Source organism: Spea bombifrons, chromosome 4 (genome assembly GCF_027358695.1).
Source record: "Spea bombifrons isolate aSpeBom1 chromosome 4, aSpeBom1.2.pri, whole genome shotgun sequence".
NCBI lineage: Eukaryota > Metazoa > Chordata > Amphibia > Anura > Pelobatidae > Spea > Spea bombifrons.
The window spans coordinates 79,299,735-79,371,823 of record NC_071090.1 but is presented as its reverse complement, the minus strand read 5'-3'; the positions used below and the strand labels follow the sequence as shown (position 1 = coordinate 79,371,823).

Here is a 72,089-nt window from a genome sequence, read left to right as displayed (position 1 = left end):
TAAGGGGCCGGGAAGTCCCCACCAAAGCCGGCCTTACGTGTCTGCGGCCGCACAGGATTTAAATTAAAACATCGGGGTTTTTTTTTAACTTTATTTAACATCCTCCATGTTAAATAAAGTTTTTTTAACTTTATTTAACATGGAGGATGTTAAATAAAGTTGAAAAAAACCCCCGATGTTTTTATTTAAACCCTGTGCAGCCGCAGACCCCTAAGGCCGGCCCTGGTGGGGGCTTCCCGGCCTCCTAGAGCAGGGCGCCACACTCCAGGGGGCGCGACGGGGGGCGGTCCGCACCGGGTGCCGCTCATCAGGGGCTGCCAACTTGCGGCACCCGGCACTCCTCCAGAGACGGACAGTAATGTCCGCCGCTGGAGGAGCAGGCTCGCAAGGGAGCGGTATCGGAGGTCTTTAACAGACCTCCGGCTCCCTTGAGTGATTTTAAGCCGGGTTCAACCCGGCTTAAAATCACTCAAGGGAGCCGGAGGTCTGTTAATGACCTCCGATACCGCTCCCTTGTGATCTGCGCGGCAACAGCTGTTGTGCGCCGGGGTTTCTTGTCAGATCCCGGCGCACAACACTGAAGCCGCGCCCACCGCTGTCCGTGCCCTCTGAACCAGGAAGAAGACAGAACTGAAGAAGAGGAGCGAAGAGGAGGAAAAGAAGCTGAAAGAAGAAAGGAAAGGTAGGAAAGAATTAAGTGAGAGTGGATTGGTGTATATGTGTGTGGATTGGTGTATGTGTGTGTGGATTGGTGTATATGTGTGTGGATTGGTGTATATGTGTGTGGATTGGTGTATATGTGTGTGTGGATTGGTGTATATGTGTGTGGATTGGTGTATGTGTGTGTGGATTGGTGTATGTGTGTGTGGATTGGTGTATGTGTGTGTGGATTGGTGTATATGTGTGTGGATTGGTGTATATGTGTGTGGATTGGTATATGTGTGTGGATTAGTGTATATGTGTGTGGATTAGTGTATATGTGTGTGGATTTGTGTATACGTGTGTGGATTTGTGTATATGTGTGTGGATTGGTAGGTGTGTTGATTGGTAAGTGTGTGAGAGTGATGGGTGTTATGCTGTACCATTTCCAATGTCTTTTTCATGATCTAATTATGCTCTAAAAGTACATCATAACTCCCATCACTCTCAATTTTTTCCCAATATAAGACATACCCCGAAAGTAAGACATAGTGGGGCTTTTAGGGATAAAAAGAAAGTAAGACACTGTCTTACTTTCGGGGAAACACGGTACTAAAAAGCATAAGAACTTCGGTGCTCAGGGTTGGAGCCTTTTAGTAGATTAAAAGTGAAATTGGCAATTTGCATTGGTCATTACAATATTTAGTGACACTCAAATTCTATTGTATTGCCCGACAGAGACACAAATATCTTCATTTCATTGAAGTTTGAACACGACTGTTTAAGGGAGAAATGGAAAAACATACCGTAGTTTACAGGATAAAAGCTGCAAATACGCCCAAATATTACCGTATATTAAAAAACCTTTAAGAGTGCCTGAAAAAAAGCAGTCTTAGGGAACGTACTTTAAAATACAAAGTTAGGATAGACTGCAAAGCCTACTAGTATATGAGAGATTATGAAATAAAACAAAGAGTATTGATTATTGAGGAACTTCATTCAGATAAATGGCACAACTGCCTTGCACATGTTGCTTTAGAATATTATAGGGACTCAACTGTTAACCACAGTTATATTTTTTAATAACAGAATCTCGATGACTTAATGTACTTTACTATAATTAGACCTAATTCCAACCTAGTGTTCAGGCACTTCATGGTAAGGCACTTATTACAGTTTGAAAGGGACATTGCTTAAACTATATTATACCCTTCGATAAGGTGTTTGCGCTTTCAACATTTAATCGGAGATATTTCAAAAATGCACATTAAAAAGAAATAAGGTGGAACATTTTCAGGATGAGCTGTTACGTTTACGCAAAATAATTCAGCCAATGACAGTGCAGAAAGAGGGTTTTCCTGGCACTATATGAATCAGTCCTTTCTGTGAAGCAGATGCAGGAGGCACGAGGTTTCCATGTGTTTAAAGTGTAATTGAGCAGTCGAAAGAGCAGAACATGTCTGATTCTGACAACGCCAACAACAAGGGTAGCCGGAGAAACAGCAAGTACACCAATTTAACCATGAAAGGCAACAGAAGTTTTAAAGAAAAAATTGCACTGAGGAACAACTTGGCAAAAGAAACACTGGCAGAGTTCTTCGCTACATGCTTGTTGATAGTAAGTGTCAGCTGTTTTCCTGTTTCTTTTTATATGACTATGCTGATGCATACAATGTCAGATTTTTATTTAGCTGAATTTGTTGAGCAATGTGGGGCGTGAAGGCACATGGCCTTTAATTTTTAAACATTTCATTTCAAAGAGCGTGAAAAAGGAGCAGGTCCTCCAAAAACGTTTTTTAAACATGTTTACAGTAGATAGTGTTTATCCCCTTAAGGACAATGGGCGGTCCCTAAACCCATTGGAAACAATGCATTTTGAGCCCGTACATGTACGGGCTTTGTCATTAAGGGGTTAATGTTCTAAAAGAAAAAAAACATTTTAAATCAAACAGTGTCTAAAGCGAAGGTTTCCCCCGAAATGAAAGCATTTTCATAAATATGTAGGTAAAAGTAAGTTTTTTACAAGGATGTGTCCAGTTTTTTTTTTGTAAATTGAATAACATTGTTTTCTTTAAACGTTTATAAAAATATCTGCCGGCCCTATCACTACTTCTCTATTGAAAGTTGCTTCCTTCCTGTAGTTTGTTTAACTTCTTTATGTTTCTGGTTGTTTATATGATATCACTCTCTCTCTCTCTCTCTCTTCCCCACCAAAATAACTAGCAGAGCCTTTTTAAAAAAAAGTAATTTAACCATAAGGCAAATATACATGTGTTATATTGAAATAGATTGTTTTGTTGATTTGAGTTAAAATTCAGTTATAAATAAAACCCGCATTTGATTATAAAATAAATATTATTTGTTTATCTTCTTTATGTATCTGGTTGTTTATATGATATCACACTCCCTTTCGTACCCACCAAAATAACTAGCAGAGCCTTTTTTAAAAGATGAAAAGAAAACAAAAACACAAAATATTTGCACTTTAATGCATATGATAGCTGAGCGTTACTTTTTATAAATATATTTTTGTAATCAAAATGGATAGACAGATTTATCAGAATTCTCTCTATACATTTAGGATGTTTGCCTAAACCCCAGCTAAAGTGAAACTAAGGCTCCCGGATCTAGGGGCAGGGCTGGGGGGTCACATCTGCTTTTGTAAGCAAAAGGAGGTATGTAGAATTGCTTCTGATTGGCTCAAGTGCACCCTCACCTTACAGCACCTGGGGCAGCTGCCCAAATCGTCCCATGGCCAACGTTGCAAAAAATAAAACACTACGAAAATATTGCAATTAGAACAACGTTTAATTTAATTCTGCATTTTAGAAAATGTAAAACATTTTCTTTCTTATCATTCTTTAATAAATCCAATAATTACTTGCTATTTGTATATTCAGAAAACATGTGTCAGGTATACACATTCAGATTCCCAGGTTGCTGTTAGAATAATAATGACTAATAAGTACACAACACAAGGCGCGTACCCAGTGAATACCATTCAAAAAACCATCTAAGGCATAAATATTGGTGATTCTGTCACGCTATATGGTCATATATTGCTAAGCCATTCACAATGTCAAAGTTCTCTTAAGTTCAGCAAGTTATCTAATTTTTCATGGCTATATTGCTTACCAAGGAGCTGAATCAGCTGGACTACTTTGCATTTTAAACCAAAAGAGACTCTCAAGGAATGTAAAGCCTTCTCTGGACACCAATAATGAGGCACCTGTGTGGCAGGAGGTGCTGCTAAACCCTAAGGTTTGGTGAGAACCTGCAAATATGCCCAACAACAATCACAAAAAATACAAAATAGTGGAGCACACAACCTAAAAACCATAAAAAGCAAACACATTCAGATTTGAACCCAAGAGACTCTTAAGCAATTTAAAGCCTTCTTTGCACACCTCGTGTTCTGGTTAAGATGTAAAGCATTCTCAATGATTCAGCTCCTTGGTAAGTAATATAGCCATGAAAAATTAGATAGGACTCGCCAAACTTGGGGTACTTTGACAGAGTGGCAGGCTAAGCAATATATGGCCATATAGTGTGACGGGATCACCAATATTTAGGTGTTTTTTATATTTGCTGGGTATGCACTACAGCAAACTCAGGTGAGAGGTAGGTGACTTGTAATACAGGTATCTGTGATAAGAAGGAATGTAGGCTCAAATTAAAACGAGGAGAGGAGTACTTTACTCCTCCAGCCCAAGTGTCAGTGCACCGCATAAAGACAAAATGTTTTGTGAGCTTTAAAAGATGTTAGGAGACATTACATTGCTTTGATTTTGTTAGGACAGTTGTGAATCTAAGTTGTAGATAAGGCTCACTATGAAGAAGTACTGAGTTATGTTCTCAAAACATGTACATGAAGTTGAGCAGTTGGTGCTTGTTACTTGACTCTGTGCCCTGGGAGTTGAATTGCTTACTAGTGAGTACGCTAGGGTTCTTTTTTGCGTATTAGTCTGGATTTCAGATGGCTCAAGCCTATGATCTGTGAAACACATCTAAAAATATAACATAAACTAAACAAACTCAAACATTGCCACATGATGTTTAAAGAGGATTAAGTCATAACGGTTACACAGCAAATTATTAGCTTCAGGGAGTGGCAAACAGGCACAATTATACAATAATTTGGTTAAGCTCTTGGAACTCTTTCTAAATGGAGGAAATTAATTATATTAAAATAAGTGTCAAATATATATATATATATATATATATATATATATATATACCGGTATATATTCAGTATATATGTATTTAGGGTACTATAGAATTCATGTAGCCCCCTATTTATAGGACAGAGAGTTAGTGCATATTGTATTTTATTAATCAAAGTTAAGGAGCCATCAAATGCCATGGCAATAGCCAAGCTGAGGAAATGCCAGATTTAAGGGTTGACTTGTTGAGCCATGCCATAGCCAACGCAAGGAAACCTGTAGAAAAATCCAAATTTGTCCTTCTCTCCTTTACTCCTGATGTACTGAGATGAGCCAACACTGGCTTGCCCAGGTTTATGAAATAAGTGTGCATCTATAGTGAAAGAGAAGAATGATCAATGGAAAGGTGCTTTAAAACATTTTTAACTATAACTGCTAATCAAACCCAAAGACAAACCTGCAGGTCTAATGTAATTCAAAAGCAATAATGAAAAATATATCAAGAACTAAATGCAAAACAAAGTTCTAATCAAAACGAGACTGCCAATAAACCAGATTGGAAACGCTAATCCTGGCATCGGTCTTATCGTGTGTATATTTAATAGCCTGTAAAAATATATCCAAGATAAGATAAATGAAGTAAGCTGATTAACAGGCTTCTATAAACAGAATGGTTAGTATACATGATTTTACCAGAATATATCTGTTCAAACCAATTCTGAAAGATCAATATACTGTATAATATCTATATATATACACAGTACTGTGCAAAAGTTTTAGGCAGGTGTAAAAAAAAGTTTTAGGCAGGTGTAAAAAAAGTTTTAGGCAGCAATTATGAATGAACTATAAATATGGGGGATTCCGTCACAATTCTTGTGTAATTGTACATGGCTATACTGCTTACAAACTTGAGAACTCTCCACTGGAAAAACTTCACCACTCGAAAACTCCGGTTCAAACAATTGCCAAATTCTGAGGTATATTTTTACCAAGCCAATCTGGGAGAGCAGAATAGCGAGGCTGGATTTACCAATAGGGAGATTAAGCTTGCGCAAGAGCACTATGTTTAATAGTATACAAGGCCCACTCACACCAGCCATGCTCACCATACCCACTTCTCATTCCATTTGCACCCATGTGGCCCCTCTGTCATGCCTATGCCACCCTTAAAAAAAATAAAAACTGTGTTAATGGGCTTTTTAACATGTAGTGATGCCACTTTCACTACAGTTAAAAAGGATATTTCACAATACAAGTAATTATCGTGTTATGTTCAGGAAGTAAATACAATGCAATAAATAAGAGGCCAAATAGGTTCACATGTCTGAACAAGGCAATGCCTTGCTCAGCCAACTTATATACTGTATATTAAATGGTAGAAGTTCTTAGTGAAAGCTTCTATTGAGTGTAGGAAATGTATTTAAAAAATGTTAGCAGGGCACACAAGAGAGTAATATATATATATATATATATATATATATATATATATATATATATACCGTATTGGCCCGGATATAGGCCGCACTTTTTTCCCCCACTTTAGGTCTTTAAAGTGGGGGTGCGGCCTATATTCGGGGTCTAGCGCCCGACGCCCGGGACATGCAGGCAGCGGGGTTAGGATACAGATCCCCCGCAGCGGTGCAGGGGACCTGCATCCTACTCCCCGATACGCTCAGACAGCCTTCCCTGGCAGCACTTCCCACGGGGGGAGTTGTCTAAGTGCATCGCGATGCGCCGCTGCCGGTGAACGTCCGCACGATGCATTTTACATCCCCCCCCCCCCGACTTACCAGAGCAGACTCCCGGGTGTCTTGCAGGGCCGGCGGAAGACATCTACGCAATACGCGTATACAACTTCCGGTGCCGGCACTTCCGCTGAGTGCTGGCACCGGGAGTTGTATACACGATGTGCATAGATGTCCCCCTCCGGCCCCGCAAGACACCCGGGAGTCTGCTCTGGTAAGTCGGGGGGGGGCAGAGTGGCAGCATATCTCGGGGGGGGGACAGAGTGGCAGCATATCTCCAGGGGGGGGAGGACAGAGTGGCAGCATATCTCGGGGGGGAGGGACAGAGTGGCAGCATATCTCGGGGGGGGGAGAGGACAGAGTGGCAGCATATCTGGGGGGGGAGAGGACAGAGTGGCAGCATGTTTTTTTGGTGCTTTTTTAAAGAAAAAACGTTTTCTTTAAAAAAGCACCAAACTTTTAGGGTGCGGCCTATATACGGGGGCGGCCTATATCCGAGCCAATACGGTATATATATTAGAGAGAGAGAGATACATACATACATAGATTTTGCCTAAAACAGCAGAACAATCCTAGTTACTTATTTGAATTTGCTGCCAAGAGCAATTTGTTCGGTTTCTCAGTGCTGCAAAAACCCTATTTCCTGTTTTTAGTAAGTTTTTATCAAGCTGGTAATGTTATTCTGTTTTGTGACATTTGTGCAGAGTTTCTAATTCTCAAAACAGTCTATGTTCTCAGGATTACACAGTTGACAGCCTGACTAAATAAATCAGCAATTATAGTAAACATATTATATATTATTGTAATTTACTGTTTGCATAGATTAGTTGTTAGTAGCGTTACGTTGACTTATCATAGACAGCTAGAACACCACATCAACAATACCAGACGAGCAAGACTAGATATGTATAGAAAGCCTGCCAAATTATTATTACTATATTTATCACTGAAAACAGACAATATTTTTCTTCATCAAAGCACACTTTAGAGAAGTGTTTAGGTATAAACAACAGCAAAACATGTATAATGAATATCCTGCTGTGCACTATACATATTCCTGGGGGACCAGAGCACCCAAGTTTTCTGTTTTGTGTGGCTAAACTCTGACTGCTTTCATTAAAGTGTTCATTCCAATAAAGGATGTTCATCTGTGTTCATGCATTCCCACTTTGTAGCCTCTTAAAAAATACCCACTCACAACATGAATAAGTTATGCTTGCCACCTTTTTGAGTTATTACGTTTAACCCCTTCTCTTGGCAGTATAACTTGCATTCTACCTATTACCATATCATAATGGTATTACACCCATTCCTGCCAGACATAGCTTATGCTGTAATTTTGGTTCGCATTTAATCATCCCCATATTGTGGTTTATACACTCTGCGTTGTAGATACAACTATGTGCACTCCGAATATATTTATGGAAAATCTCTAAATCAGAAAAGATTGCACCTCTCGCAGTACTACCTGGAGAAATGATTTTATCCCAATAAACTCTCAATATTTTTTCACTTGTAGCTTTTAGCTTGTACTCTAACATTTTCTGTGAATGGTAGTGAATGGTAGTGATGGTGCGTGAAGCCATCAGCTCAGTACCATCCAGCTTAGAAGATAAAGTCCTTCATGAACTGTGTAGCGTTCCAGACGAAAATAGTTTCCAATCATAGGTTAGACATGTGTGTGTATGTGCAGCCACCAGAACATGGCTGCGGGTGCAGAGGTGACTGATTAAACGTGGCTGTGACCACTTTTGCTGCCACAAGAAAATAGTTGTAGTTGGGTTGGTAGTCACATAAAAACACTAAGAAACTTTAATCTACACTTCAATTAGGGCATTGATTTTGTCAAGCCTTACTATGCATAGCATGTAAATATGATCATACTCTTCAAAAAGACAACTAAATGCAAGAGGGTACAAAAAAATTCTGCTACCAATAAAAGGTACTATCTTCTAAATTATAGAGTTAAAAAGTTGATTTTTGCTGTTTACAGTTATTTTATTGTGGTCTATGGCGCCATTAGCTGTTTTTGATGTGTTAATACAATATATTAAAACGTAACACTACAATATTCCCATGTTGAGTATTTTTCATACATTTTTTTTTTTACCTGTATAGACTTTTGGCTGCGGCTGTGTGGCATCATCTGTTTTAAGTAATGGAGCCGCTGGTGGACACCTAAGCATCAATATTGGATTTGCAATGGCTGTAACTATGGCCATCTATGTTTCTGGAGGTGTCTCAGGTAAGTGATTTATTCATCTTGAAATCAGTATGCAAATGTTGCCATTTTTACTTTCTGGACTGATTATTTGTAAGTACTTAAGTATAAGCGGTAAGGACACATACCAGATAATGTATCAAATACATTGATACCTACATAACGATCGACAGAAAATGGAGCCACGTTGAGCCATCGGGCCTAAATAAACAAATATATTTATTACAATTTAGTGTCCTTGAACAAAAAAAATTGATGAACAATGAAATACTAAGGAATATATTAGCTCATGGACTGTATTTTCTACTATAAGCTTGTAACTTGATTGACAAAACTACCTTGCTTGGAATTTTATATTAATATTCACTGTCATCTTTGCAATTTATTTGTCAGTTATAATTCAGTAAGCACTTAATTACTACTTGTAAATTATCTTAATGCAGGAAAGTGATGTATTAATCAGACCATAACCACAACCTTTCTTCTTAAAATACCACATTCAGTTTAAAAATCATTTACTCATTCAAAAATATTTTAAGTATTTTTATAACTTTATGAAAGTGCCAATTTTTTTTTATATACAAGTGATAACTCTAAATAAGGGATTTTCCATTTGTGAGATCTTCCCACTGTTAATATACTGCAGTAATGATGTATTTCATTGAAGCTGGCATATTTAGCTATGCCTTCTAAGCCAGGTACCATGGATGCATAGCACCCAGGAGCCTGGAGACTGAGGTGCCCAGCGGGGTTATTTAATATGTGCTGCAAGAGCGTGAGCTGCAGTGATGAGCGAGGTAACAGGAAGGGGAAGGGAAAGCGTGCATGGTGTTAGAGTGACTGAGTGTATGTGTTAGTGTATGGTGTTGGATAGTGTGTATGTATGTGCTAGTATATGGTTTTGGAGAATGTGTAAGTATGTGGTGGTAGAGTGAGTGTTAATGTATAGTGAGTGAACAGATGGTTTGTCTCATAATGCAGGTTGTGGCTACTTATAGGATAGATTGCATACTTCTTTGAATAGGTGGGTGCTTAAGTTGGAATGGAAGAGTATGACTGCACCTATTTATGGATCGTAAGTAAGGGTAAAAGGAGCCAGTGGAAGGATTGGCAAAATGTGGCAGTAATGTTATAGGAAGATTAGCTTTTAAGAGGTGTTCAGCCCAGACAGGACATCAAAAAGGACTGAATTAGTAAAATCTGCAAAGCAATCCTGGTTTTAATCATTAAAACCACCTATATTCTGCCAACTTCAAAACACTTGTTTTTCCCGTGACAAGTTGTTTATGGAATGTGTCAAACATTCTGTAACCTCGGCAGATGGCCTTAAATAACAAAGTCGAGATCGATAACAGACACAAACCTAAATGTATTTATGAATGAAAAAGGTCATCTTTTAAAGCCCCTGTATCACTTAGCAGTCTATATTGGATTTTCAATAAATGAAAGCACTCAGGTATGCAGTGGTAGGAATTCATAATTAAAATAAAGCATTTGCTATTATATGTAAGACGTTTGACAATTTGTATGTAAACCTTAATGCACAAATAGAATGATTTTACCACTGCTGAGAAATAAAAACACAATACTTATTTCAAAATGCACAATGCAAAGAAAAAAGAAAATGGTACATAAAACGTTTGATGCTTTCCAAATACTCCAATATATATTTTATTTTGTGCATGACATTTTCAAGGATAAATTGGCAAATTTCATTCCCAACAACTATATTTCTTAAATATCAGAAGCCATTGATTACTACCAGACATCTTCCAAAAGCTATATAATTCTGCCTTCAATTTCCTTCCAATTTTAAATCAGAATAAAACTAGAACTGCATATGTACAAAGAAGAGATGATTCACAATCTAATAATTTATGTCCTGGAACTATGATAATGCCCATTTCAGTATGTTCATTGCCTGATATATATATCTTTTAGATTGTTAATGACATATTCAAGTGCATTAGTGGAGTCACGCCATAAACCTTTTTATGGGAATTCTTCAGAACGATTATTTATTTTATTTGAAACACGCAAATAAAAATGCGCAATGACCATAATTTCCTGGTTCCAATTTCACCCAAAGTGAATTATGTACATACTTAACAGTGAAAAATATGTTTCCAATGGTTATGTCTTTTACCCCCCTCATAAATAAATAATAAATGTGCATTAGAAACTCACCTAATGTGTCTACCATGGGAAGCTTGGGAACAGCAATCTTAATTTCTTGAAAATATAAAAAGCATATAAGGTATTTCTTACCAATAACCACACAAGAACAGAGCACACCCAGTAAAAATATACTGCAAATACTATAAATGCTATTTTAAAAATCACATGTCCCAGGTATAAAAATTGGAGACTGTCACTCAGGGTGATCAAGGATCTCCATTGTAACCGGCCCATTTTTCAGCGGGACACTGGGGGGGCTTCATCACTCAAAAGAGCGACCACTGGCTGTATTGCCTACCATAGAAATGAACCAGTGATTGCATTCCAGTTCAACACACTGAGATACTTTTGCAATGTAGAGCACCTTTTGGACACCATTATTTGAGGCACCCGTGTGTTAGGAGAGTGCTAATGTAATGTTTTTATTGGATATTTTAGCCTTGCCACATTTTGCCACAAATCCCAACTTCCCTAGGGTTATATAGTCCCTTACTTTTTAACTAGACATTGCCTTAACAATTGTACAAATTAAAAAAAAAACAAACATAGAAATGTTATGGTATTCCTTTAATATGAGTGCATTATCCTCAGTTGACATGGTATTGCCTAGAAACTCAGTATTAAATATTTATGCTAGCAACCCTAACCCCTTTACAAAACATCACTTTAGGAGAAAAGGTTCTCCATGTCACATTTTTCCATTTTGAGACTCAAAACAAATAGCCAATGCACTTCATATTTAGCTCAAAATATACATGTATAATCTGTATATACTTTATACAATTGGGGCTTCTGCAGCCTAAGACTAAGTACCTCTTTTCCCAAAACTTGTCAGACAGATTCACTGCACATATCAGAGTTGCCATACATTATTTAGTGGTTGTAAGCTTCTACTTTTTTTTTATTGTTATCGTTTCTCTTTCCTATAGAGGATTTTTTATTTTATATGATAATGGGAGCTTTTTATCATAACATTTCAGTGGAGCTTGTTTTTGTGTGCATTTATTATTCTAATACTTTAACAAACATTCTAAGAAATCTCTATATAAACATTTTGTGCGGTGAGATCAATGGACTTTCTGTTTCCATGTCAGCTGACAAGTACACATTTATGTCGATCGGTCTTGGCAGCACACAATGTTTCTGCAGTAACTCGTGAGAAAAAGCATAACTGCAGAAATCAGAAAATCAAATCTACAATGATTTTAATATATCTATTTAAGTATTCATATGGTTAGGGTGTTACTATCAATAAAATAAAATTTTAACCCCTTAAGGACAATGGGCGGTCCCTAAACCCATTGAAAACAATGCATTTTGAGCCCCTACATGTACGGGCTTTGTCATTAAGGAGTTAATAATGTAACCTTTTAGGGACTCTATAAGCGCATAATCAGCAGCCGTGTTAACACTGGAAAGTTCTGCCCTGATGTTTGGAAATAATTTAATGGTGCATTTCAAAGTAATACATGTAGATATTTTGGGGAGTTTTCCTCTCATGCTTTTCACACTCTTTCTTGTTGCGACATTTATATGTCTTAGCTGGACCAAGGTGAGGAAAATAGTGACATTAAAAAAACCCATGCTCATGAGATGCAGATAATAATGTTAGCTGGAACAGAGTGATCCGCTATCAGCTGTAAGACTCATAAGATATGTCACAGGGCGGGTGACATATTTAAAACATGCTCATTAGGTTCTATATCTACAGCAATATGTACCATGTGTCTTTAACCTATCCTGTTTGAAATAATGCAATACATTACATGTTTCACAGATTTACTCACTCCACCAGTCTAACATATTCACATTACAAAATATTGAAGCAATTATTACAAATACAACAGTGGCAAACCTTAGTATGGAGCAATTACATCTAAGTAAAACATCTTCCCCATTCATTATCAAGGAACAGCATGTTTTACCATTAGGTAAAGAATTTCTGAGAAAATCGAATTTTGCACCTAGCTCAGCTGATAAACCAGGGTATTTATGTGAGAGAGCAAATTCTTAGTGATTATTAGCATTTTATTGCCTCTGATGATGTCAGATAGTCAACAGTAATGTTCAGTTACCGATTTGATTGATCTGATTTGTTTAAAATTGTGTTATTTGTATGAATAGTTAAGTATATTTTGTACCATCTCTTTTAGTAAAGATGTGGTGGATTAAAGATCACTTTGGCCTAAAGTGCCATGGGAATTTCATATGAAGTTTTTTTAATTAATTAAATCTAGTGCATTTTGGTCCTTCAACATCATGTTCTTTATCTATGTTTACTTTTTCAACGGAATTGTGAACTTAGGACTAAGCAAACAAAAACAGCAGTACCAAGGCCACTTTTAGCTCCATTTCAAACCAAAGGTTAGTTTGGAAACCCATGAACATATATTAATTTGCTGTCTGCTTCTTATAACCACCAACACAATGGGGTTTATCCTCTAAAGGAGAGTTGTAGATTCAGCTTCTTCACTTCACCATTCATTATAATTGCAAGTTTCGCCTATCAAGAAGGGTTTAATTGGCTATGTAAAATGCATTGTTCAATGTGTAAAGAGAATTTGAAGAAGTCTTACTGAATTAACTAATAGTACACAGGAACAGTCAAGCTCCCAATGCAGCAGGCACTCACTGTGGTTGGACATTCATAGTGTACAGTGAAGCCAAGAAGCAAAAACACAACACTACTCTCCATTTAGTGAACAGACCTTAATGTGCACTTACATGAGTCAATCATGGTAGCAAATGTAGCATAATGAATATAAAGCAAAATAATTTAAATTTTCTTGATCTATACATTTGTTTATAATTTGCGCTAATGCTGTATGTAGATCACTGTTTAATATCTACATGGTAAGAACTATTTTGGTTGACAGGTCTCCATGTTTTAGGAGGTTGGATTTTTCAGCAAGTATGGCATCTGCACAGGGGAGAGGTCTAGCAAGGGGTTTTGGGGCAGTGTTTCCTCATAAAGCCACTGGCACTTAGGTTAACAAAAGACTTTAGGCAGACTTTACACTCTGAAATATACGTTTATGGGGCTTCTATGAAGGTCTTCCGGTGAATAACTATTGTTGAAGAGGCTGTGTTATGACTTTTAGTATGGGCCAACTTGCCCAACTTGCCTTCTGGGATGAATGTTGCCAGCCCTCCCTTGCTTTTGGGTGTTCCTGTAGCTGATATCTATTGTCTTCATCAAAACACATTTTACTGCTGTTATTATGTTATTTTTAAAGCATCAGCAGGTAATACATCACTGTAAAATCTAATTGGGTTAATAGTAATCATAAACTGAAAAGTACATTGTACAACCTGAAGGCGGTTCTTGTGACGCGAAAGAACTGGGTTAGTCCTGCATAAATGGCATATAGGCTAGATTCTATGTGATTTTTTCAATACTCAGAGGACATAAAAAGTTTCTAGAAATCGAATGATTGTATAATGCCATCACGTTGATACCCTGTGTTTAACTATGTGATAGCTAAACAAGGTGTCTGAGAAAGACGGATTGGTTGAATTGCAAGGGTTCAGACAAGAGTTGGTCACACCCTTCAATGAAGTGATGAAATCTTGGTTGACAATTTCTTACAAAACAAACATAACCTTCTCTTAGGGGAGTAAGTTGGCAGCATACAAATGCCCACCCACACCTCTGTGGACACAAGTTCTGCACAACTGGTAGTGCTGTCTGCCAGAAAGCAAGCAGCAGCCACCACCAGTATAATTAATGGGTATCTATATGTACAAGTTCATTTTGAGCTGGAATTCTCCATTGTAAAAAGTATTTTTCACTGGTTGTGAAGTTATAATCAAATCAACGCAGATCAAATTAACCTTCCGTCTTACCAATGGACTTACCTGTTCCATGTATGTAACACATACATTTGAAATGCTTTACTTGTGCATTGGTGTACCTTCACAAAAGAGGATTTTTGAAAGTTGTTTATATGAAATACTGTTGCGACTCTTCTAAAGCCAACATGGATATGGCTTAAGTCTATTTTCTATGTGAGTGCACATTCTTGGGTGCAATTACTGAAACAGCTGCAGTTTTGGTATCTCTTGCATTAGATAAACAGTTGAGATCTGTATAGCGGTCTTTCAGTTTCTTCCACAACTAATTGTTCAGAGAGTCAGTTCAGTTTGAGCAGGGAGGTCACCCATAATATTACGAGGATTAGTTGTGCAAACATCAAGTATGCCAGTCATTCAAGAACTAATCAGCGGTAGCCGGAGCCATTTCAGTAGTAACGTACCTGTTTAAGGGACCCCTGCTTTAAGATGCCATGTGCCTTCATGATCACATAAAGTAGTGCCAGCATGATATCCTTCTCCACTATTCCCTGGTATGTGCATACAAAATACACCTTGTTGCTATGAAAGTGACATTGCATTTATATTATTGTCAACATGCATAACATTTACGGAGTAAAAATTTGGACATTGTTCAGAACAGGCAAACAGCTGTCATAGGTTTCATTTGTCAGGACTTCCCTGACCAAGCAGGGACCACTGGATATTACACATTGTGTTACAGAAGACAACATGTCCACACTGATAGTCATCAATGTATCCAGCCTTCCAAAAACAAAGTGGTTTAACAGGTTCACTGCGGAAGTTTGTAAACAGTGAACAGAGTTACAGCACGTATAATTCATCAAGAATTAACACTCCCTTATTTCAGTTACAGCCTATAGGTATGTTTTAGAATATAGTTGGTAAATGATAAGCAATAATTATTTTATTGCAAAATGAAAGCCAGAAAGCATGAAAGCAAGAAAGCCATGCCAAGAATGTGGATTTATTACAACTGTCACATCCCATTAGCTATATTGAAATACTTACCTGAGGCATCTAGCTAGTGTTATTGTATCTTAAAGGGAAAGGTGTCTTCTGGAATGTACACAAAACTGAACATTTCATACTGTGTATTCTACATTTATTCGCACAGAAATAAAAACACATATTCACTCGTTTTTTGTGTTTAACTGTGAAGTGTGTCACACATTGAAAATCCATTTGAATATATGATTGGTGTTATATGATTTACAGAGGGGAAACGGATACACAGTTTGGCAATATCTACTTAATAGTTATAATAAAATATATTGATCATCTGTAGAATGTGTCATGAGGGCAAGGTTTGACTTTGTACATGCTATGTACTATACAGGGGTAGATTTAGATTTAGGTTTCATCAGTAGTGGAAGGAGAGATATGTTATATGAATGCAATTACATATTTTTGTATGCAAGTTAAATGTGCTTTAAGCCTCTAATTTTTTTTCCCTTTTTGACAATTCTGTCTTTTCAGGTGGCCATATAAATCCAGCAGTTTCATTTGCCATGTGTTTAACAGGAAGATTACATTGGGCTAAATTTCCTTTCTATGTGAGTGCACAATTTTTGGGTGCAATTACTGGATCAGCTGCAGTATTTGGCATCTTCCATGGTTAGTATGTATTTCATATGAACTTGACGCATTTACCCAGAAACTGCAAGTTAAAATCAGTTCTAGAACTTTAGGGCCATAGGCTAATAAATCAATTGTACAGCCGACCGCTGGATAAATATGCCTGCACGCCACACTCCTATATTGGCTGCCAAGCGTTTTACAGCATGCAGCGGCACACTGCCACACGAGCCACGATAATAGTAAGTGGGAGGCACAGAAGGCATTTGGGATTTGCCCAATGGCTTGTCTGAGGCTGCCCCTACCTGTATACTGACATATATTGATAGTTTGGTTATAAATTGCTTACACATCCTTGTCTTGAGCTGTTATTTTTTTCTTAATGCTACATTTTATACACACCATATTAGTGTATGCACTCATTGTGTTTTATCATGTAGTAATAAATGATGTTGGTATTATTGTTCTTAATTGTTCTGTTCTACAGATGCACTGAAAGCATACACTGGAGGAGTACTTACGGTTGACGGGCCAAATGCTACTGCACACATTTTCGCAACTTATCCTTCACCGTATCTTTCAACTATGAATGGACTTGCAGATCAAGTAAGTGCCACACAGAAATATGATGATGCACCTTTTACACATTATATTCCACAGCTTATGCACATCGTAGACCCCCCGCAAAAAAACACAAGCACAAATCTCCACATATATTTTTACATAACTTCAATTAATGTTAAGTTTAGTGTAACTGTGATTGTGTTTTTTGGCTCTATTTAGTTTTTCTAACACATTTTTGGTGTGGATTTGATCAGTTTTTTTGCAGAAAGGGCTTTGGGAAACTTCACAATTTCTGTTCATTTTTGAACTTTTAGAATTTGTTATGTGGTATATTAGTGCAGGCATTGTTTTGTTATTGGAGTTAGAAAATTACAGTTCCGTTTTAACTCCTCCTCCAGATGCTTCTGTTGAAATTAGGAAACATTCTTCAGTACGCTTCTTGCACATGCTCACCAGAGCTCAACGTCAATTGAAATATATGGAAGTAGCACAGCAGCACATGTATACTATCTAGCATATAGCATTGGCTGCTGCTACTACCACTAACTTTAAGGGAGCTCAACTACGGTGATCCCATATTTTCCAAGACACATATAATTTTCACATATTGTTGACCAGCACACGTAAAGTGGTGCCCCACAGTGTATGAGATCCCTAGTCTGCCTTATAAAAAATCCTTCCTGGCCTAATCTTTTTTTTATTGGATAAGGAGCAACTAATATGGCAAAATCATTGCACGTGCTTCCAGGTGCTTTGCAATCCGTTTCATAATTACGTCAAGAACTATAATATTTTTTTCCTCATCAGGTGATCGCTACGGCACTGTTACTCATAGGGGTCTTTGCCATATTTGACAACAAAAATATTGGAACACCAAAGGGATTGGAACCCATCGCTGTTGGTCTCCTCATTATGCTATTAGGATTTGCACTAGGATTGAATTCTGGATGTGCCATGAACCCAGCTAGAGACTTAGGTCCAAGGATCTTTACAGCTTTGGCTGGATGGGGCATTGATGTGTTCACGTAAGTTTATTATATAAATAGTATTTTAAAATAGGATAGAATCTGATACTTAAACATGCAATTTGAGCTTCAAGTTATAGTAACTTGTATAACCAGGATATATTTGTTTGTGTTCAGCAAAAGTCAGAATTTTATAGGCTTAGAGAGCTTATATCAAGTTTCATGCAAGGTATTCTATTAGTAGTATGCTTTCAGATAAGGAATAGACATTAAATTATTAAGTTATTTAATTCCCAGGCCACAACTCCTAAAGAAAGTTGCTAAGTGCTCAAATGCATATACTCATTTAGTGACCACAAATCATAGTAAAACTTAGTTCTAAGTACTGTTATGTGCATTGACTGTTTAGGGGTCTCTTTTTAACTCAAAATTGACCAATGCTGTTATCCTGTTAGTAGGTTTCTGCATATGCTACCATGTTTTTTTTATTGATACCTAAAATGCTTACTTTTTTCTTGAAATTACACAGAGCTGGAAATAACTGGTGGTGGGTTCCTGTAGTTGGACCTATGGTTGGAGCTACAATGGGAGCTTACATATACATCCTATGTATTGAAGCCCACCACGAACCAGATGAAGATAACGTTAAACGGAACATGGAATCTGACAATTATGAGAAACAGGAACTCGCTAATATGGCCTGAGAGACTCTTTAACAAAGAAAACTTTTTTTGAACTGCGCACCCAACTGACAATAGTTTCAAGCAGGTGCCACTGTGTTTACACTTGAAAGCCATAAGAAGCCCAACATGTTCTTCTTTCTTAGCAATGTGAATGTCACTTAGTAGTGAAAGGGTTAACCAGTTAGACATTCTTATTGTTTCAGAGAAAAATGGTAACACTCATATCCTCAACGTCACTTTTCTTGATAAGTGGCAGAGAATATTCATTTGACCCCTTAATTGCTGGCACATAAATCATGCCTATTAATGAAGCACTAATGGACCATATACTGGGTCACTAAGGTATATGCAGGTAATTGGTTTTGTCATGCCTTAATGTGCTATAAATGTGATCAATCATCAATATCATTAAAATATGCAATGTGTTAAAATGATTTTACTGTCAGGGGCCAATAACTTAATGTTAGTAGGATGCTATTCCAAATCTACAAGGAAATTTATTGTATGTCTTCATTAATTATGCTGCTAAATGGGTCAAGCTGTGATTCTATAAACTGTGTGTTCAGGGCTATCCAAAGATTGAAGACAGCAAAATGCCTGCTTATTGTTTCATATATGCTGATAGATGATAATTGTCTTATTTATCTTAAACTTCCTGTCCAAGCTATCTCTGTTATTAAATCATATTACTAATTCAATATTTTTTGAGGTATTATGCACAGATCCCTAAGCCACAATCCCTTCAACATTATACTATAAAAATTTAATTTAAGAAATAACATGTAAAAAAAAACATGTAAGGCCTGAAATATCCAAATCTTCATATGAAATGGCTGAATGACTACAATGCACCGGTTATCTAAGAATTATGGGTGTTTCAGGTCACCCACTGGTGGTATACAACCTATTATTATTTTTCAGGACCTGAAACTGCAATTCCAGTTGTTGTTTCCATTTTTCCCAAAGTTGATGAATTATTCTCATCTTTTATGTGCTACCAGGTAATTATGCAAACAAATAAAAACACAAGTGTTTATTTGTATTTATTTTTTCATTAACTGTCACAAAATGACTTAATCAGTTTAGTTTCATGAACTAGCTGTTCTAAAGGTGTATACTTAATACCTATGTATAGCACATACCAGACCTCTCATGAACCTCTAATGAAAGAAGCCTGGGTCAGGAAATTGTAATTTTAGCATGGCTGTCTGCTTCATATGTTCTGCTTGAGGACTGGAATTGTATATTCATTATGATAGGTATGCAAACCTGGGAACTCAGCCTAATTATAGGGCATCTAGGATAGTATGGGTGGGAGAGTGGTGCTTATCTCCACTCACTCCAGGCTTGGCCATGCCCTAACCCTCCCCACCTAGGACTGGACCCATCTCATGCCATTTCCATTTTAGGTACAGGAATTATATTTTGTCATGCCCAGTCCCTGTCCCTGCACCCCTGCATTCCTAGCCATGCGCATTTACAAAGCCATTGTCTCGGTTCTCCAAGTAGCCTACCCTGGGAAGTTCCCAGGTATGCTTATGATACATATTGATAAGATAATTACCAAAATCAGCTACTAAGCTTCTTTTAAGATTTTTTTAAACCGGTTATCCGTATGGGATGATGTGAATCATCCTCCTGTCACTTGTCAATCTAAGGAGGCAATCTTTATCTATTGCAAGTACAAATATGATCAGGTAAAATGTTACATGCAGGTGTGTGTCTATATAATCTCACTCATGCACCATCTTCATAATAAAGAGTGATTGAGAAGGATTAGAAGAACATGAACATTTGAGGGTTTGTGTTCCTACATAACAAGGCAGGCACAGATCTAATTTGGTCATAAAACTTCAGGATAAAAAATGACACTTCTACAATTTGCACTAGAGATCATGTTCTCCTTAATAACTACATCTATTCGTTGTTTATATCAGTTTACCTTATTGCAAAGTTTGGGTGTAGATTAATTTGGATGTAACTTTAAGGTTCCCTATCCAAATGGGGAATCATAACGTGAGATCAGGAATTCTCACTGAGAAATTCCAGTTAGGAATACATCAATATAAAAAAAGCAGGATTATCATACAGACATTGAGGTACGAAAACTGTGAGGAAACCTGAGACTGACACCAACAGCTGGGTCACACATGCAATGGGCACAAGTCCTAAAATACTTTAAATGGAAAGTGCGAACAGAGCCTTATACAAGCCACACTGGCACATTATGACTGCACCAACATTATATCATCTAGCCCTTACTATTTTTACCCTTTATTACAGTTTGTTCACATTTTAAATTCATTGTTGCAAGGACAAAAAACCCAGTGTTCTTGCAACAGTAATTCCATTTCAGACAAAGAAAAAAAAAACAAGTACCTATCTAGTGTATAACTAATGAATATGCAGAGCAAATTAGATTTAATAAAGCTAGGTGCATACATTTACTCACATTATTTGCTCACATGAAATGGGGTGTCACTTGGATTCCACCCTCAGGAGGGTCCTACATTCCAACCTGTGTACATCAGCAAACAAGAAAAGAAAAAAAAAGAATACACAAAACATGGGAAAACAAGCAGGTCATGTCTTTATAGATAACATCAGTCTCCAATTACTCTCAGATCCCACCCTCTACACTACAGCTGGATGAGCCAATTTTAAGGTGCATATGCCCCACCATATACCCTTGCATGGTTCTCAACAACAAGAGTTCTGGTGGATGAAGTATTTTTATTTATTACACACATAAAACAAGGAGTCCCCATATAATGCAGTATTCCCTCTCCCCAAGGACAGCTGCTGAGTCACCGTGCACTCAGCATCCAGTCAGCGTCCAAATCAACCTGCATCTGATGTGACACGAGGGGCAAGCTAGGAGCTCCACTAGCCATACACCCCTCCCTGATAAACAGATAGCAAGCTGGGCCACCCCAACCAGCTGCTATCGCGGAGGATCCACAGGGCATTGTCAGAATGGCCCTCCCCGTCCGCACCCTGGCGTGCCTCTGGCAAAAGCCCCGTTTAGCCCTGAGAGACAAGCCAGAACTGAAAGTTGTGAAAACCAGTGTGAAAAGGGTGTCTAAAGGATAAAAATGTACTTTACTTTCTTCTTTTACCAGATACCCAGCTACAGCCAGTAACAACACTCTCCTGGTGTTGAGAATTACAAATATGGTCCACTAGGGGGCGCTCATGTAAACCGGTTACAATAAAAATAATAAAAAATATGATGGTGTAGAAGTCAATGCAAGTTGTCTTATGGTGGATATATTTCAATCTATACACTCACAATATGCATATGTTGGTCATGGTCCGTAAAAATCAACGTCTCAGGGTCCGTATATAAGGTATATATAAGGAAGCACAAACAAGAAAAACACAATGGTGTAGTAACGTTATGCATTTGGGCACGCCAGGATAGATGTACACTTACAGTTTCGAAAGGTATATTGTGCTTATAGTTGGTTGCCGTCTGATGGTTATTGTTCTCCTTGTGTTTCCTCCCGATTCCCTGGATTCTTCACAACCTCGAGCTGGTGTTAGTGTGTATCAGGTGAGTGAATAAATAATATTCCACCAAAATAGTATGCTTAAACAATAGTAATTTATTCTGCACACATGCCCCAATAAGCTTAAGATCAAATTTGGGTATATATAGTCTTCATTAGAAGTACTATTTCGCTTTAAAAATCTTTAAAAGTATATAAATTAAAAGTCCATATAGGTAAAAAGAGCTCTGTAGAAAATCCTCTCGACGCGTTTCGCCAAAAAGCGTCTTCCTCATTGTACGATACCGTCAGCGGAGGGGTATGCCTGCACCCAGCCATATGCCATTGTCAGGCCCAACCACAAAGTCAGCGCCCAGTGCTGGCCCAAATCCCAACCGTAGAGGGTGTTTGCTGGCGACCTTGGGAGGAGGGAAGGCCGCATTACCGCTGGGAAGCGAGTCAACTGGAGCATTAGTGTAGCTTGAGACCTAATGGCCAGGTTAAATACCTATCTCATTTGCATAATGCCCTTTGACCCTTCCCCATATTGGAAAATGGCCCCGTCCCCACCATTGGAAATGGCCCAGCTATTCACCCTTTTAGTTGTACCTGGGGGCAAAGCACCTCAATGGCGCTCTCTCCCAGGCAGTCCCTTGCTATTTTCAAAGCAGGCTAAAAGACAGGAGAATTAGCTTGGGCTAAATTGGCTCAAAACTCCTTCAATCATGATTTTGGTTGTCATGAGCTCTGTATGGACAATCCACAGAATTTCCTTGTGTTGCTGCTCTATTGGGCTCTGGCTAGCTCATTCAATTGTACTCTACACACTATAGAAGGACTCCTGTGTGGTTTAGAGGAGCTTTATTTCTATATGTGTTATTAATATTATTAATACTATCTGCTTTTTTTAGCGTTTTTGTTTCATTTGACAGAGCGGCTGCAACCATTTGAGGTCTCGCTGTACTCTGCCTATAAGTGTAAGAGTATTTGCTATTTGGCTGAAAAATGTCTTATATTATTATTTATTGATTTATGAACAATCTGAACAATGCTGAACAATGGGTAAACAGGACATAACATAGCATGTCAATTTTCGCATACAGAAACAAGAGGTAATATTCTAGAAGGATTTTAGAGGAAAAAGTATCACACTTTGTGTTGGACCAACCACATAAATGTAACCCAATATAAAAACACTAGATTACTAGAATAAATAGTAATATTGCTGGCCAAAAGTTATATTGCATAAGAAGGTTTAGGAAAGGTGAGCTAGAGGTTGGCGGGAAGTAGGAAGTTAATATGTCCTGAGGGGCTTTTTGAAGGACCGAAGGCAAAGAGAGCGTTGAATAGGCTGGCAAAGGGCATTTCAAAGGATCCCTTGAGAAATCTTGTTTGTGTGCATGAGAATTGGAAATCAAAGAAGAGGAAAGATGAAGTTTATGAGAAGAGAGCCTAGGTATAGGTATATCTTTGGAAATGTAAGATGAGGAACAGCTATAAGGAGCTTTGAAAGTGAGAGTCAGGATTGTAAATTCAAACCTAAAGAGAGAAACCATTAAGCTTACAATTCTTTTGTATTAGGTATATATTTGTACTAATATAGACTTTTATTGTAACACTCATAACTAAACTTAGGCCTGGTGAGGCTATCTGGCAAACTCATCAAATAGTCTCACTCACCTTCACTGTGGCAGCAGATACAATCATTCAGTGTTGCGACTGCCAGCTGGATACATATGGCTGAATGCTGCAAAAATGTAAGAGCCTAGGAACAGCGCTGATTTTAATCCCCATTCTGGCCCTAACTATGCTACTAGAGAATTATTTTTGTTGTTCTGATATCCAAAATTTCTTTATTTTTTATCTTTTTATTATAATGCCTCTCTTCCTTAAAAATGTCAATACTAAATTTAAAAAATATATATTTTTTCCATTACAGTGTACATGGGTGCCACCAACAGTAAAGATTAATCAAACATACAATAAAATAGCACTTTTTGCTGCTTTAGGAATTCTTGCCATTTTGGTTGTATGTCAGTAGTTGTCAACTATAGCATTTCTAACTGTTAAATTAGTTACAATGTAGCAATCTAATATTGTACTTAATGTGTTATTTAGGTTTTATATATATATATATATATATATATATATATATATATATATATATACTGTATATGCATGTCTCATAATCAACTTTTATTATGAATTCAGTTAAATAAGTTTGGATTATGTATTTAATAATGTTGTAGGAAGGATAAGCATTTATCAAGCATTTTTACAATATAAAAGCTGCTTGGTAAGGTTTTATGAAGGCCCCTCGGTTAAATCCTGGTGATTACAGCTTTTTAGTTGTTGGTCCTTACTAGTGGGTCTGGTGTAAAGTGGGAAAGTACATCTTGTAGTTTGAGAAGCATTAAGTAAGCTTGTCACATGGTCATTTAAATGTTTTACCCTAAAGGGCAATTACACTTTGTTTGTTTGTGCAATTAAACTGTTCATTTAAATGTTTTACCTAATGCGCTATGTTTGTGTGTGCAATAACACTTTTCCATATAATGTAAGAAGAATATTACAATACAGAGTAGAATAACAGCGTGCAGACATTATTCATTAAATACTTACCACAGTTGGCCCCAGCCTTAGCTTGGCGAGAGTCATGTGGGTTCTAACAAGCCCACCCATGCACAAGTGCAGAATGCTCTCTCATTAATTACAACGGGAGCACTTTCCTACTCATTGGCTGCTTCGTCAGACCACGGTGGAGCAGGGAGCTACACCGTCTCATTTAAGTAATTGTTTTTTTTATATATATATATAGTAAAGTAATCATAAAGTACTTTAATATGCAACGGTAGGCTGTTTAAGACATTAAACTACCCCTTTTAACAAACAGAGACAAAAAGTGTTGCCCAGGTCATATCTGTAAAAGCAAATTCAATAGTGAAATTAAGAATCAGCTTAAAAATAGCTCTCCTTTGGATTTATTAATATCCACTTAAGGAAAGTATTAAGAGGTTGGGCAGACTGGATGGGCCGAATGGTTCTTATCTTATAATTTAGAGCTGATGTATCTTTCCTACAAATATTCCATATTTTTATTCCTATTTTTAACATATTTCTCGTCTTTTTACTAACTATTGGTATTCAGTGAGATCATAGAGGCTGATGACATGATTCACAGAATCCAAGAGTAATAGTTACAAAACTGTGTTTGACCCAGACTAAGGTGAAATGGCACCTTCTTGTTTACACAATCTGCCTTTATAATCACGATCATTATGAGGTTAAAACGGTATGTACAGAGAAAAAATATATAGTCTATGTAGTATTTAAATATATTAAAAGTAAAAATAAAAACATTTTCATGGCTAACTGTTATCAACTTCATAATTAAATTCATTCTGTTACAACAGCACCACCCAGTGGTGTTTAAGGTTACTTGCTACTTTAAATGTATGTTTAGAAGTGCATACTACCGCACAGTGGGGAAACCAAAAATATTTGGATTCCTATTGAAGTAAAGCAGCCAGTTAAACACAATTCATTGTCCATTGTATCACCATATGTTTTTTGTTTTTATTAGAGCTACAGTATATGTTATGTTGACTTTTTTTCATCGATGTTCTGTATGATTAGTAACTTTATAAATGTGTAATTGAGTTTGTTTAAACCCAGCAAAAATCTGTTTCTTTGTCTGTTTAGACTGTAAGCTGTTATAAATGGTATATATGCTATTTTGTGTTCCAATTAGGTTGCTCTTTAAATGTAACCATTTATTTGTTTTCTGCAAATGATAGATAGATAGATAGATAGATAGATAGATAGATAGATAGATAGATAGATAGATAGATAGATAGATAGATAGATAGATAGATAAATAGAAAACAGACTTTGGAAATTAAGCTAAATGGATTTTGTTGAAGGGTTTTGAGCTGAGCCTGAACAGAAAGTGGGTGGTAAGGTTAGGAACAGAAAGGTTAAAGAACAGAAAGGTTGAAGAAGGTACCATGTCTTCTTAGTCTGGGTCAAACGCTGTGCTCAGCTCTTTAGCTATAACACGTTGTTAACTTAAAAACTAAACAAAACACCCCCTCTTTCCCCAATGTTATAGGTCCCCCACCACTGGTATTCAAGGTAGTGAATTATGTCTTAGAAAAGGGTACATCAAGAGCTACCCCTGCCTTATAAATCTCTCAAAGGATATGGTAAGTTAGATACAGGTATTTCATAGTTTTATATTACAATAATATTTCTTTTCTACCTACTTTACTTTTTAAGGTTCAACAAAGCAAATGATGTTTGTTCACTGTAATTTGCTTGATTACATATCTGGCATACACACATTCATGTTGTTTTTTTCACTGTGCTCATAGTATTCCACTTTGTCCCTGTACTCTAACAGTCCTTCTCACAGTAAATCTCACAAAGTATGCTACCGAGCTTTACAGACTAATTGAGGAATGCTGGAAGGCATTTAGGATATTATGTATAAAAAGAGTTCAAAAGTAATCATTTTTGCATGAGGGATCTCCGCTACTCTGTACTTAGTGTTGTCTGTACTGATTTTGATAGACAAACATTAGCAGTAGAATGGGTCTTACTAAAGAACGCTGTGACTTTAAATGTGGCAGTGTCATAGGATGCCACCTTTATCACAAGTAAGTTCATAAAATTTCTGTTAGGCCTGCCCAAGTCCACTGTAAGTGCTATTATTGTGAAGTGGATGTGTCTAGGAGTAACAAGAGCTCAGCCATGAAGCGGTAGACCACACATACTCACAGTGCGTGGTTGCTGAGTTCTAAGTGCATAAAAATCACCTGTCCTCTGTACCATCACTCACTACAGAGTTTCAACTAGTTCTGGAAGCAACCTCGGCACAAGTATTGTGCGTCAGTGCGTCAAGAACTTCATGGAATGCGTTTCCATGGCCAAGCAGCTGCACACAAGCCGAAAATCACTATACACATTTCCAAGCATCCCCTGGAGTGGTGTAAAGCACACACACAAAAGCAATAGAGTGCAGGGAGTGAAGTAAGAAAGAGAAGCACCCACCAACCTTCCTTCTCTTTTATAATTATACTTGAATAAAGGTAGGTATGTTTGCATAAGGTTGACAGTAATATAGAAACATAGAATTTGACAGCAGATAAGAATAATTTAACCCACCTAGTCTCCCAATTTTTGCCTGATGTAGATAACTAAAACTTTAATGAGATCTTGGTGTTGTGTTTATGCATATCCCATGTATGTTTAAATTCCCTCACTGTATTAATCTCTACCACTTTTGATGGGAGGTTGCTCCATTTATCTACCACCCTCTGAGTAAAGTAAAACTCCCTTACATTACATCTTAACATCTCTCTCCAGTTTTAAACTAGGGCCTTTTTCCTTCTTCTCCTCTCATTTCAAAAGAGATTGTTGTTGCTGTTTGCATTGAGTTTGTCTAATACTGTTAAGTTAGGTTAGTCCAGTTATCTTTTGTTTTCATGCGGCAATAGTTAACTGATCAGTTTGAGTTACTGTGACAACCAAACCCAATTGTTATTGAAGAAGACAGAGAGTGAGAAAAGGCTTGCTCCCTAGAGCTAGCAATCTAATGTACAGATGGATCAAGGTACTAATCTCACAAAGGTACTGTTGGGGAAAAAAGGAGAAAGGATCCCGCCAAACCAGCTCAACAGGTGACAGTTTTTCAAACAGTATCCACTGGCAATGGCATGTACCACAATAAAAGTTGAGGGGTATTGGAAAAAGAAAGCTCCACATGCCATACTACAAAAGTTTTAAATTTAAAGTTTAAAGTTTTTTATTTATTTTTTTAATACATTGTAGTCATTAGTTCACTAGTAAGACTTTAAATTGTAAAATATTTGTGAAAGCAGATACAAGTGTAATGTTTCTATTACTTGATCCCCATAAAATGCCAGGTGGTTGTTACTTTGTAAATCAACTACACTGTTAAATAGCCGCCAAGCCTATCTTGACAGCACTTGACTTCTAGTAATCAGCATATGAAGATAACTTTTTGATCAGGCCCTTTTACTCTCTAGCACGGCACCAAAGCAGGTACGACAGATCAATAAGCATGCAGTTTTATTGTTCATTTTAATTTAGCAACAAATGTAGCAAACCCATGTTATGGGCTCCCTGAGTCCTAAACAGAATTTAATTTGATGTCTGTTTGCAAATATTTTAAAAATAATAAAACACCGTACAAAACTGCTAAACTATATTTCAAAGATATGTGTATCTAGTTTGTATACTATATTTGCTTATAATGTTTTGGTGGTACATTCATTGTTTACTTTGCCCATGTAACATTTTGGTGACTTTCTTGGAAACATTTGAATATATCAAATTAATTTATCTAGATTACAGAAAAAAAATTCTTCTTAAACCCATGCCAGTGTCCAAAAAGGAGGCATGTGTTTCCTTATGACTCCAACATCTCTCTCTGAATTAACCACTACTTAAATTAAGATAAATGTAATTTATGCTAATAAGTAATCCAGACCAGTCTTAATGGTCTCTTCACAGGGTTAACTTGCAATTGAACCACTTCTCCTAATAGGCAGGGGTTGAGGGTAAGTGCATGAACAGGATGGGGGCACTGATTGATTCTTTAGTTTTACTCACACCATTAACTACATGATGGTAGGCATTGGGGGGCACGGGATGATCTTCATGGTCCCCATATAATTTATTTTATTTTTATTTTCATTTATTTAATAACTCCTTACCTCACTGCATAAAGTGTGGAGAAGAGAGCCAGATAATCATTATCCATCTTTTAGCTTATAGGGGGTCCAAGTGACCCAAGTTTTTCTATTACCGGTATATTTCTTATTTAATGTTAAGTGGAAGGGGGCACTCAAATGCAATGCATATGTTTTATTAATTATGTTACATTTTTGAGTTTTTCGAAAGTGTTTTTTTTCCCCAGTACGAATCAAGCTAGTATACAACTTAGCTTCAACAATACATAGTCCCTATGACAGGCATATTGTTGTAGTTCAAAATACAGATATACAGAGCTCAGAAAAATAGATTTTCTTTCTTACACCAATGCCACACAAGGCAGCCAAGGTTATAGGAATGCATTTTAGAAACAGAGTAAGGAAACTTGCCTTTGTATGAAAATAATGTTTGATCGGAAAGCTTTACCAGGGATACAACAGGAACTGAAAAAATGTTCTTTTTCATTAGAAAAATGTCCAAGAAGCCCTGGGGCACAATCTCACCTGCTCCTTTTCCATTGGGCCACCAGCAGATCAGTGACACTGAGATTCGGGAAGTTGTAACAAGATTACACTCAAGTCAACAATGCACACGCCGTGGAACTGCAACCCTGTTAAGTTGCTCAAAGAACACAAAACTTCTTAGCCCAGAGCAACTTGGCCATCTTCTGGAAAGGCTCACCCTGCACTCTGAGGAGAAGGTGCCAGACAGAAAAAGGATTCCTCAAGGAAAAGTGAAAGATATGGGATTGCTGAACTCCTATGCATGGAAAGGGTGGAACTAGAATGTTATGCAAGCCCTTTCAAAAGAAGACATTAAACAGATCATTTCTATGCTGTTTCAATATATTTTCTAAATAAAAAGTCTCTGCTTGATCCGTAGTATGGCATTTAAAAAACAATAGTGTTGTAAAATAGAAGCTTTGGACTAGTTAAAAAAGGAGCATGACACCATCAATGTTATAAGGAATGAACAGAATTATCTATACTAAAATATAAATTAATCCATAGTACAGATTGACATGACATCTTTGTATGACATTTTAATAAATATTAAAAAGTATACGATTTCAGCCATTTTTTATAGACTGTACTTTTAAAGATGGATTGCACATTTTGGGTTCCCATTTGCACATGGCATCAGTACACCAACTGCTAATGTTTCAGAGGCTGAATTGTTACATCACAAAGTGAGCACAGAAGACCCAATGCTTACTCATATTAAATTTTAACAAAAATTACCTGTCTTGTGTACAAGACATAGAAATCTCTGATAACAAGGTGAGACCCAACGAAATTAAAAACAAATTACAACCCGCCAAAATTTTGTTCATTCGTTTGCCTGTTATGGACGAGTCATCTCTCCCTTTCACACATTTTCTGGGATGTTTACCAATAACTACAAGATGTTACCTTTTCTGGCATCAGGTAGGCACCTAAACAAGCTATGATTAGCACCTATGGCAGCATTCCCAGAAAATGTGATTAAGGTTCAAAGCCTGAATATAAGACTACCCTATAGGAAGAAAAGTTTTACTGGTAAATATTAATTCACATGTAAACTACTTTTTCATATTTAATAAAAATTGAGAAAAATGCATGTTTTATTTATATTTCTATTTATTTGCCAACCTGCCCCCAGTTATGCACATCTGCCACCAGGGGCGTAACTAGAAGCCTCAGGGCCTCGGTGCGAGAATCTGTTAAGAGAATCTACCCTCTCCCTACCCCCCTTTGTAGGTCACTTACCGTGCAGTCCTCCGGTGGGGACGCAAGGCCTCTGTCTCGCTGCTCTGCCGCGGTGTGCCCGGCTTCACTGCTGAGCGCCGGCACCCGAGACAGAGGCCTCACGCTCCCACCACTGCAGTCGGGGTAGCGCTGAGGCAGGCGGCGGTGGCAGGGAGCAGATGAGACAGAAGCAGTGGTGACTCTAGAAACAATATATAGGGAGGGCACACAAGATACCACAGTCAAACTGGGGGGGCATTCATAATTTCCAAAAGTGATGTGCTATGGAATTATACTTTTGTTATTGGGCTAAAATAATACTTGATCATGGGAAGCCTGAAGCCACAATTGAGTGCCACTAATCCTTGAAATAAATATTATAACACAATAAATAACTTTTCCACTAAATGATTTCAGGGCCTTGAACGTTTTGTCCCCTGAAGTCACTACAACTTCAGGAGGGCATTTTATCTCTGGATAAATATAAATTAAATAATTCCTACTGTAAGTTAAGTGCCAGGAAACAGATGACCAAACACACAGACCAACACAGGCTTTGTCACACCAACACCCAGACACACACACCAGGACAGGCTCTGCCACACCGACACCCACACACATCAGGACAGGCTCTGCCACAACCACATCCAAACACACACACACCAGGACAGGCTATGGTACACCCACATCCAAACACACACATACACCAGGACAGGCTCTGACACATTGACACCCAAACACACACCCTAGGACAGGCTCTGCCACACTGACAACCGAACACACACCAGGACAGGCTCTGCCACACCAACACCCAAACACACACCAGGACAGGCTCTGCCACACCAACACCTATACACACACACCCGGGGACAGGCTCTGCTACACTGATAACCAAAAATACACAAACAGCAGGACACAATCTACGTCACAGACGTCTACATCAGGATGGATTTTTCGCACTGCATTGTCGTTTATACCCCCCCTTAGTGTTTTTGCCCCTTGTGTATTGATGCCTCTGCTGCCCATATTTATTAATATTAGCCCCAGTTGCCGATAGCAGGTATAGATCAACACATTAACACACAAACCAAGCATGTATAGATCAACTGAAATTCACTTGTGATCTCAGCACTGAATGTATATATATATATCAAATAAACAGAATCAGACATACAAATCCTGTATTTGCAGGTATACAATAGTATATGAAAAGTAGCATTGCAGGTATAGATCAAATAAATACATGGAAACAGTACTGCAGGTATTAATCAACTGAATAAGACATACAAACACTGTATTTGCAGGTATACATAAATAATGTATGGAAAACCAGCTATGCAGGTATAGATCAATTGGAATTCACATAAAAACACGTCATTAAAAGGTATATTTGAAACCCCCTAAATTACAGGCATAGATCACAGGTTGCACACCCCAAAGCCAGCCCTGGCGTCCACACTGCCCACACAGCAATCACACTCCTATCATACCCAGGCAACCATTAAATGCTGGTACCTAGGCATGATGGGACTGTGCTTGCTGTGATTGCTGTTAGCAATCACACTCCTATCATGCCAGGTCCCCTAGTACATGCTGGTACAGGGTGGCTGTAAGTGATGTGTAGACCCCATACTGCTGGCAGTATCGATACACAAGGGGGGCCTAGCTAGGTTTCAGCATGTACTGGCTGACTTGGCATGATAGGAGTGTGATTGCTAACAGCAATCACAGTCCCATCATGCCTAGGTTCCATCACTTACACATCCATGCTATCACACACACATTCATTCATATACTCATTCATTCACAGATTAATTCCCTCTATCACGCATACTCATTCAAACACTTTCCCCACCCCCTTACCTGCACTGCAGCTCCTCGATGCAGACTTCAGCAGAGGGCGCGGCCTCCCTCTGCGTTCTCTGGTACTGCACAGAGGAAGCAGGACTGGAGCAGAGTCATGTGAGTCATGTGATGTTCCACTTCCTCTATGCAGTACAGAAGACCCTCCGACAGGTAAGTAGCCTGGCTCGAGGTGCGGCCCGCGTTGCCCGGGCTGCCGATCCTACGCGGGCCGCACCCTCTCTCTCCTCCGCATTAGAAAAAAATAAATAAAGAAAAGACAGGATTTAAAGTCGCATTGCGACTTTATTCCAAATTCGGCAGGGGGGCAACAGGGGGGGGCAAGGATTAACCTAAGGGGGGCAATTGCCCCTTGACAGAAGGGTGCCGAGCGGTTGCTGAAACCCAATGCGACCCCGGTAGTTCCGCCACTGTCTGCCACCCATGTATCCCTTATCCCCTTTTCTATGCCACTCTGCCCCCCAGAAATGCCTTATACACCCCTATAAGCCACTCTGCCTCCCTGATATGCCTTTTAACCCCCTATTTGCCACCCCCGATATGTCCTATAACCCCTATATGATACTCTGCCTCCATGATATGCCTTTTAACCCACTATTTGCCACTCACCCCAGATATGCCTTACAGCCCTATATGCCACTCTACCTCCCTGATATGCCTTTTAACCCCCTATATGCCACTCTGCCTAAAGAAAACCATTGAACCCCCCCCCCTCGACCAGTGCATCCCTTTACTTGTGACCCGTGCTTCAGACTTCCTGGTGTCTAGTGCGGCAGCTGGTGGAGGACTGTGCAATGCAGACCCCTGCTGCTGCTTGCCAGTACTTCCGCCGCGGCTTCTCCGGTGCTCCACCATAGAAGCCCCTACGGAAGTGCCAGCAGCAGCGGAGGTTGTCTGTGCGCATTCCCGCAAGCGTTCACCGGACAGTGCCCCCAGAGGAAGGGCCGGCAGCAGCAGTGGCTGTCAGAGAGGAGGATCCAGGTCCCCTGCAGCGCTGCGGGGGATCTGGATCTTAGTCTTGTAGTCAGACCTCTATTTGAGGTCTGATTAGAAGAGGACATTGAATATAAGACGAGGGGTATTTTTCAGAACATTTGCTCTGAAAAAACCTTGTCTTATAATCGAGCAAATATGGTATTTCGGCATCGGTGCACAAGTCTAACTCAGTAAATTTAATATGATAGTGTCTACATTTTGGAGATCATAAAGGGGAGTACAAGTTTAAGCTAATATCCCAAAAATGAGTTAGACCATTTAGACAAATATACCATATACAGTATGAAAAAAAACTCATGCATAGTGGTAACAATAATTTTCACAATATAAAGGCATTTGCATTTATATCTTCCTATTCTGCCTGTCTCCTATCTATTTTTATTGCATAAATTCAACATGCTAATATTTTTTGTTAATTTGTAATCATGCTGACTATACCTGAGACTGCTTTTGGAAATCTAGTTTTTAAGATTAGGGGATTAAGGACACAGCGCTAGTGTGCCTCCGAAGAAAAAAATGTATAAGGGAGGGTTATAGGATAATGGAAGAAGATTACATTCAGTAATAAAGACTGACAAAGCAGCTAGTCCTGAAGGGCAATACAGTTCCACATAGCAAGGGAAACCTATAATGACAAAAGATAAACTAAAAAATGACAAATATAAATGTTTGTGTTTTATTTATATTTGTTTTTTATACATGATATATATTTATTAGTAATAAAATATGGATTTTTATATCTATATGTTGTCTTAGCGCTGTCTTTTTGTAGTTTATCTTAGTTCTTAAGATTATATGACCAAACTGACATATATTAGGCACAGGAAAAACAAGCAAAGGAAACTATAAAAAATACTGCATTTTCAAATTAGCAATGTGCAAGATAGAGGCTAACATTATTGCACATAAACACATTTCAGGATTTTTTGTATATGTAAACTATATATATATATATAGGTTTATGATGGGCAACATATTAAATGTAACAGCTGTAGTCAGCGATGCATAAATTGAAAAATGAAGGAATTCTGTCAATAGACAATAAAAGATTAGCTTTTGATTTAGTGATTAAAGTATTGTTTAGTGTCAGTAGGTAGTAAAAACATAGGTACTCATGCTTGCTTTGCAGAAGCGAAAGCACTAGATAACATCTGGGTAGTTTGGTTGGTTATAGTGGCAATCAGAGAATGCCTAGGGTGCAAAGACGGGCTCGTTTCAAGCACAGATTTGTTATTTCACAAAAGGGAAAGCATCTATAAATACAAATACTAAAAATGAAATGGAAATGTATGCAGGGCTTTCAACTCAACATCCTTGGAAACTACTTATGTGATTACATTTTACTTTCAAATGTTTGATAAGTGTACTATTTTAATTTTATTTAGTTTACACACGCAGTCATTTTAACATTTAATTCAATAAAATTAAGTAAATAAACCAAGGGCTGCTCCTTGTAACAGCATTATGCAGTACTTGCAGAAAATATGATATGAAAAGTTGAGGTGACAAAATTGATAACCATAATTACCAAGCTTTATGAAGTCATGGCTACATATTCCAATATATAGTGTTCAAACTAACATATTTATAATAAAGCGTAATTTGTAATCTTAATGATTGAGCTGTTTTACTGTTGTATTATTCAAATAACTGTTAAATAAACGAAAGCTTGCAAATATCGCTTTGTTTTAATATTCAATAATTTGGAAGCGAAAATGTGTGAACCTTAAAGTGTCATTTTAATTTCTCAAAGGTCTCCTGTGTGCAATACGTACAATACAGGTTTAATTTGACATACATATATAAAGCAAGTAAATTTGAATAAAAATTGCTGCATCATCAAGTACTTTGGACACAGGTAAATGCAAGGTTGTTGCTGATTCTCACGGTGCTCTGGGCAAACCTATGTCCTATACAGATATTTAAAGTGGACAGGCAACACGTGCTTGTGTAACCCCATAAAACCCAGTAGTTTTATAGGACAATTAGTCCTAACTCATCTTAAGCTTTAAAAATATTTTATTAAAACTCTCTTTAGCTTGTGTATTCCGTTTGTCAATCAAAAATCGACAACGGGAGGCAACCCTACAGCAGACACAACCTGACGAAAAGCTGCACTCTCTCTTAGACGCCAGGATTCATAGGACACCAGGTATAAGGCATTATAGTATATAGCACTACTGCTATATTCAATAAAAGAACAGTTCACAAAATAAAATCCCGGGATACAAAAAAATAAAACATTCTTCGCATCCACTTTGCAGTTTCACCACGTTTATTTTTCTTAGTGGATATGTGAAAAAACAAAATTGGTCTTGATTTGTGTTCAGTAACATCCCCCCAGTAACAGCAATATCCCACATGCATGGATAAGTAATGTTTCTCAGACATTGTCAACAGGAACATGCACATTTCAGGTTTCAAATTTGGAATATTTTACAGATCACTTTACTGGTCCATGTCTCATTCGACACACAGTAAAGGTCCCAAATATCAATTTAACCCCATAAAACTATAGATTACCTGAAAGCACAAAGCCCAAGGATCTTCCCTTACCTTTCAGTTTAGTAAAAATAGGGGTTAGCAGATAGCATAAGGGGTAACACTAGGCTCCTGTTGGTGGATAGTTATAGGTACGGTTAGATTTTATGTTACTGTATAGTATTAGTGTTAGGGATGATGATCAGATTAGGTCCCTGGCTATTGAAGTGAGATGAATCAATGATTAATTACCAATAAAGTCATTAATCAATGGTCACATAGCATTTTATAAGGTTAAATATTTATTGCATTTTTTTCATGATCACTTGTAAGTGACAAGTTTAAACCACTGACATTGATCAGGGAAACCTATCAATAAACAGTGACCTAAAATGTCGCTAACAAGTTATAAGGTAATAATTATGTATTAATGTTTTATTAATAATTTGTGGGTTTTTTATTATTATTACTTTAGATGACCCCTCTCTCTTTCTAGGACAGGGTCGTCCAGGGGCCACCATAATGATCATCAGCAGCACACTTTTGATGCTTAACTCACAGCAATCGACCTGGAAGCACCCTTGACGTCCAGGTCAGTGCTGTTATTTTTTATTTTTTATTTTTTAACTCTTTCAATGCTAATGTTTCATAGGAACACAGCATTGACTGATATGTAGTCACCACAAGCTTGTGGAGACAAATATTAACCCCTGCAATGCCACGATCATGTCATACACAATCATGGCATTGAAGGGGTTTATGCTGCACCATTGATCTGGCAGCTTGGACACAATCGCCGGGGAGGAACCTGTAGGAGCAATCAAAGGGCTCATGGGGGCTCTTTTTTGCCGTTGGCAGATCAGCAGCAGCAGTGCCCTGTACAAAATGGGTATTAACCCCTAAAATTACTGATATTTAGTCCCCACCAGACAAATATTAACCACTGCAACGCTGTGATTGACATGGCATTGAATGGGTTAACGCTGCACTGACGTTCTCATGGAGTGATCAGGCATCAGGGGAATGTTGTGGCAGAAACAAACAGCCCCCTTCCCTGAAGCTACCTGTGGCATCTGGAAACTACTGGGGATTGCGTGTTGAGCCTATAGAATTGCTCCTGTAGGAGCGATCAAAGGCTCAGGTGGACTCGGGGTGGCTGTGCTGGGCAGATAGTAGCAGCAGTGCCCCCGCGATCATGACATGGGGACCCCTTTTTTGCATAACATACCAGGTATGTCACAAAATCAATGAGCCCATTTGGGCATGACGTAACTGGTACGTCATTGGGCGTGAAGGGATGAACAAAGTGCTCATGGGGATTACCGTATTTGCTTGATTATAAGACGACCCTGATTATAAGACGACCCCCCAATATTTGAATATTAATTTAGGAAAAAAATAAAAAAAGCCTGAATATAAGACTACCCTATAGGAAAAAAGTTTTACTAGTAAGTACTAATTCACATGTAAATTACTTTTTCATATTTACTGAAAACTATGATTGAGAAAATTGCAATTTTTGTTTTTATTTCTTTTTATTTGCCAACCTGCCCCCCAGTTATGCACATTGGCCCCCAGGCTTGCCACTCTGCCCCCCCTAGATATGCCTTATACCCTCTATATGCCACTTTGCCTTCCAGTTATGCCGTGTACCCCTATATGCCACTCTGCCTCCCTGATATGCCACTCTGCCTCCCAGATATGCCTTAAAACCCCCCTATATGCCACTTTGCCCCTGATGTGCCTTATACCCCCTATGTGCCACTCTGCCTACCTGATATGCCACACTGCCCCCCCATAAATGCCTTATACCTCCATATGTCACTCTGCCCCCCTGATATGCCGCTCTGTCCCCCAGGACTTACCAATGCATCCCCAGACTTGGCCCCCATGCTCCAGATTCCCTGATGTCTAGTGGGGCAGCCAATGGACATCTGCGCGATGCGTGTAGACAACCTCTGCTGCTGCCGGCACTTCCGCTGGTGCTTCTTTGACTGAGCACTGGAAGGTCATGTCACGCCAGCGCATTAAGCTTTATATTTTATCTGTCATTAATTTTGTTGCCAACTTTAACAGGGTGAGAAGCGCAGACAGTTTTTGTTTTTTGTATACATTGTATACATTGTACAGCCAATGCACTGTATTTGCAGCATGCTCACACTGTTTGGTAGGCCTGGGACTAGCTTAGTGCACCGACATTTTTATTTTCTCTGTTTGCACATACGTGAGGTTGTTGGCTCCTCATTTGTCTGGTTGCAATCGGGGTTAATCGGGAGGAGGTTTAATCACACCTCCCCCAACACATTTATAAGGTTTTGGTAGCAGTATAAACTGCTTTGGGTGCCCACTATGTAGGAGGTGAGAGTAGGTTCTCACCCTATTGAGAGTGTGCCTTGATGTGGCGGGTGAGCTTAATTATGCTTTGGCCAATTCATATAACCAAAACCTCTCATTTATATTATGTTTATATATTTGTTTCCAACTTTGTTAGGGTGAGAAGTGCAGACAGTTTCTGTTTTTTGTATACATTGTACAGCCAACACACTGTATTTGCAGCATGCTCACACCTCTTTGGCAGGGCTCGTATTATACATTTGTATTATTTGAGCCTAGGACTAGCTTGAAGCACCAACATTTTTCTTTTCTCTTATTAATACAATTTCCACAGTTATCTATGGCACTATATGTCCCTGTTTATCTATACCTTGTATTTTTCTAAACCCATTTTTATACCTCATCCGCATAGATTGTAAGCTTTCGAGCAGGGCCCTCTTTACCTTATGTATGTATTTATTGTAAGAAGCGCTGCATTAATTGTTGCTGCTATATTAATAATAATAATGTATCAATGATAATAATAATAATTTGGAAAGAGCCTTACTTGATATAGAAGTTATAATTAAAGAGTTAGAAATATTTACTTAGCTTTGATTCGCGGCTGCAGCTACAATGATCAGATGAGTCACTCCAATGATCAGTGGCAGGAAAGCGCTCCATTGGGAGCTAGCCTTAATTTTTTTATTTAAATACTGTGTAAACAAATAATTGTGCAAAAACCTTTCCAAATCAGGTGCACTTTAATGGGAACATTACATGCCTTCACATATTGCAATAGAAAAACTATATTGCATTCTGAGCACAAATATCAGAATCAAGGCAGTATTATTGAACAATTTATACATAATGTTTTTTGCATTTCCCTTTGAAGTGTCTTAATATACAGAACATGGCACACTGTTAGGTGAGCTTTTCATCACTGAAATAATTATGTATCTGCTTGTGATTAAACTTTCTGCGTTTATTCTGCAGATTTTATTAGTAATTAAACCGTGGAGGAATCTTTAGTGTGTGGTAACATAAGAAGTTACATTATTTTCAGTGTTTGACGGCATACAAAATATTTGATTACAGTGTAAGCTATACAGTATAGTTATCAACCTAGCTGCCTGGCTAGACAAATGGGACCATGCCACTGAGAGACTTTCTGGATTTGTTTTAAATCAAGCACCAGAATTCATTCAGATGTAGCAGTGAATGACATTATCTAAAAGGAACTTTCCGTGATAAAAGCAGGTCATCAACAACTGTCCATCATAGGCAACTGATGTTACAATTTCAGAGGAGACAGCTAAACATTTCATACCCATCAGTTACTAGGCATGTCCCAATATTTTAAGGATTCCTACAAATTTACATGTTAACGTCCTTCCTCCCATATCTCTTTGGCTCGCCTTACCTAGTCATTCTCCTATAATACTTACACTAGTGTGGCTGTTCCGTTCCTAACAGTGGAACTTTTACCTGTTGTGTAATATACCCTAACTCCATCTAGATTGTAAACCTGTTTCTATAAGTCAAAATGTTATGTTATATACTAGTTGTTATGTCATATTTACCCGTTGTACAGTGCTGTAGAATATGATGGTGCTATATAAAACAATAATAATAATTGTTTTGCATAATATACTCCTCCTTCTTTGCCCCAACTATGCAAAGCCCTTCTGCACCTGTCCCAAGGGGCCTTATGGGAGCAAGGAGGAATAGCTGTAGCAGATTAAAGTGGTGATGCGGTACATTAGGTGGAAGGACAAGAGATGTAAATTAAAAAAATATATATATATATATTATGACTTTTGTATCTACTGGTGTTATCTTGCAAAAACTCATCTCTATTTAAAAATATATTTTGTGATATCCTATATTTGTGTATACTGATTTTATTTCTATTCCAATGGATTGATATAATGTTAAACATGTGTCTCTATTTATTTTATAAAGTGTCAAAAATATAAAAAAGAAAGGTATGTTATATTCTTTTAAAAATCATAGTTATGCCCCACAGTGAATTTACTGCATTTGCCTTATGTCTACTAAAAAACAAAGGCCGCTACCCCTGAGTGTGCATTTGATCATGGTGATATATTAACAATATACTTAACAATGAGTATCCGACAGCAAGTAAAGCAACCGTGACACACTACCACATTGCAATCATAGATATGTCAGTACACATGACATCAAATCTGTTAACGGGATTGTGTTATTCAATTATAATGTTCGCTGTCATTGCTTAACGATATTATTAAGTTTTTTTACTTTTCAATATGTTTATTACTACTTAGAATACCATGTACATTTGTTGCAGTACCAATGCCTAGAATTACCACAGGAAAACAACACTCCCACTGTACACACCTTAAACAAATATGTTTTGTTGTCCTGTTGGCCTGGACGTATTAAGAGCTACCTACAAGTTGCTAAGGCGGTTGTCACAAACATTTCCTTGACAAATCAAGGGAAGGTTTATGCTCCCACACTGAGGTGACTACATCTAGAAGTGAACACAATATTAGATTCTAATAAGACAACAAAAGACACATTAGGGTAAGTGTTATCTGATAGCTTTCGTATATTTGATCAATTTATAATTCACCACTAAACAAATGATTAAAGTGTTAAAAAGTATTTTTGATTAATATACTTTGCACTACCTAGCAAAGATAGTGTGGCTGAGAGTAGCCTTTTTTTCTTTATCCCTTTTAGTACCCAGTTTAACCCCTGGAATAAACAATGTACAAAGGTTTGCACAGACCCTAATGCTGGGATAATTGTCTTATTGGTGTCTTATTGGGTTTTAAATCGACAAACTTCCGTTTTGCATTATCACATGCCTTCAAGCTGAGATTAGTAGAGTTTCTCGGAAGGCTCCACTGAAATGGGCAGTTTGGTCCAACACCCTACAATTCTATTACTTGTAGCCCAACATAGGATGACAGGAAAAGTCTGTAATATTCTTTAAAGGCTTAATATTGAATTTTTATCAATTTGAAGGCCTTGTTCCCTATATGCCCTGATGCCAGTGACAAATATGGCTACATCCCTTGGTTTTCCATGAAAAGCATCTAGAACGCAGGCAAAGGTACAATATTTTTAACACAGACCTGGCAACTTTGTTGCATTTCTCCAGTTTATGGATTTTTATTGCTAGTCAAATTATGGATCCCAGTACATGCATGGGATTCTGTGTCCCCTAGGCATTTCAATATTAAAAATCACACTTTCATTACACAAATCTAAAGGTTAGACCACTTAGGACTTATTTATATTCTGAACATCTTTATAGACAAATTGCTGCTTAATTATATGTAAATACTTGACACAAATTAGCAAGAGTAAGTCAATTGTGATCATACCTGCTTGCTACCACAGTACTGGCTTGGCTCTTTAGTAAGACTTTTAGGGCCCTACTGGCCCACTTTTTCTATACATGTTATTCCCAGTTGGGACTGGGTTTGATGGCTGGTGGGGCTAAAATATTCATATGGAAATAAGGACATTTGAAGCAAATTTTTATACATTACGTTTTATAAAATCATATGATTATTAGTGCTGTCTGGCACCTCGTTTCTAGAATACTATAACTGTCAAAAATATCAGCTCAGATGGCTGCTTGAAATGTAAATAGCTTTATCTACAGAGCTATTTATGGAACAATCAAAATTCGAAAAATCTTCATAGATCTTCCACATTGTTGCAAGTTAACCAGAGCCAAACCGAAGCAACAACCAAATTACGCTTTTGGGATGAACCGTAATAATAAGGAAAGCAGTAAAAAGGGAAATTGACTCACAATAAGCCATTCTAAATGCATAACAAATGTAGTACTACTTTGTTTTATGTTAAAACAAAATTAAATTTAAGCATAAGGGAATAATGAAATCTGTTGTCGCTTTTACATTTATTTTTCTTATCAATTATAGCACGTTAATTATGTAGCACAAATCTAGAATTTGACTTGGTGGAGAATTGTTACGAGTTCATTTTAGAGTTAATGTTGTAAAATGTGGCATGTTTATATCAAACATTTAATGAGGAGCTAATGAGCTCCCTGGGTAGCTGAAACCAACAGCACACCAGAATCCGCAGGGTCTGCAGGCAATGTTTTTATTACAGAATGGTGTTTGCACACATTTTGCAGCTAAGCAAGTTTTTAATCGCAAGAGGTCACTTTATTGTGCTCAGAGTCTTATGTTCCAAGCCATGAAAGTAACAGAAATGAGAAGGTGGGTTTTAGTGTAACCTTTTTTTAAGCCCTGAAATCAGTGAGAGGAAAAGTGAAGGTTTTGTGTTATTTACTCTATTTCAATCTGCAAATTGTATTAAAAAGGATTAGTGGCACTAAATTGTGGCATCAGGAATCACGTGTATGATGACTTTCTTTTTAGTGTACTGGCGTACTCCCAATCCCATCACATTACATCAACATGCATTAGAAAATCAGGAAAAGATGGGCATGGATGGTGGGCTGATTTGGTGGCACAACAGGCCACTTGACTAGACTTGTCCCCCAGGCCTTAGGCTGCCAGCCTTCCCCAGATCATCTGCAAAAAGACATACCTTACCATTAAGACCTTCTGTAACATTGCTAATAAAAAATATTAAAAAGTACAGGTCTCAATACCTGAGGTATCCCACTAGTAACAAGTCCTTCCACTGAATATACACTATTAACTACAACCTTCTGCCTCCTCTCACACAACCATTGCCTTATCCATTCAACTGTTTTTACATCTAAACACAAAGACTGCTGTTTACTTCTGTGAGGGACAGTGCTGCTTTACTGAAATCTAGGTAGACTATATCAACAGCTCCTCTCTGGTCAATTATCTTAGTTACCCAGCCAAATAATAAATTAAGTTAGTTTAACAGGATCTTCTAGTAAACCCTTGCTGTTTCTAATCATGCAAATAATTTACTTCCAGATATTTAACAATAATTTTAAGAACTGTGTTCTATTGGTGTTATCTTGAACACTCTGACTAGTGAAATTTATGGAGTTTCAGAAGAGATCTTCCTTTGTAAGAAGAATTGGACTTTTGTTGTTAACAATGTTGCTAAAGATAAGTCCACAGAAAGGCCATTGTGCAAATGTGTTTTTTTTCTTCCACAGCTGACTATATAACTCTTTCATCAGGTGTTTTAAAACATTCATTTTATTTAGATTCCTATTAAGTTTTGGTTCTCCATTTTTAGGAAATTGCCTCCTTTACCATAATCTTGAATATGATATGTATCATTCAGATTGATCCATAAATCTAAAAGCAGTTATAGTACCAGAATGTTGTCTGTTGTATTACAGGTCTATAAAGGAAGCAATGGCAACCTCCAGTATTTTAAAATCCTCTGAAAACAACACTTCCAAGCACAACCTAACAGTTCAGTCTGAAATACCATTACTGAGTAGGGCTGGAAGAGAATCCATGAATGACAATGACATCACTAAGGCACTGAAATGTTTTAAAAGGGCATATATAATTTCCTGTAAAATGACAGACAAAAGCATCCAGAAAGCTTGCCTATTTAATCTTGGGGCTGCTTACATTTGTGTTGGCAAACCAAAGAAAGCACTAAAATGCCTCATAAAATCAAGAACCAATGGGCTGGAAGATCGTGATGGTGACCTGTATTTCAATGTTGCAGCTGCTTACGATGAAATGAAAGAGCATGGAAAAGCAGTGAAGTTTTATGAAAGAGCAATCAATGAGTATGGATTTAATGAACTTCATAATATCGCAGATGCCTTAATAAAGCTTGGGTATTGCTTTGTAACAATTAAGGATCTTCCCTCTGCTGCACATTCATTTAGACTTGCAGGTCATTCCTATCTGAAGATCCCTCGAGCTGAAGATGCAGCAATGGCCATGAGAGAGGCAGCTAACTATATGATAAAGAGCCAGCATTTTTCCAAAACTGAAGTCCTCCAGACTCTGGATTCATGTGTGCAGGCATGCAACAAAGTGACAGATACGAAACTGCTGGGTAAGCTAACAGATATTATGTGTTGGAAGACAGGAATGAAACATATATATATATATACAGTGGCAAGAAAAAGTTTACCAAAGAAGACCTTGACATTCCAAGGTTACTGGGAAAATGTTTTGTGGACTGATGGCAGTAATATATACGAGATAAAAAGGCCACCAAATACTAACACAAAAACATCATCCCAACAGTGAAGTACGGTGGAGGGAGCATCATGATTTGGGGCGGCTTTGCTTCCTCTGGGCCTGGACAGCTTGCCATGATTGAAAGGGACAATGAATTCCCAAGTTTGTCAATGTATCATACAGAATAGTGTCAGGATGGCTGACCATCTAATGTGTGATCAGACCACATTTTATGAATAATTAATGCATGAAACTAGGTACCGGTAATTCCAAAGGGTTCATTTTTTTGCCACTGTGTGTGTATATGTATGTATGTATATACATATATATATATATATATATATATATATATATATATATAGTGGTCTTAGAAAACAGGTGTGTGGTAAGAAAAATGCTGTTCTTACAGTTGAAAGATGTAGGTTTGTCTCTTCCATGGAGACAAAGACATACCTTATAAAGTGGTATTAAAGGTTATTCTATTCTATACAATAACACTTAACCATTTATGGGAAAAACACAAGACCTCTATTTTCCTGACTTTTGTCTGTGATATAACTAGATAATTGTCAATGTGGACATTTATTAACAAAAAGGACAAACACCATACGTATTATTTTGTTATTATAATAATACATTTTGTAGAACAACATTAACATTTGTGTATGGTAGATAGATAGATAGACAGATAGATAGATAGATAGATAGATAGATAGATAGATAGATAGATAGATAGATAGATAGATAGATACATTTTGTTTCCCCCACCATTTGTGTAATGCAAAAATGACACTGAGTGAGTTTCTCTTTATTGTGCTTTAGGAACACTCTATAACAACATTGGCTTGCATTATGCTGAATTGAAGTGCTTCACTGAAGCTAGAAAATGTTTTACCGAAAGTATAAAGCTATGCAGTGGGCAGCAATTTGCAATAAGAAAAATGGCTGTATTGCTCCAAAACCTAGGAGCAGTTGACAATGCTCTTTACGAATATGAAAAATCACTCAGATGCCACGCTGAATCTGCAGATATGTATGGTAAGCTAAAAGAAACATATTCTTATGTATTAACCCCTTAATGACAAAGCCCGTACATGTACGGGCTCAAAATGCACTGTTTTCAATGGGTTTAGGAACCGCCCATTGTCCTTAAGGGGTTAATTAAGGTCTTTATGAAGAAGATCAATCAATATTTCCATTAAATAGCTCTTGCGTGTATTATTGAACAATAAACGATCTTTTACATTTCTGCTTTAAAGTGATTTACTGGAACTAAAAATTAAATTAAGGTTCTCAGTGTTGGATGTGTTTTCATTGAAATCTCTAGGTATTAGAATAAATGTAGTTTATTGAGTTTAAATGCTCTTTAAATGTACTTGACATTTCTTTTCATGAACATATAAGGTAATTTTTTCAAACATTTATTAATTCCTAAAGCACTGGCATCCACTGTAAAATACAACCGCAAAATGTAACCACAGCGCCACTACAAGATCTTACACCAACACCTACAGTACAGATAATGGTTAAAATTTGATTTCTGAAAAGGGTATGGGGAGCACATGAAGTGATTGGCATAGTGGAGCAGTGTATGAGGAACGGCGGCAGAGAAAAATTAATCTAGCTGCAGTGTTGAGGATGGATTGAAGCAGTGAAAGGCGGGAGAGGGGAGACCGGTTAGTAGAAAGTTGCAATAATCCAGGCGGGATATCACAAGGGAGTGGATTAGTAACTTGGCTGTTTCTTGTGTGAGGAATGGGCGGATTCGGGAGATGTTTTTCAGGTGACGGCAGGATTTGGTGAGGGACTGGATGTGAGGGATGAAGGGGAGGGTTATCCTCCAAGGGTTTCATGGTTTTGCCAATTAAAATGTAAATTAAAAAAATACCGTATTTGCTCGATTATAAAACGAGGTTTTTTCCAGAGCAAATGCTCTGAAAAATACCCCTCGTCTTATAATCGGGTTCGTCTTCTAATCAGACCCCAAAAAAATGGCTGGGGCCATGCTGCTTACCGGTCGTGAGCAGCGTCTCTTCCGTTAGAAGCAGGAGGACAGGAAGCTTGTAGCTTCCTCACAGAACTCTATCTCCCCCTCCCTCCTCTGGGGGCGGGGCCAGAGCAGTTGTTCGTACAGCCGGTCCCCTGCAGAAGTTTTCGAGTGAGAGATCTGCAGTTCAGGTAAGGGGGTGGGGGAGGGTTTTTGGGTAAGTATGTGTGATTAATGTGTGAAGTATGTGTGATTAATGGAATGAATGAGTATTTAAATGTTTGTGAATGTGTGTTTGTGTGTGATAGCATGGATGTGTAAGGGGGGTGGGGGTTGTAGCATGGCATAGGGAGGCTGTAATCCCACTACTATCATCCCCAGGTCCAGCATGTACTGGCTGCCTTGGCTTGATAGGAGTGTGATTGCTGTTAGCAGCAATCACACTCCTATCAAGCCAAGGCAGCCAGTACATGCTGGGTTAAAAGGCATATCATGGGGCTGAGTGGCATATAGGGGGTTAAAATGCATTTCTGGACCTCCAGAAATGCATTTTAACCCCCTATATGCCACTCAGCCCCATGATATGCATATATACCTCCAGAAATGCATTTTAACCCCCTATATGCCACTCAGCCCCATGATATGCCTTTTAACCCCCTATATGCCAGAGTGGCATATAGGGGTATAAGGCATATCATGGGGCAGAGTGGCAAATAGGGGGGTATAAAGCATTTCTGGGGGCAGAGTGGCATAACTGGGGGGGGCAGGCTGGCAAATAAAAGGAAATTTAAAAAATATATTTACATGAATTAATATTTACTGGTAAAACTTTTTTTTCTATAGGGTCGTCTTATATTCAGGCTTTTTGTTTTTTTCCTAAATTAATATTTTGATTTTGGGGGGTCGTCTTATAATCGGGGTCGTCTTATAATCGAGCAAATACGGTATATTGTATGTCACTGGGTGCTATGCAGTACTGCACTTGGAGAACATTGGAGTAGATGGTTATTGGCATAATCCTATCTTTCAGTATCATGCAACCAGCTAATTGACTTTGATTTTTCTAGGAACGTTGGGAGAAAGGAATGCTCAAGGACAGTGCCTCTGCAACTTGGCATTTGCCTACAGTCAACTAAGAAAGTATGAAATGGCAGAGTTTTACTACCACCAGTCTCTAGATGCATTTATGGATACAGGTAAGGTAGTATTTTGGTGGAATCATAGAATATCTAAAGCTTTAAAACGCAATAACCTCACATCAGCACCTCAATCAAACACTATACTGTATAACATCTTTACATTCTCACATATCTGAACTGCATAAACATTTCATACTATTCATTTATACAATTAAAATATACCCATGGCCCATGCTGTGAACAAATGCACAAATATATTCAAGGTCAATAGAAGGCAGCCTGAGAAGAAATGCTCACCTCACAGACAGGACAGCTAACATGAGGACACCTATTATAATCTGCGAAGTTAAGTGAATTATTTTAAGGGGTGATTTGATCAAGATGTACAAGTAAAGTGGTGCACTACATAAGAGACATTTTCATCCCAAAGATAAAGTAGATAACAAGAGGCCATCTATTAAGATTACAGACAACGCAGGGTTTGAAATAGTGGTTGATCCAACGACCATTTAGAGAAATTTTCCTCCCCACATTTTGAGAAAATTTTCCCCAATAGTTTTGTTTGTTTCATTGGGATAAATGCAATTAGTGAAATGGATGTTCGACGTTAAAGAAACAGCCAGGTCAAGTTTTTGTTTTTCTACATTACTTCTCAATGTAGTTCCTCTTTTTTTTTTAAAAGGGAAAACAAATCTACCTTTTTAAAAATCTGCTGATTACATTGTTTGTGCACTTGACAAATAGTTGGTAAAACTATTGTGACTTGGGAAGTGGCCTATTCTCCAATACGATTGTCACAAGCAATTGCATTGATATACTCGGGAGGCCAGGGAAAAACTAAACTCTTATACTTTAAAAAATACCTCTCCACATCCAAAGTCATTTATATTCAGAAACAGCCACATGCCGTGCTGAACAAATTCTCACTAGATACAACTTCATACTGCTTCAGATCAATAGTAAATGATTGTGAATCTCCCTTTGGCATGCCTAGAATAAGACATCATGGACATCCTGCAAAGCAAAAAAACATGCGCCATTCCCCAGGCTTGCAATATAGATAGTTTTTGCACCAAGCAACTCTATACCCAAATCAAGAGCAATTCTGGATTGCAGTCATTCTCTTCAGCTCATTAAAGTGCCCTCAGTTTGTGTGGTGCTTTGTGGGATTCACTGTTGCATGGAATAACGTCCATGTGTAATCAGACTATTAAATAATTTCTGCTTTATGAGAGGGTTACATCTGCCAAGTAGTAGTTAAAACAGCAGGTACAGGCAAAGCGGTAAATATAAAAGGAGCATCAAATACTTGCAGACAGCAAAATGACTACATGGCAATCTGCAGAAATAATGATGTTCCAGATGCATTTGATGTAACGTGTGTGAAGTGTTCGGCATAAATAGAGATTTCTAGGTATAGAAGATAAAAAAAAAAGAACTGAATATCACTGTATATTTGCAGTGTGTAGCAACACATTTTATGTGTGTGTTTATGTAAATAAAAAGAATATGAAATAAAAAATATGTTACCTAGAACCGGTTTGTATGGGAAAAACAGCCTTCATGCAAAGGCAACTACCGTATTTATATATATATATATATATATATATATATATATATATATATATATATATATATATATATATATATAAGTAAGTCTGTTTTTAATTAAACACATCTCTTGTAATCCTGCAAGATCTAGACCACTGCCAATCTTGGAACCAATTATAACCCCATCATATCCTAGAATACTGATTTTTACCCTTGTAAGCTGCACAGCCTCATAAATTCATGTAATGAATTGACATAATAAGGGAAACTGTAATGGGATGGTGTTCGTGTACATACATGGTACCTACAGAACCTGTCTGGTTAACAATTGAGGATTTGTACCGTAATTTGGCTGAGCATGTTGCTGTTTTACTTTGTATGTGTGTGTGGGGGCACACCTGGGAACTCTCAAGGTTTTTGGTCCAATTTTAAGATCTTAGGGTGAGGAGCCAGATTCTCAGGGTCCAATCTAGGGATGAAGAGAAAAACAGGAAGCCAGCTACACTGACTATATTCATAAAGGCATTGCTTTAGTCAAGATAAATTCCATAAAGTTGCACTTTAGCAGCAATACAGAGACAAACAGGTTGCTGGCTTCACCTTAAGCGTTTTGTGCTCTCTGGCACTTAGGCGTAGAATCTCTGGGTCACACCGTCTGGAGCTGACTTGTTTATTCTCTACTAGACTTGGGCACCGGCAAACTCTTGGTATTCGTCTTTGAGGGGAAAAAATCTTCGTATTCCACGAATAATTGCCCGTTCCTGTGTTCGGTTCGGACGAATATTTGTGTACATTCTTCGTGTTCATTTATTTTCTTTGTTTTTTGCCATTTTTAATACGGGGTTAAAGAGGTACGCACTACCTACCAGCTTTGGCGCCAGGATTTTAAAGGTTCTTCATAGAAGCCCTAGAGGAAGTGCCGGCAGCAGCAGAGGTTGTCTGCACGCATCGTGCAGGCATCCACCAGCTGCCAGAGAGGAGGAACCAGGTCTCCTGCAGCGCTGTGGGGAATCTGGATCTTAGTCCTGAGGTCTGATTAGAAGATGACCTTGAATATAAGACATCTTATAATCGAGCAAATACAGTATATCACACATTTAGTAAATAGTGATTGATAGGTCACATAACGTCACCCACAACTCCATTCCCAAAGCTAACATTTTGGCACATTTGGCACACATGAGCTTAGTTTTAAGCATCTAGACTTTTGTACCATCTCAGGTGTTTTTAAGGCTTCAGTGAAGTGATAACGTTTTGGTTGTCACTGCATTCATTTTATAGATCCATTGAAAGTGATTTGGTAAATGCTGGAGTCTAGATAAGCTAACGTATTTGTGCTTCTCCATTTTGCTCCAAGCAGCCTATAAAGAGCTCAAAGACCAACTCATACACAGGATAAAAAATTTCTAATGTTTTATAATTAAAATATAATTAATTTAAAAAAATTAAAAACCATTTCACAAAATTCTGTTTCAAGACGTGTTTGGCTTCAGAACAGCCTACAGCTGGTAAGTTTTAGAACCGCTGCAAATTTAAATTAGTTAAACCAGTATGTTTCATCTTTAATTAGGCGTTCCCAATGTTTTCTATTTAAAACGGAGCATAGATCGCAACTTGTGCCTCAGAAAAAAAACCACATGATAAAATGTAAATTACATTTAGAAATAATTTAAAAGATACTAGGCTTGACAAACATATTATGTGATACTTGTTTTATAATGTGTTGGCAGGAGACCTGATGAGACAGTGGCAGGTCAGCGAAGGACTGGGTGCCACATATTTCTGCCTTGGTAACCATGATCAATCCATATTCTACTACAAGCAAGCACTAACTTTGTTTGTAAAATCAAAGGTAATTTTTATTGGTACAGTCTGCTTGTTTTGTATTGTCTTGAACATAAGTTGAGTTCAACATTTCTGATTTTGGAGAATTTCAAAACCTGTTAGCGGCATTTGAAAGAGGACAGTTAAAACAGATGGCATTTACTAAAGAAAATATTTTATTGATGTTATAATAGGTATATAGTTAAAAAATAAGGCTTGGAAACATCTGTGGACAAAAATAATAAAAGTGCTAAATTTATCTTTAACGCCATTGAGCAATAAATAAAACGTATCATTGGCTTTGTAACCTTGCCTATTTTATATTCAAAGCACACACATTGGCTCATTATACATTTATGAAATTGCCGGTCGTGGCTTCTTGCATCAATAAATCATATTCGTTAACATCCTGACATTTTTCTCGCTACTGGCATATCTAAAAATGTTGAAAACTACTACACTCCTTCACCAATCTTTTTATAATAAACGCCACCTATCTATTTTTTTTTTACCTTACCCTCTATCCTAATTGAGTTTTTCACATAAATATAGGACCCATTCGTTATCCATGGTGTTCTGCATCACTCTTCCACACAATCGGGGGCAAGCTTTCCTCCCTGCCCCTTACTGACTGCATTGTTATTGACTATAATTGTTGTCTCCATTTTTTCTTTCTTCTCTACCTTTTTTATTGAGTTTTATTGATACACTCTGTAAAACCTTATTAAGTTTTTGTGGCTGAAAAGTATGGTCATAGTTGTCCTATTCCTAATGATATGACAAATGCATATGATAGATGAGAGGTCCTTATCACTTTACATGTGGCCCTCTTTGCAAATACACGAGGGTTCAGGTTTCTGCAGAATCCCCCAATATACATTTGCCCATTTCTCACCTCCTAATCTTTTGCAATGAAGGAGATGTTCTTACGAGTCAGCTTCAGCACCGGCACTGGGGATATAACATTTACAGAAAGCACTTTCATTGATTTCAGTGGAATCGCTTCCCTGCCAATCAAAAATGTTACAATGATAATTATCATAAAATTGGGGATGTAGATTCTATGGGCGCATGTTGACGCTAGAGCTGATATCAGTTTACTTTTTGTGCTTATACATGCATACCTCCCAAGTGTACTGGCTTTTGCTGGACAATCACAATTTTAAATCAGGTAGTTGCATTACTGTCCAGTTTTTGCAGGCAATAGGTGTGATTGTAAGTAAGATAAATTCTGACTGATTACACATCATTTGATACTTTATACAAGATATGTGCCTCTCAAATAAACTTTTCTTTGTGCATATACATCAAAGGTATTTTATTTTTTACCTGAGATGCTTTAGTATAGTGTATTATTTACAGTGGTGCAGGGCTCACATCAATATGAAAGTGAATCCTAAATGTGTTTTCTGATTTCAACAAAGTTCTAAGCAGTTCAGTCAAACACATTTTATAATGAATGCTCTTTTTTTATTAAATGGAAATGTACATTCTTGGACTGACCATCTGGCACACTGGACAAATAACATATAGGGCTAGGCATTGTGCCATATACTTGCCCTTACTGCCACTCCAGCCCCACATCTGGTTGTGCAGTGTACATCCACTAGCATGTATGAAGTAGCGGGGATTGTGCTCCGCATAACTAAGACCACCTTAAAACAACTTACCAAAATAACCACAGACATGAGTATATATGGATGAAAACAGGCCACAGCTTTTATTACAAATACAAAAAACACAAGGGAAAAAAGCTTACAGTATAACCAAACAAATATTAACATATAAATACTTCAACACTAAGCTAAACTAACACAGTAATAATAAATTAACTCCGTCCTTGCCAGCCCCACTTTCATACTTGTAACCACCAAGGTACTCAGCTGCCCCCAAGTCCAATAACAACATGTTATGTGCTGCCATCTACCAGTGCTAACCACCAGCCGACCATAAGCTCAGTGGCCACGACCAAGGTCATTGACCTTACCACAAGAGGACTGAGACCCACCTTCCGTCCTTAACACCACCTTCCATATCCACCATTACCAATTCCTGACCGGCAAGGACACGCCACCCGCTGGCTGTAACAATGAAAAGAAAGTTAGAACATTGAAAATAACATAATAAAGGGGAGAGAGGGAGGAAAGTGACTGCTAGCCAGCTTTTAAATGGCACTCACTTTTGTTGCCAAGGTTAAGACATTAATGGCTGTGTGTTGAGTTATTTTGAGGGGACAGCTAATTTACACTGTTATACAGGCTGTACACTCACTACTTTACGTTGTAGCAGAGTGTCATTTCTTTAGTGTTGTCACATGAAAAGATATAATAAAATATTTGCTGTCATTTTTTATCATTCTGCCAAAAAAAGGGAAAATTTTAGTTTCATTTTAGTTTAACAATGACTGTCCCAAAAATCCCACCCAAAGATGAGTTTCATTTTATTTAAAACTAAGATGCAAATTAGTGATAGTAGTAAATAATTTTCTTTTGAATTTCGGAAGTTCAATCAGAACATACAATAATGTCATTTCTATTTATTATTTTTTTTAATTTTTACAGGAAACATCTGACTTCCCTAGAGAAAGGATTTTACTAAAGCTTTCCGATGCAATTAAGTATAAACTAACTAAACAACATCCAGTCTCAGCTGGGGCAAGCATTTCTAGGACAGAACCAGATGTGAGTACAATAACTAAATAATGTTTTAACATTTTATATGAGCCTTTCCATTTTTCATATTTTCATTTACACAAAATACCTAATAAATGCATTCTTCACACTTTACATTAATACCTTGCATGTGACAACAGTATTAATGAAGTGTTGTCAGAATTAAGATTCTATAAAATGCATACCTGGGAAGTCTCAGGGTTTGTCCCTGAGTCTCAGGGTTTTTGTCCCAATCTCAATGTCTCGGGGTGGAGAGCTGACTCCCTCCTCTCTTCACTGCTGTGACCATATCTAAGACTCCCAGTTGGTTTTTCTGCTGCCGGTGTGTTATGGTTGATATCACTGCTTGAATGCAGATTACTTAATTATCTTCAAATAATGACAAGTCAAGGTCTCCATGAGGAAATTAGGTATTAGAGCCATTTGGGTGACACATTTCCAGAGTCTCTACGTCAGCTTACTTAGAAAGTTCCCAGGGATGACAATACGGCCTTTACGCCAAAGTAATCTGTATAGAATGATTTCTCAGTGGTTCATGGGTTAACACATTGTGACATGGTATTTTTAGCCATAAACATACTATTTAATAGGGTAATAATATTAACACTTTCATTATTAAAAACAGATGTGTTATGCGGGTTTTTTATTATAATTATTAATATCTTCACTTTTAATGAAGCCGTTGCCAAAAGAAACAAAGCAAAAATAACACAACTTGGAGGCATATGCAAAAGAAGAAATAAAAAAACAATTGCAGTGCAGTATGTCAAATATTTAAATTCAGTAAATGTCTACAAATATGCACTCATAAAAATAATAATGCAAACAAGTTCATCTGTAAGACACCCTGTCACGGTATCACAGCAAAAGAGCCAAGACACAAGTATAGGAGACTTACAACTGTAGCAGCACATAGAATCAATGTGCAAATGACAGAATAAAAATTAGACTCGTCTTTGTCGCTCGTACGGACCTTTAACTCCTGGACCGGGTTGGTCTCCCTAGGCCATGTTCCGCCGTCAGATGTGAAAGGTCTGTGCGAGCAAGTATATTGGTCGCCGGCAGGGGCCTCCTCTGGCATCAACCAATTGGTTGATGCTAGAGGAGGCCTCTGCCGGCGACCGATAGAGTGGCTCTTATGGACCTTAACTCCTGATGGCGAGCCCCCTGCTGGCAACCAATAGAGTCGCTTGTATAGACTTTTAAAATCCTGGTGCCGAAACTCGGCCAGTCTACCCGCTCCAAGAGTTAAAGGTCCGTACGAATGACCAATAGAGTCACTCGTACGTACCTTTAACTCTTGGAACAAGTCTCCCCAGGCCAAGTTCCGCCATCAGATGTTAAAGGTCATTGGTTGATGCTAGAGGAGGCCCCTGCAGGTGACCAATAGAGTTGCTTGCACGACCCTTTAACTCCTGATGGCGAACCTACGAAGTTCTGTTCCCATTAACTCCTGCGATGCTGCGTAGATAAGGTAGGCTAGATGGGAAGGGACGAGGGAGATTAGTAAACAAAGACGAACACGAAGATTCTCCATGTTGTGTGTCTTCGTTTTTGTTTACGTTTTGCCACCGCCATGTTCGTTTCTTCGGTATTCGTTTTCATGTTCGCTCGAATAAGAATGCACAAGTCTAATAAAAATGAATAATTGAATATAATTTTTGCTTTCTTCTCACACAGTCTCTGTATGCAATTGGCAACGTAATGTGTCCGTTACTGGGAGGATCCTCCTCTTATAGATGCAGTTCAATCCATTGATATTGTATAAAATTGTTAAGGGTATCATGTGAACTCCGCCAAACCATGGGATAAAAACTGAAGAAACATCTTCTGTTGCCCATGATAGATTTGATGAGCAATTGATGTCCTGCACCATAGTTAGATTTTGTATTGTATATTTAATATATGCCGGGGCCAGTTTTTATTCTTCTAAAAAAATATTTTAACATATTCGGAAGTATTATAGGTGAGAGACTTAATACCACTAATAATTGATTCATTCAAATATTTAAATTCATTCAGATTAAGAACCCCTTTGGGTAATACTTTTTTCAATAGGCCTTCTCAAACCAGTTTAAATTGGTTAGTGGCATTATCTGAGTCTTTTTTTATATATATATCCCTATCTTCGTAATTTTGGCTATTGTAACTCCCAGATTTTCCTTATCGCCAAAGTCTATTTACGCCTTATAAATCTGTCTTTATCTCTTTTTAACTTAATTTGGTCCTTGTGGCAGGTTGGGAACAACAGTATGTTTGCAACAACAATCTATTTGATGCAAACTTGGTCCTCTGGGAGAGGTATACCAATGAGGTTTTTATTATTTGGCAGGGCTCACATGCATACCTGGGAACTTCTGGGCTCCGGCTACCCGGAGTCTTTCCTTGCAGGCCGCAGCCAGGACTGCCCACTGACGTCAGCGAGCGGTCCCGCAACATTGGCGAGACAGTCCTGCTGATGTTAATGGGCATTTCCACTGACATTGGGGGAGTTCCAGCTGACGTCGGGGGAGTTCCCACTGACACCAGCGGGAAACACCCCCATTTCGAGGGAAAATGGGCGGGGAGCGAGGAGTGTCAAGACCATGCTCCCGCGACCCGGAGGAGTCGGGTGTTGACCCAGAGAAATGATAGATGACAACTGATTTATTGATTCTTCTAATTGCCACCATCCCCCTTATCTTAAGAACATTACAAAATGACTCGTGAGAGACAAAAATAATTGTTCAAGAAAGCTTGAAGTCAATAATCTTAAAAGTAAATTTATTGAGAAAACTACCTTATCCCACTTCTGGAACAAAAACCATAAACAAATAGGGGAAATGGATAGGAAAGATCCTGTGAAGGATTTTACAAAATAAAAATGTTTTTTTTATATGTGGCAGACATACAACCAAGAAAAACTGGAACAATTATAAGGAAAAAAAATTCAGAAACAGAATGGATTTTTTAAGTTTAAAATGTATGAAACGTGTTGCTCTCAATATGCAGGAAGAACCACTAGGGCATGGAAAGACAAAATCCTTGAACATCTAGGAAGTATTTGAAATAAAATTGTCAAATATAGTGTTCCACATCATTGTACTTCCTGTAGACAATTTAACATGGATGATTTTTTGACCATAAGGATAGCTATAGTCACACTGTCTTGGAGAGAGGGTTACATAGCACAGGTTTTATCAAGAAAAGAAACACAATGGATTTTTAAACCTAAAAGTTATGAAAACTTTGTCTTAATACAACGTTTCTATTCCTTATGTTTTTGGTAACAAGATGTAGTTAGCAAGTTGATAAGTGTTTTTAGTTTTACCCATTGTGTATTGTACAGTGTACTGTATATTTTATTTTTCGGCCCTGTTTGGTGCCCCCAGGGGACTTATGGGCACCTTTATATGACACCTTTAAATAACCTGTAGACATTAAAGGATGAAATGATGATTGATCATCATTTTAAGTACTACATTATATGCATTTAAATGTATTTTTCACATTTGATGCCGATGTGTGATGGGTGACCTTTTTGGGGTTAAAAAAAGCCCCTTGTAAATATAAATTAAATGATATGCAAAACAATACATTTTTACAATATTGGTTATTAATTTATTCGGGGTTTGGGCAATGTATTTGTATATCCAGAGGTTTGTTGTTTATACATTCATAACGCAGTATGAGCTGGCATTTTATGAATGATAATGAATGGGGAGTTTTTTTGTTCTCATATGAGTTATGTATGGAAAGTAAATTGAACTCAGTCTATGAGAGGAGGATCTAGATTGTGTCCAGCGATGGACACGTAACAATGTTAACGTTAACTTTTTATCGTATCAGAGACTGTATGACAAGAACATGAAAAGGACATCTGATTAATTCTGTTTACGTTATTTTCACATTTACTCTATGTACAGTCATGTGAAAAAGAAAGTACACCCTCTTTGAATTTTATGGTTTTACGTATAAGGACATAATGACAATCATCTCTTCCTTAGCAGGCCTAAAATTAGGTAAATACAACATATGACATTACACCGTGTCATTATTTATTCAACAAAAAAATAGAGCCAAAATGGAGAAGCCATGTGTGAAAAACTAAGTACATACTTACTGCTCCCATAGGAATTAAGATGCTAAGTATCAGACAGCAATCACAGGACATAATGTAGCTAACAATCATATAAAATCTCAGTATACGTACATGAACAAAAAAAGCATTGAAGCATTCAAAAGGTTAAATGTGAGCTACAAATCTCCTATAAAACATTCCCATATATAATGAATGTTAGTTAGTAGACTTGTTTAATTGTTTTTTTGATTGATAATTATACAGTGCATGACCTGGTGATCTGGGGTTCAAATAGGTTATCAGTATAGTTTGATTAATATAAAATCACAATGCTGTGTACAGAGTAATATAGCTCATGAATTAAACATTTACATCCAATGCTTTATATATGAAGAACTCACAGATTATAATCAATCCCAGACCACAGCAAGCATTGGAACATTGACATTATGATAAAAAAAAAACAACCTAGTAGAAATCTCAAAAGAGAAGAAAGAATAGTAAGAAATAACAATGAACAATTCTAATCGTGCTTAATGCTGGCTGTCAAATATATAATAAAACCTTTCCTTTTCCACAGCAATCTCCTAGCAACGGCGTTAATGATGCTCACAAATCAGTCACCTCTCAATATCATGAATCCCGGTGAGTTATAGAACTACTGAGATTAAACAATAAATTCTTTGAACTGGCCGTCTTGAAAATAACCTTGAGATTTAAAGCCTTCGGTGCCAGGTCTCAGACTACTAAACCTGCAAAGATCAACTGCGATTTAAGGTTTTCAATCTATCAGGAGATCTTAAGTATACTAGTGGTCTCAGTTCAGTTCCCATTATACAGCTGGAATCCTGGGAAGATTAAGGGATGCTGCAAGATATAATCAGAAATACACAGTTGTAGAAATTCAGAGTGGTTTTTAGAAAGGTGCTGTGCAACTCTGACATTGGGCCACTAGGTGTCACATTGAAAGGGAACATTTTTATTTGAAACAGAATTGAAACCTTAGCACGGTTCTAAAGCACCCATATACTTTCCTCTGCGTTTAATTTATTTATTAGTAATTAGTTGTGAAGTAGAATGTCCAGCCATCAGTTTGTGACCTAAAGCTCAAGTGTGGTAGAGTTATTTAGCCGGACAATGATCCTGAGCACATAAGCAAATCTAGCTCTAAATGAAACAAAATGAAGTATTTGGAGTAGACGTGCAAACGGGCCAAAAACAATTCGGACACATATTTTACTTTGATTTTTGTCCATTTATTTTCTGACAACAAATTCCGTTTCTTGCCCATTTGCTTCAGACAAAATTGTTTTTTTATTTTTAATTCGGAAACAAACGTTGCCTGAAACCTACATTTACTCACACTTTCTTGGACTCTCATTTTTACTTTGTCTCTCATGCTCTCTGAATGTCTCTAAATGTCGCCCTACTTTCTCTGCCCGCCACTTCCACTTCTGTGTCTGCCATCTTCATGTTCTGAATATTTTTGTTCCCCTCTCTTCTCTTTTCTCCCTCCTTTCTTCTCTCTTCTTTCTTCATGTGTGCACATAACCTTCCAGGTAACTTCCCCGAAAGTGGCAGAGCTTCCGGTAATGTCTTCTTCTGTCACCAGACACTCCGCCATTTTGGCGAAAGTTCCTACAAGGTTATCTTAGGACAAAATGGCAGAGGTTCTAATGTCCTCTTCATTGATCCCCAAATCGAGGGAGAGGATGTCATCAGAAGCTCTGCCATTTTGGCAGCAGTTCACACATTGCTATCTTAGGGCAAAATGGCTCCACTGGCCCTCCAATAATTTTAGCGGAAGTTCCCTGGAAGGTCATGTCTGTGGAGATGCAGACAAAAAAAGAAAAGAGAGAAGAAAGAAGAACAAGAAGATGCAGGACACAGAAGAAGAGATGTGAGACACAGAAGCGGTTGGCAAAGAAGGTAGGGAGACATTCAGAGAACACAAGAAAAGAAAGAGAATGTCGACAAGAATGTTAGAGTACGTGCATAAGAGTTTTTTTTCTGTCTCGCCTCATCTTCAGAGATTCGTACAAGTTGATGAAATTGACAAGTTGCAATTTGTACAACTCCATATGCACAAGTCTAATTCGGAGTGGCTTAGTCAAAGTCATGACTTGAATCCTATTAACATGCTGTGATATGACCTTAAAAAGGCAGGTCAAGACAAAAAACCCTCCAATGTGGCTGAATTAAAACAATTCTGCCAAGAAGAGGGGGTCGAAATTCCTCCAGTGAAAAAGACTCATTGCCAGTTGTTGCAAATGTTTGATTGCAGTTGTTGCTGCCAAGGGGGGGGGCACCACCAGTTATTAGGCTTGCAATTACTTTTCACATAGGTAATATAGGTTTTTAATTAATTATTTACCTTTCAGAAATGAAATGATCTTTTAAAAGCTGAATTTTGTGTTTAATTATGTTGTCTTGTATTAAGATTAGTTAGATGAGCTGAAACATTTAAATGTGATAAATAAGCAGAAATCTGAAAGGGGCAAATACTTCTTCATAGCACTGTAAATGCCCATGTTATTTGAAACTGAGCTCTAACATATATTGATTTAGAACACGTCCAACGTAAACTAAAAACCCATTGTCTTCTGCAGTTACAATGATGACTCCCCTTTATCTGACACTTTTGAGAAACAGGAGGAATCCACATCCAAGTGCAGAGATGTCTCCGCATACAAGTGGTATAATGACAATACCCAAAACATGAAAAGGTACAGTATGTTTAGGGCTTTCTATGCTAGCATGGGGCAAATGTCACCTGTTATGACTGAAAGATTTTGTGCACCAATCAGTAACTCTTTTGTATGTTGTCCTGGCATTTGCTTAGCTACCTGCTTATCGGCATGTCAATGTTTTTTTCTGTGCATTTTCTATAAATTTTCATAAAATGAAAACATGAGCAGTTTCAGACATTTAATCCCCAATGATGAGACTTTACACACACAGGCACAGGTTTTTTAGCTGGTGCCGGCTATGGCTTAAACTGAGCTTCGTGTGGAGGAAATCTAAAGGCTTCTGAACTCTCAGTCAGCAGAGGGAAATGTTGCTTCTCCGAGCGTGCCCTCACCACACCTGGGCCCGTTACAACTATAATGGTTGTACCCCCCCTGACAGCAGCCCTGGACTTGAACCCTAGATTGAATACTGCCAGTCCTTCTCTGATCACTACTAATTTAGAAAATGTCCTAAAACAGCAAGTATAATTAGAATACATTTTATGAAATTACCATAACATTGTCCTCCGCAAATCTACTTACAACTGTAAGATATTAACATAACACTCCATTGTCCACAGGTTCCACCTTAACAGTCAATTGGTTCAGTACACTAATGTGTTATTATATAACAGTCTATCATTGCTCATTACAACTTTTCACTAATATTCTGTGGCTTCACAGCAGCATGTAATTATTATTATAATTATTATTATTTATTGTTTGATATAGCGCCATCAAATTCCATAGCGCTGTACAATCGGTAGACAGGACATAAAAAGTAGCATGTAACATAACAAATTGACTAACAGAGACAACAGGTGAGGAGGGCCCTGCTCAAACAAGCTTACAATTAAACATTGCAATCATATACAGTGTCCTATACTAGACTTACCATAAGGTGGCATTAGAAACTACAACAAGCAGCAAACCTATTATCACTCTAAAATTATTTTCTGTTGGACATAGGTCCTTTAACAGTTGAGTCCTATGTTTGTTTGATCTACTGCGCTTTGCTGTGTTCACTTGGTAGACAAAGTAACTAATGTGCATCTACTACGGTACACGTTATTAGTGAAGGATTCGGACAGGCCAAACAGAATTATTGTAGAAGAGAGCAGGTAGAGGTCAATTGTGGTCAAAGTCAAAAGGTATCTTATAAAATGGACAAGGACAGCGTGAGACAGCGTGATTTATAAAGACCAGATGTGTGAGCAGAAAGGTGCTGATATTCATATCAATCATAGTTTGCAAACAAATTGGAATGGTTTCAGACATACTGGCTAATGATATGCAACTAGCATACATGACATACATTAACAATTATGAAAAGTATACCTAGATGAAAAACCCACACCCTCTGTAAAGTGGAAAACTATGCCCAAGTGTCTGCAAAATGCTTTTAAGAAATGAGTGTTGTGATAGGCCATGCAGACAGGTCATTCAGTTTTGTAAGGAGTTTGTGTTACAGGCAAAAGTATGATAAATAGATATATATAGGCATAAACCCAAACTAATTTACAAAACATTTTTTCCTGCAGATTTCAGAATAACCCCAAGGTTTCTGACATTTCTGAAGAGCTGGAAGAATCCACACATGAGTATGGAGTTGACTAAATAAATAATGAAAACATGCTGAGATAGCAATATAATCCTTTGCATGAATAGTTCTGAAGGTGGCGAATGAGGGCTGTGTTTTCTACAACATGTTCATGGATGGGTGAGAAGTTAGGAGTCTAAGCAAACATATACAAAGTTACTGGTAACGATTCATGAAAGCATTGCTCCATTTATCCACAGAAGGACAATAAAAGATGAGGAAAAAATCAACCACAATTTCTGACTCCAAAATGAAATTATTGTGAACTCCACTGTAAATTTCACAAGAGTATATACTCCCAAAAAGTGTTTGAATCATGGTGTGCAAAGCTGTTTTAATTCTGATTGCTGCTTATTTCATAGGAGCACCCAAAAACAAAATGCAACTGTTCTAATGCCAGATGTTACAGTCTCATGGGAAAGCAATGGATATATAACTATAACCAGTGAAAGTATGTAAAAAGAGAAAGAGCCAGCTGTTGAGTTGCTCAGAAACACTGTGTAGTTTGTCAGGCCAGCCATTTAGCCATACCCACTCAGCTCCGGTACATCCCCAAAATGTAGGTTAGGCAGATGCTAAAAATGTATCGTGCATGACAGTTCTGGGACAGATCTGGTGTCCCATACCAACATAGCATTCAATGAATGAATATTCATGAATGAATATTAAAGTACATTTGTTACCTACATGGAAAAAAAATCAAATACCTACTTTTAGAAGAAGATACAGCTCCAGAGATACAACATATCACCCAGTCTGATTTTTTTTTACCAGTTTTGAATGCTTGAAGCAGTCACTCACGGCAAGAATGCACCACCTTTGAAATCATGGGAGAGCTTTCCTCATGCAGAGGTTTTATTATACCTCCTGGAACTGGAGAAGGCTGGGAGTGAATATAACATGCATGTGGACTGACAATCTGGAAATAACATTCTGTATACATGCACACACATACACTCAATATACCACATGCACAAAGAGCGCTGGTGCAACACATACAATTGAGAAGGCAAGTACAGGAAAGGACACTAATCATTAAACCAACATCAAAATAAAGCTCCATATTGTATACAGCTTCATCTTTGTCTGGGCATTCAATAACACAAATGTCATCCAACTTTGCTCCTCAGTAAGAGGCAATATGACCTACAAGTGGCGAGACTCCCAATAAACGAGACTGTTTAAGCAGCCAATTTAATTGCTCAACTGACAAATTAGACTGCTTGAGCAACTCAGTAGCTGCTGATGTGATGTTAGACCTGATTTTCAAACTTGGCTTCATTCCAGCCCCCTATGAAGCATCTCAACATTTAGGTCAATGCAACGTTTGGTTGCATAAGGCAAAAGCTGTGAGGGACACTAAATCAAAGCTATTTACAATTAATTTTTTTGAAAAAAATTGCTGCAGAGAATGAAACTATTGTGTGTATTATGTTATGCTTATATGGTGGTCCCCCCGGAGGAAAATTCAGTACAAGTAGCTTAGATGGAACCAGTGTCAATATTGGCCTTTGACACCAGCTATTTTCTGAATTGAATTCTGAAGTGGCACCCATTAGCAGGTTGGACATGAATTGCTTTATTAATTTGAGAATGATGACATAAAAAGTACCAATATAAGACTAAGTATACTGTTCCACTTGGGAAAAATTAAGTGAGTTATCGGGCATGTTTATAAATGCCCTTTAGCAGATTTGTCATTTCATTCTTTCTCCAGTACATTTCATTACATAAGAAAACACAGACAATTTTAAAAAGTTCTCTCAGCTCTATGACAACAATTTAGCAGTGTATTTTTGTGCCACGTGAAAATTACAGTAGTGGCCCTGTCAAAAACTATATATACAGTATATATGATTCAACAGAACAGTGAACACCTCTAAATTACTTTACCCTGCATAATTACTGCTCAAGAGAAGGCATTGATACTATTGTATCAATCTTTTATTTTTGTATCTATCTATATATTTCATGACTTGCGGCTATTTCTTGAACCATTCATGGGCGAGATTGAACTAGATGTACAATAAAAGTTTTTGAATTTACTCTGGGACTATAAAATAAATTAGTTTCCTTTTCATATTTCAGTTTTACCAAAAGAAAAACAGAAAAGTGTCATAAATTCTAGAAATATTCAGAAACATGATGGAGTATATGAAAAGTAAACACAAGTGGAATAGTCAAGAAATGAAATAGACAAATATCTAAACATGATTGTCTGCAGGCAAAAGATATTCACATAGTAGCTTTATCACCCAAACGCAAAAGCAACATTAACCGATATAATAAAACAGCTAGGAAATATGCCATGTAAAAATGTATTAACACATTGTGTGACAGCTTTTTAAAATATGTGTATTTTCCAGAAATATCTTTAATACTGCCATAATGTTACATTCCATGATCCGTTTTGCACATTTTCAAGCGGGAACACTAAGGAAACAAACCTTAGCAGACCTACAATTTTATTCTTTCCACTGAATGCTTATCAGCGCTTGTTTTTGTGTTACACGACAAGCTAACAATTATAAATCAGGCACAATTTTACTTGATTAAACAATTATAAGAAAAGAGGTTTGGCCATTTAACCACAACAGGAATTATGTTTCTAATGCTGGATTTAGTTATAAAAGTGTTCAGTAGTAGGTGAAACAACTCCATCAACTAGGCTTAGAATGCAAACTATATGGTCCGTACACATTGGCATTCTGGAGGCTCTATATGGTAATCACAAGAAAAAAATGATGTTGTGTAGTCGGATTGAACAGCCTTTCCTTATGTCCATATAGAAAGTTTTGAGAACGTAAAGATGCCCAGGCTCTGAATCAGGGGAGCATCTGTGACAGATCAGCAGCTTCCATGTAAGGAAAATGATTAGTACATGGATCAGGTCGGTTAACATGGCTGCCAGGTACCAAGGTTATATCTGCGTGAAAAAATTGTTGATCTATTGTGAATTGTAGCCAGATTGGGAGATTTCGGAAATTGAGGGAATCTTTTGATGAAATGATACAATATCCATAATTAGGGAATAAATTAAAATTAATTACAAGCGGTGGGAATTTTTATCACCAATGTTCTACAGACACTTTTTAAAATAATTATTCACCCTTTGAGCATACTCATGTTGCGGTGCATTTATAATCAATAGCATTTAGAAAGAGAATTTGGAAAATGCAGTAATGAATTTCTAATAAACTATTGTGAAGAGAGGTAGGTTCAATGTCCTTCTTAAAGTCTCGACTTTTGCTAAAAATGAAGATTATATGCCATAATCAAACTCACAAGTATGCAATTTAATGCCTACGTCCCAAAGGAAAACAGACAATTGCAAACTGCTGAAATGCACATTTAGTAAGTGTCTCTGAAAATCACAGACCAGCGTGGACTGCTTCCACACCTAAACCACTGTAAGATTAAAATACATTTTCTAGTTGATATTAGTACAGACAGTGTTTTTTGTGACAGTATCCCATATCCAGTGGTTGGTAAGATGTCAGTCACCCTGCCACCTCTTTACAGGCATGGACTGCATGCAACCGGAGGAGCAGGGCTGCCTGAAGAAACCATGTATCTCCTTCTAACTGCCCCAGAACGAAGGGAGCGCAACGTCTCTTCCTACAGACTTCTAGGTAGAGAGATGAAAGGTAATGAGAAATGGGAGAAATAATGAGACAGGTGGGATATGGAGAGAAAAGAGATAGATAATAAGAAAGGGGAGAGATGGTAGAAAAGAAAAGAGATCATTAGAAATGAGAGAGTCGTTTGTGTTGAAAGTTGAAAAGTGTTTGTATGTTAAGCAAGTGTGTCTAAGGGCTAGTATGCCTGTGACTACAAGTGTAAGCGAGGATATTTGTGTGTAAGGGCAACCATGAATGTGCATCTGTATGTATGTGTGTGTGAGTATGCATGTGTCTGTTTGTGTAGGCATTTGCATATGTGTGTGTTAGAGGAAGGGCCCATGCATTTGAGTGCCTGGATGTGTTAATGTGAGATTCTGGGTGTGTCTCTGTGTGTGTTAATGTGAGTGTCTCCATGTGTTAGTGTGAGTTCAGGTATGTGCATATTAGTCTAGGTGTCTGGGCAGTGTGAGTGCCCCCTCTCTGTTGCAAGTCACTCTGACATCATGGCATCATCTTGACAATTTGTGGAGTAGTCAAGGAACAGAATCACACACCATATATTCTTCTCCGTCGTTAATATGGATCAGGGTTTAGACAGGTCATTGAATGGAGCCCAATGTCCCCACTTGAATACAGCAGTGGCAGGAAAAGGCGAGAAGGTTGGAACAGATCAAATCAAGAACATGATTGTCCAACTTTGCTATCAAGATTCCCAGTAAATGAGAATTTACAATTTGATAAGTCTTTTTTTCTGAAGACAGGATGCAGCAAATTAAAAATTAATTGTCCATATTATTGCAACAAACAAAAACATCTACTGCATGTGTGTCCTATGTTGTCCCATTTGTTAAGACTTCTCAGTCCTGAGCAAGCTCCAAATACAGGGGACCTGGAACCCACAAACATAATGGTATGGTGGTAAGCAAGAGGTACAGGATGAAGCACATAACACAGAGTTCAAAAGGGCATGTAGGGACTATAGGCTCAAACAACACGTGTTTTATTATGTCCATTGAACCACCCATCAGCTGGGAAAGTATTTACCCTCATAAGGTAGCTGCTACAATGGCGATATGTTTGGACATGTTTAACCAAATGTAGCCATTATTCTAAGATAGCTGTTAGATATGAGCTACAATGAAATATATATGTATATAGATTTTGATAAAGGTATATGTTATGTAATTTTTAAAGATGTTATTTTTGTCGTATATAGTAATTCCATAGGTTGCTAAATAGAACTGTACAATCAACGTTTAGGTAAACATTAATAATTACAAATATGCTGGTAAAATGTATGAATGTGCTATATCGTTCTCTTGTAAGGAAAGCCACATAGAACACTTCTAATACATGCAGCCTAACTGGGCGTATAGCCAAAGCAATTACATTTGTGAAACCTCCCCCTGACTATGTTTTAACATTCACTTTGGCAAACACAATTTACTCACTGCTAAAATATTTCATTTTTCATTCAAGAGATTTCTGTTCAATTCAATCTGTCAGCAAAAAATTCAGAAATATTACAAAAACATTTTTAACATTAATATTTTAAACACATTAATATTCTCACCACAAAATATTTAGTTATTTTTGTAAGAAAATACATGGTAGGACTTGGATATGGATTTGAATACTGAGATTTTAGTTATTTTGAAAGAACGGGACATCCCGAAATGTGGCAGGTATAACTATGTATTAGTATTATGTGATTTACTGGCTTAATGTCTTGGCTCTGACTGGACCACTCCAAAAGGATTTTTCCTTTTTTGAAACCATTCTGTAGTAGATTTACTTTGTTGTTTAGAGTCATTGTCCTGCTGCATCATACGACTTCTACTGAGATTCAGCTGGAAGACCTTATCGAACCTCCTTTAGCAGCAATCACCTCAAACAAGTGCTTCTGGTAGCTGCAGATCAGACCTGCACAACAACGTTGAGGAGGAATTTCAGACCATCCTTTCTTGTAAAACTGCTAAAGCTTAGCCATATTCCTAGGATGTCATGTGTGAACGGCTCACTTGAGATTATTCCATAGCATCTCTAATTGGTTAAGGTCTGGGCTCTGACCGGGCCACTCCACACTCCAAAGGCGGATTTTCTTTTTTTGAAACCATTCTGTAGTAGATTTACTTTGACGTTTATGGTCACTGTAAACGTGCATAACCCAACTTAAACTGCTGGCAGTCACCCTGACATTATCCTGTATGATACCTTAATAAACTTGAGAGCTTATTGTCCCCTCGATGATGACAAGCTGTCCAGGCCCTGAGGCAGCCAAGCAGCCCTAAATCATAATGCTCCCTCCAACACACTACACCATTAGGATGATTTCATGTATGCAGTGCCCTTTTTAGGCCATAGTAGTGCTGCGTGTTCTTCCCAAACAGTTCAACCTTAGTTTTATCAGTCCGTAAAAGATTTTCCCGCTAGCATTGTGGAGTGTCAAGATGCTGTCTGACAAACTTCACGCGAACAGCGATGTTAAATTGGAGAGTAGTGGCTTCCTTCGTGGTGTCCTACTATGGACTCCATGCCCTTTCAATGTTTTGCATATAGTAGAATCCAAGTTCCAATGATTCCTTCTAGCCTTTAGCTGTTACTCTGTGTTTCTTTTTTTACCTAATTGAGCATTCTGCATTGTGCCCTGGGACTCATCTTGGCTGGATGCCCTCTTCTAGGGAGAGTAGCCATAGTACTAATTTGTCTCCATTTAGAAACAATGTGTCTAACTGTGGACTGATGAATATGCACACTCTTTGGGATCCCTTTGTAACCCTTGCCAACTTTATCCAATCCAACGATTCTTGGTTGTAGGTCTTCTGCGATTTAAATTTTGCAAGGCATGGTTCACATCAGCAGATGCTTCTTGAAAATAGCAAGCTCAAAATGTTTTTGTGGTTTCTTTTTTATGTCAAAGTAGTTCTAAAACACACCTCAAATCCTGTTTCACTAAATGGACTCCAGGTTTGCAAACTTTTTTGTTTATATGATAAGCCTAGGGGTTCACATACTTTTTTCAACCCATATTGTGAATGTTTGAATTAAGTATTCAATACGGACAAGAACAATTATTAGCTAAAACAGATTGTGTTTGTTCATTATTGTAACACAGATGAAAATCATATTGTAAGCATGCCTGCTTCCCTGGGTAGTAAAAGAGAGGTTGCTTGTAGTGTGCAAGTACCAGAGAAAAAAGCTGCAGGTGAGGTAAGGAGGTGCAAGAGTTAGTATGAATGAGTGAATGCATAAGTGTGTTATCATGAATGTGGGTGTAGCATAGATGTGTGAGTGTTTGTGTGTTAGCATGGATGTATAAGTGTTTGGGGGGCAAAGAAGGCACAGACAGGCTGTGTTGGGGCAGAAATGACACATGTATGCTATTTGGCGCGCAGAAATGGCACAGACGGGTTGTTTGGTGGCAAACAGGACATGGGCAGGTTGTTTGGAGGCAGAACTGATACAGGCAGGCTGTTTGGGGGTAAAGGTGGCACATGTAAACTTTTGGGAGGGGCACAAATGACATAGGCAGTCTGTTTGGGGATAAAAATGTCATAGGAAGATTGTTTGAGGGTTAAAATGGCACAGGCAAGCTGTTTAGGGTAAATGGCACAGGTAGGCTGTTTGGGGTTAAAACAATGGAATAAACAGGCTGCTTGGCCCAAATATGACACATGCAGATTGTTTGTGGGCACAGACAAACTGTGGAAAACAATTGCACTGACAAACTACTTGGGGGAGCAGATGGCACAGACAAGCTGCTTGGGGTCAACAGTGGCCGCCTCATAGTGCTTGTGCTGCATCAAACATAATTCATAATAAACCATCTCCAGCCACTCAAGTTAGCTCTGTTCAGCCCCCTGCTCTGTGTGTATGGATGAAATACAGATACCTTGTTTTTCAGACAGACAGGATTTGTAGGCAGTCCCTCCACCAACTGAGGCATAAAAGAGGGGCTTGAAAGGGCTGGATGTGGCCCATGGGCTTTATATAGTCTGGTAATTAACCTGAAGGCTACAGAAACTAGTCAGCCAATAGCCTAAATGGTGCAACACTGTGCAAGTTGTGTTGTTGTTGTTACTGTAAAGAACCCTTTTCACGGCTTTAAGTGTATATTCCTTCCATCTGAATAGATAACCTCTTGTTCTCTGCACAGTACCATTAATGAACATATCACCAGGTAGTGTCCCTGTATGTAATTGTATAATTAATTCATATTCCCTGTGAGGTGCCTTTCTTTGTAGTGTAAACAAATTTAACATATCTAGCTTTTATTCATCCAGGTTCAAACAATATTGCCTAAGAGTATGCAGTAACCTTTCTGAGAAACTATATCAAATGCTTTCTGCTGAAAGACCCTGATCTTATTACCCTGATCAACGTTATATAATAAGTATAGGGGTTGCTGAACATTTTTATTGGGGTACAATACAGTTCTGTGAAAAAAGTATTTGCCCCTTCCCAATTTCTTCTATTTTTAATAAAAAGACAAAGACACCGTGAGCAAACACAAAATGCAGCCTTTAAATGATCTTTCAGGTAACGAGTTAATCAAAACCTATATTACCCGTGTGAAATTGCCCCCCTAAACCTAATAACTGGTTTTGCCACCCTTGGTCGCAACAACTGCAATCAAACACTTGCAGCAAGAGACAATGATCCCTCTAGACTGTAAGCTCGTTTGAGAAGGGCATAAAGTCAAATTGTTATGTTACATACTACTTGTTGTGTCCTGTCCGTCCATCGTACAGTGCTACCGAATTTGATGGCGCTATATAAAAGAATAAATAATAATAATAATAATGAGTCTTTTACATCAATGTGGAGGAATTTTGGCCCACTTTTCTTGGCAGACTTGCTTTAATTTAGCCACATTGAATGGTCATGCCACAGCATCTCAATCAGATTAAACTCATGACTTTTGCTAGGGCAATTCCAAATCCTTCATTTTGTTTTTGAGCCATTCAGAGGTGAGCTTGCTTGTGTGCTTCGGACCATTCTGCTGCATAACCCAAATGTTCTTGAGATTTAGGTCACGTATTGATGGGCGGACATTCTCCTTCAGGATTTCTGGTGGAGAGCAGAATTCATGGTTGCATCAATTGTAAGCAAGTTACCCAGGTCCTGCAGCAACAAAGCAGCCCCAGACCATGACACTACCACCACCGTGTTTGACTGTTGATATTTTTATTGTTGAATGTTGTGTTAGCTTAATGCTAGATGTAACGGGACCCATGTCTTCTAAAAAGTTCCACTTTTAACTCATCAGTCCACATAGCATCACGAGATATATGTGGGAGTGAATGGTATTTTGGAGGAAAAGAAAGACTGTTATGGTGGCTAAGTTGATTTGGATTGCAGAGAGGAGACATGAGAAGACCTATGAGCAAGGAGTTACAGTAGTCTACACGGGAAATTATTAGAGCACGCATAAGTGTTTTGGTTGTAGAGTGAAATACATTTTTAGCAATATTTCAAAGAAAGAAGCAACAGGAAACAACAACATAAATGAAAGTTGAATGATCCCTAGGTGACTTGCCACAGTCTTCTTATTTTGCCACAGGCTAAATAAGAAAGCCATCCATAGTGACATTGAGGTAAGGCGATGGGAGGGATTTAGGTGGAAAAATTAATAGTTCAATGTACATAATAAACTTTAGTTGTCTAAAAGGGTGCTGAATCTGTAGAAAATATAAATATATTTATTATAAATATAAATAATGACAATGTATTCAAAATTAATTGTGACATAAATGTCACTGACAGGGCAATTAGACACCAGATATTCTTATAACAGCAGATATGGGACAAGAACCCAGAGAAAAAAGTTTTGAAATGTATAGTTACCATCACAACTAATATACAAACATTTTATTTAATGAGGATATTAATTTTTCATAGCAGAAGTGGTTTAATGTGGCTTTCCAGAATGCATATGAAAAAATAAGGTGATGCTTTTTACAAGGTTCGGTGCCATTGTGTTTTACCAATTCTCTGACATGACAGGACCAATAATTCATTGTTTTATAATGCAGTTATTCTTGGATCTTTTATAAAAAATAAATTGAATATCAGATGTCTCTAGCGCATGACAAACCCGAACCTTTACTTTTTATTCTTGGGCAATCTGGAAACTGTCTGATCTCAAGGACTTAATCTGAGCAACGATAGAATGGCATTGTCGAGAGTGGAATGTAATCAGCAAGTCTATTGCAATAATGGTGATATAATTCTTACTGTTATTATAAATCAAGATAATTGAGCCTGCTAAAGTTTTGTGCACGTGTCAACATTGGACTAGTTTCATTATTTATTTTTTAACTTGCTTGTTTTGTTAGAGGAAAGGCTAGAGAAATATGACATAATATCTTAACCACACTTGACTTGACTATACACGAATTTGGTATTTAAAATGTTGGAAGTTTTGATAAAAGAGGCTGATGGGGTCACTTGGCTTTACCAAGCCTCCTACCTGACAAAAGGTGTTCTCCTGCCTCACTGGTTTAATCTGCCCTCTGATTTCTATGTCCTAGGTGCATTAGCTTACATGTGTCAATGTTAAACTGAAACTGCCACACTATTGATCATTCT

At 37.8% G+C, this 72,089-nt stretch overlaps 2 protein-coding genes across 2 annotated transcripts; both read left to right on the top strand.

Annotated features, from left to right (window-relative positions):
* The first annotated feature begins 1,654 nt into the window (after positions 1–1,654).
* On the top strand, positions 1,655–19,268 carry AQP9 (aquaporin 9). Its single transcript, XM_053464413.1, has 6 exons — positions 1,655–2,257; positions 8,666–8,792; positions 16,260–16,397; positions 16,846–16,964; positions 17,730–17,947; positions 18,417–19,268. The coding sequence occupies exons 1-6, from the start codon at positions 2,096–2,098 to the stop codon at positions 18,589–18,591; spliced, it is 939 nt and encodes a 312-aa protein (XP_053320388.1). The 5' UTR covers positions 1,655–2,095; the 3' UTR covers positions 18,592–19,268.
* A 21,402-nt stretch (positions 19,269–40,670) lies between these two features.
* Positions 40,671–62,041, top strand: LOC128491890 (tetratricopeptide repeat protein 24-like). The gene is made up of 9 exons (XM_053464274.1): positions 40,671–40,750; positions 43,506–44,185; positions 45,136–45,351; positions 47,368–47,496; positions 50,721–50,842; positions 53,376–53,495; positions 58,127–58,191; positions 60,156–60,272; positions 61,817–62,041. The coding sequence occupies exons 2-9, from the start codon at positions 43,522–43,524 to the stop codon at positions 61,890–61,892; spliced, it is 1,509 nt and encodes a 502-aa protein (XP_053320249.1). The 5' UTR covers positions 40,671–40,750; positions 43,506–43,521; the 3' UTR covers positions 61,893–62,041.
* Positions 62,042–72,089: the final 10,048 nt, after the last annotated feature.

Coding starts and splice junctions, on each gene's coding strand:
- AQP9 (XM_053464413.1), top strand. CDS start 2,096: ATGTCTGATTCTGACAACGCCAACAACAAGGGTAGCCGGAGAAACAGC. Junction 2,258..8,665: donor TCGCTACATGCTTGTTGATA/GTAAGTGTCAGC, acceptor TTACCTGTATAG/ACTTTTGGCTGCGGCTGTGT. Junction 17,948..18,416: donor TGGGGCATTGATGTGTTCAC/GTAAGTTTATTA, acceptor GAAATTACACAG/AGCTGGAAATAACTGGTGGT.
- LOC128491890 (XM_053464274.1), top strand. CDS start 43,522: ATGGCAACCTCCAGTATTTTAAAATCCTCTGAAAACAACACTTCCAAG. Junction 50,843..53,375: donor CTTTGTTTGTAAAATCAAAG/GTAATTTTTATT, acceptor TAATTTTTACAG/GAAACATCTGACTTCCCTAG. Junction 53,496..58,126: donor TTTCTAGGACAGAACCAGAT/GTGAGTACAATA, acceptor CCTTTTCCACAG/CAATCTCCTAGCAACGGCGT.